The sequence below is a fragment of the Falco punctatus genome (assembly GCF_963210335.1).
Source record: "Falco punctatus genome assembly, chromosome: 7".
NCBI classification, from domain to species: domain Eukaryota; kingdom Metazoa; phylum Chordata; class Aves; order Falconiformes; family Falconidae; genus Falco; species Falco punctatus.
The window spans coordinates 69,149,663-69,219,257 of NC_137587.1; the positions used below are offsets into that span (position 1 = coordinate 69,149,663).

At 55.9% G+C, this 69,595-nt stretch overlaps 1 protein-coding gene across 6 annotated transcripts; it reads right to left on the minus strand.

The window, feature by feature from the left end:
- Positions 1 to 28,431: 28,431 nt before the first annotated feature.
- TLE3 (TLE family member 3, transcriptional corepressor) lies at positions 28,432 to 59,499 on the minus strand. Of its 6 annotated transcripts, none has more exons than XM_080394881.1 (21): positions 58,996 to 59,499; positions 58,454 to 58,577; positions 58,283 to 58,383; positions 57,520 to 57,583; positions 56,596 to 56,640; positions 48,147 to 48,209; positions 47,540 to 47,644; positions 40,729 to 40,930; positions 38,877 to 38,893; positions 36,517 to 36,636; positions 36,185 to 36,235; positions 35,849 to 36,004; positions 35,573 to 35,705; positions 35,137 to 35,318; positions 34,401 to 34,477; positions 33,939 to 34,188; positions 33,507 to 33,754; positions 33,042 to 33,189; positions 31,654 to 31,804; positions 31,111 to 31,187; positions 28,432 to 30,863 (listed from the first exon to the last, which is right to left on the minus strand). In XM_080394881.1, the coding sequence occupies exons 2-21, from the start codon at positions 58,475 to 58,477 to the stop codon at positions 30,756 to 30,758; spliced, it is 2,322 nt and encodes a 773-aa protein (XP_080251007.1). In that variant the 5' UTR covers positions 58,478 to 58,577; positions 58,996 to 59,499; the 3' UTR covers positions 28,432 to 30,755. The 6 variants fall into 6 exon arrangements, with proteins under 6 accessions (XP_080251007.1, XP_080251008.1, XP_080251004.1 ...); XM_080394882.1 differs by having other exon boundaries at positions 47,570 to 47,644; positions 58,996 to 59,498; XM_080394878.1 differs by having other exon boundaries at positions 40,729 to 40,933; positions 58,996 to 59,498.
- Between the last annotated feature and the right edge of the window lie 10,096 nt (positions 59,500 to 69,595).

The following is a 69,595-nucleotide window of genomic DNA, read 5'->3' on the forward strand; positions in this document are numbered from 1 at the left end:
TGGAGGAGGGTCAGTTGCCCGGCACTGGCGCCCCTGCAGCAAAGGAACAGCAGATTGGCCCTATTGCCGTACCCTGTAATCCTGAATAAACTCCCCTAAGCCCCTTGGCAGTGCTGCCTGCTGCAGGCAGGGGCACGGCGGTGGCAGTGGCAGTGGCAGTGGCAGTGGCAGTGGCAGTGGCAGTGGCAGTGGCAGTGGCAGTGGCGGGGGGAACAAGCGAGGGGCAGGCAGGCACCAGCACCAGATCCGGATGGAATCGATATCCCGCTCTAGCAGGACTGACATCTCCCAGGCTACAGCGTGGGAGACTGATCTTAAATTGGAAGAACCACGCGTTTAACCCTCCTCCCACCTCAGGCTGCAGAGGAAAAGCGAGGGAGAGCGGAGGTTCTGGGAGGTGTAAGGGGACAGACAATGAGTCAGGGTTTGGGGACAGGCACGAGCCTGTGTTGCATGTGCACCCCGAATGTGGGTGACACCCCGTTCAACCTGGGAGCTCGCCTGTACCCACTGAGCTTGCGGTAACGCACCGCTGCGGAGTGCTGCTCATTTATCTCCTTCATCTCGGGGGGTTGCAAGATGAGGTTGTATTTCTCTTTTTATAACCCAGGGAAGAAGTAGTTGGGTTTTTTTTAAGAGAGAGAGAGAGAGAAAAAAGAGGTGTTGGTTTTCTGAAGAGAGCTGCCTGTAATTGTGTCTGTGAAGGTAGATGCTCTGCAAGCCTACAGGGAAAAAGCCCCTCTAGGTCCATAAATAATTCAGCTGCTCTGACATAGACTGCAAGCACGTTGGTGGAGTTCCTCTGCTGTAGATAAATCTATTGATCCTTGTTTGGTGTGAATCCTGGAGACAGAGCTTCCTGTATGGACTCTGCCATCATCTTCCTGCAGCAGCAGAGGAGAATCTCGGAATCCGCCTCCTCCCAGTGATGGAGGTTGCACAGCGGCCATGAGCCACCATCCCGCTGGGGTCCAAGAAGCACCCAGTGCCACCCGCCATCCTCTGCTCCTTGTGTCGCTGAAGTCCTATATCACCTCTCCTCTTAACTATAGGATGAGTAATTAACTCTTCTGGCTAATCGCTGTGGAGTTTTGCACACTGAAAGAGAGCACTTCTGCTCCCTATTAAGAGAAAAATGTGGTATTATCCTCTCAGCTTGACAGGACAAGCAGTGTGCAGAGCTGCCTGCCATCCCAGTGGCCATGGCAGCATCTTCCTACCATGGCAGCATCTTCCCAGCACCACAGCATCCTCCTGCCGCAGCAGCATCCTCCCACCGTGGCAGCATCCTCCCAGCACCACAGCATCCTCCTGCCATGACAGCATCCTCCCACCACTGGAGCCATCTGTGCTGGGTAAATACTGCACTGTAGAGCCCTGAGAGGAGGAAGAGCTCTCCTGCACCCCTGGACAGCTTGTTTTCTTGCTACAGCCCAATCCGCAGAGCTACAGCATCCCTTAGCAGGGCACAGTGCAGCAGAGTGCATGCACAGAAATCGGTTGTAAGCCCCCAAAGGGCTTTAAATTCAGGCTTTAAATTCAAAAAGGGAGGAAGATGGTGAAAAGCATCTTTTTCTTGTTTCCTCAAGTGCAGTGGCTTCTGAGTTACACAATTCAGTGCAAGGGTCCATTTTCCCCGTTGTTTGCTGGGCACGGTGTCCTTCCCTAAGCGATAAAACTAAGAGGAGCCCTTGCACAGACACAGGCGAGTTATTATAAAGGTATTCCAAGTTACCTCTTCTGGCACAGTTCTCCTCCTCCTTGTTGAACGCACTGAGAAGACTCAACTGCTTCAAATGGATTAAGCATTTGGTTTTACTTGGATTAATTTTTTTTCCATGAATATAAACCATTTTGCATTTCAAAATCCTTCAGCAAACAGAGCAGTTTGTCTTTGTGTTTGCTAATTTAAAAACAAATATTTGCCTGCCAAGCAAATATAGTCTCTTAGGATGTGCTATTAATAGGATAATTAGGCAGCCGGTAATGAAAAGGATTGCTGGTAATTATGGCAAGATTTGTTTTGGCATTTGAAGGCAGAAAGGGAGGCTGAAGTGCTAAAATCTACCTTAGAGTTAATTAGTGCTATTAGAATACACCTGAAAAAAACAGGCCAACTAATGAACACTTCAGTTTATTTTTAAAGAGGCCACGCAAAGTTTTTTTTCTGCCAGATATTTAGAAAGAAAACAAAATCCTCTTTCTTTCAGGTTTCCACCAAGTGTTTCGCGTGGGATGAAGTGTCCCTCCACGGCGGGATGGAATCGCTGGGAACCCCCCGGAGCAGCCCAGCTCAGTCCCCAGCAGCTCGGGGGACCCCTCCTGGCCCCAGAAGGGCTTTGGGGTGCAGGTTTTGGCCCCGGGGTGTTGCTGCCGCGGGGCACGGGGCAGTTGGGCTGAGGTTGGTGTGGAAGGGGCAGTTTATTTCCCAGCTGCAGGGCAGAAACCTTTCTGTTATGTAAAGCCTCCCCTCGCTCACAGTTGAACTTTATGTGCATTTGCTGGTATACAGAAAAATGCGGCGGCTGGCCCTGGAATGATTAATTAGAAAATTACATTTATATAACCCTCTAATCTGTATTTGTGTGTTGCCAAGGGCAGAGACAGAGGTAGGGGAATTACATCCAGATTAGCTCCGAGCCAAAGGAAGCCCAGATCTGAGATTATTTTGAGGGCAAAAACTGTAAAATTGTATCAGTTTGGGGGAAGAGAGCTGGGTTTTTTCCTTAATTCTCCCCTCCCACGATTAAAAAAAGAGAGAAAATGAATGGAGCGAAGTGGTGCTTTTCAGGGGTTACTGGGTAACAGCCCCAGAGCCTGCTCTGTAAAGCAAGAGGTGAGTTTATAGAAAAAGCTTATTTCCAGCTGAACATGGCCTTCAGTTTCCCAAACAAAATTGCTTTTATTCTTCTCAACATGTGTTCAAAAAGATTAAAGAGCTGTAAGCTTGCACAGCTTAATAAGAGTATGCATTAGAAGAGTGGCCTGGAACGGCAGCGCAGAACAAGTCCACCCCAGTTTGGGGAGGATTTGAAATCCTGTTTATTGAATTATAAAGAACCTTAAAGGATAAAGGATATTGAAGTAGGGATTTTAATACTTTGTGGTATTTGGGGGAGTTATTCGATCACAACAAATCATTTAAAAAGTATTTTGTTGGGGTGGGGGTGGTATGCCAGCGGAGTGCGAGGGAGCAGGACTGATGATGAAGAGTTAATTGAAAAATAGGACGTGGCTGTGATTGCTGGATCGATTTGGAATCTGATCTCTATAAAGGATACATTTTCTCTGTAATTATATGGACAAATTAAAGACGAAGCCTAAAGGCTTTGGTAGATGCTCTATTAACTGCAAAAGTCAAGTGCAGCAGAGCCCTGCGTGGGTTTCCTGCTAGGAGGAAATTTTGGGTTAAGTCAGTTCTGGAAGGCAGATGTAGCTGAACGCGTATTTTTAGTGTGTCAATCAGGATGGTATTTAAGTTCCTAATAAGATCTGGGGATAGGCAAATCGCCTGAAAGCAAAAAAAGTGACTCAAAGCCCTAAAATTGCACTCTGGCTCTGGGGAGGCTGGAGGTTGACCCAGTGCTGCTGGGGCTTCGCCTCGCTTCCTCGCGTCCCCTCCATCCTCCGTGGTGATGTGCACTGGCAGGAGCGGGATTAAATACAGAGTTCAGGGTTTGCTGGATGGGTGGATTTGCAGTTTCTAAGCAGCCCTGTTGTCTGTGATAACTTATGCTGTTCTGCTCCGTAAGAGGATTGGGCAGATTAAATGAAATCATGAGACATGCTATGCAAATTACATCCCAAATCTGATTTTCTGTTGGGGATTAGGGTTAAAATATTGGGAACTGTAAACTTTTTCCTCCTCTGGTCTAGAGGGTGCACTTTCCAAATGAGTCCGCAAGTGTCAGCTTGAGAGTCCCAGCTGGTTCCTTGGTGTTTTCAAGCCCGGTGTTTAACAATAATAAAAATAAACCACCCCTCTGGCACTTTGTACGGAGCCTGGCAGCTCTCGCGCTGTCTCCCGTGTCCCGCCGATGGGGTAATCCCCCTGCAGCACCCCGGGAGCAGCCCTCAGCCTGCACCGGGCTGTCTCTGCATACCTGCCGCCACCCCGCACCGGGTGTGCGGTGGCTCTCGGTGGCTCCGGCCACCGGATCAGCGCCCAGGCTGGCACCAGGTTAGTGTTTCTGCTAACCACCTCCGCGCAGCCGGCTGGGGCACCGGCGGAGAGGAAAAAACCTTTCGAATATCCCCAGCACTGTGCCCAGTGATCTGCCGGAGCTGCACATCGGGTTACTTTACGTCTTTCTCATCTCTTTGGCCCCATGGCCAGGCAACGAGTGAGGGATCGGTGTGGGGAAGGCACGAGCAGCCCCCGCGGCTCCCCTGTTCACGATGCCCCTGGAACGGGTCTGGTTTGCAGGTGCTGCCGGTTCCTTACGTGACAGCTGGGCAGGGACCAGCCCTGGCGGCACAGCGGGCTGGGACCAAGCCGGGCTTCCCGCATCGTGTTTGCTCATGGGACACGTTCCTGCCACGCACCCAAAAACTGGTGGAACAGAGCAAATAGAAAGGAAAGCAGCTTTGGTATGACCTTGAAACATCACAGGGACCTGCAGAGGAGTGAAGGCAGGGGGGTGGTTAGCATTGATAATGTGCAGCTGTGGCCTTGCTTGGAGGGTGGTGGGTTGATTGACATGGATGATGGGCAGCTGTAGCTCATCCCGCAAAGTGGTTAAATAGCCCTGAGGAAAGGGGCAGGGGAAGTTGGATGTAGCAGAGACAAGGAGCTGAGTGGTCTGGCCTCTGGAGGAAGGAGAAACAGCACGGTCAGTAGAAGCTGACCAACGGTAAAGCCTTGTTGTAGCTGCTAGTTTGCTTGTGCTGCCGCAATTGGTGCCCCGTGTGAGACAAACTGATTTGGACTCAAACTGCAACAGGGACCTGTTGGGTCAGGCGTGATGCTGGTAGGTATGGGAGGAAGAGGCAGAGTGGGAGATAGAGCGGGCACCAAATCTTTGAGTAAATTAATAAATAACAATAAATCTGAATCTTTCCTTGACAGAGTAATTTGCAATGGGAAAATTGTTTTTGGCCAGTTATGACTCTCCATAGGGTTTGGTAACCAGACCTGCCAGCACTTGGGTATATACTAGGGGGTGAGTATATAGAGCTTCCCTATAGCATGGTGCTGTATGGTGTGATGGTGCTGGTGTGTGTGCATGGGTCCGTGCAGCAGCCCAGGGACATCCAAGCCCCCACAGGTGCTGCTATCCCAGCTGAAAGTGAAGATTGCCACTCTCCATGGGCAGGGTGAGTGCTGTGCCCTCAGATTTCAGCCCTGGAGTATAAGAAAGGGGCCGTGGGGACAGACCCCACCCCCCGGGTTCCCCAAACACTCTCTCCTGCTGTTTGCCCTTCCTGCACCTCTGCTCAGGCTGAGCCTGGCTATAACTCAAACATCTGACTGACCACTAAGCCCTTTAGACATCCTCATGTTCATTAGGCTTCATGATTTTTTTTTTTGTTTTCTTTTTAAAACCCCTGCACTGCAGCTTAGGAACAGCCTGCCCCACTGGCCCCTGCCCCTGCGGGGAATGGCTCCATTTCTGCAGTGGCCATCGGGGCTGTAAGCCAAAGCCTTTCCCATTAAAGCTCAAAACGACTTGGGGAGACCTGTGCAGGTTTGGGGCTCGCATGGTTTTCCATGGGGTTTGTCAGGATGTTATTGGAGCTTCTAGGAGTCAAGTTCCTCTCGGGTGGACATTGCAATGCAGCCAGATGGTTGATTGTGCTTCATTTTGGAGGTTTTCTGGGCTCATGCTCGGCTTCTTGTGTCTCGTGGGTGCTTCTTCATCTACAGTGGTTTCTGAGAGCAAACCTGGGCTTTGCCATGGGGAAAGCCTGGAATCGGTGTTGTGGGAGGAGAGGTGCAGGAGGGAGGACCCTTCCCCTTGGGCTGCAGGGTCCCAGGGGAGCAGCTCAGCCCCAGGGACCACACAGCCATGCTCTGGGAAGGGATGGGGATGGTTGCAGCCAGCAGCAGGTCCCCACCCCCATGCCATGTGGCACCAAACTCCTGCCACCCTGCCCCCTTGCCAGCCTGGGGAGAAGATGCTGCCTGCCCACCCCGGGCACCAAAAAGCTGCTTTTCAGGGCATGTGCTGGGAAGGGACTGCTACTGTGTCGCTCCTCCTGCATCCCAGACTTTGGAGCCCTTTCAGGAGCCTGGAGGGCTCACACCACCCCAAAGAGTGTCCCCCCCGGTCCCTCAGACCCCCTTACAGCCTGCATCCCTCGGGGAGCAGTGCAGAGGCTTTGCAGAACTGCACGCCCAGGCATCTTCGAGGTAGTCTCATTGTAAGGGTGTGTTTGAAGGGAAAGGGGGCCTGGCAGGGCAAAAACAACAGCCACAAAAATAAAACACTCTTCTCACCATGTGCACTTTGGTGGGCACGAGGGGCTTCACCAGTCTGTCGGCGTTTGATGTCCTGAGGTCTGGGGTGAAAAGCTGCTTCACGTAGCATGGGAGACGCCGGACTGTGCTTTTTGGCTCCTACACACTGTGTGTTTCTTTTTAAACATTTCCAGCCTGGTTCAATTTGTTTTCTATTACCATCAGCTTTGGTGCCTGTGCAGTTTTGTTGATCAAAGCAGAACACATTGGCTGACATCGAAGCGCTTCCAAAAAACGGGGGATGGGGGGGGGAAGACGGCCTCTCCATGAACTTGCTGGAAAAACAACGTACCTTGGGGCTGCCTGGCTGCTAATGGGGTGTTTTGGAAGGCGCTGGCCCTTGGTGGGACCTGGTGCCATCATTTCATCACAAGCAATTAAAATTGAGGCCAAAGCGGGTGCACGCCTGGAGACTTTCCCCTCAGCACAGTGCAGCTGCGTGCCCTGCACCCGTGTGCAATGGCCTTCGGTGGAGAGAGGAGGATTCCCATGGAAGAAGTGTGGTGGTCTCCCACTGGGAAAGGGCTGTAATCCTGGGGGGACCTTGCTGCCCGTGGGCAGGCTCCCCACTCTGCCGCTGCCGAGTTTCTCAGCTGCGCTGTCTGGCCGGGATTAGGCAACATTAGCAGCCGCAGTTGAAGGTTTCCAAAGGCAGATGTAGGAGCTGGCATCACCTTGACGTTTTTATTTGGGTTTTTGATCCATTCCTGGAATGTAAATTAAAGCAGAAAAAACATATGGGGCCAAATCCTGCCGCTAGATACGTGGGCACCCATCCTGCTGGCTCCCACATCAAGGGGGCTGCACCCGATGCTCTGCCAGCTCCGGCAGCAGCTGCTCATGGTAGGGAGAGATGCTAAAGGGTTTGGGATCCTGGGAAGTGGATCCCAAAGAGCCTGGACTCAGAGGCAGGGCTCCCCCCTCCCCCTGAAACCAGGATACCCCTGTATCCCAGATTGGATGTGGGGGGATTCTAGTTTCAAGGGAAGAGGGGAGCCCTGGCCAAGGGGGATGCAGCATGGAGGGGATGCAGGACCTAGGGATACAGGAGGGAGAGGATGTGGTACCCAGGGATGTGGGATGCAAGGCATGTGGTACCCAGGGATACCATCAGCTCCCTGCTCACTTCCGGTTTCTCTGGATGAAGATGCCATTGGTCTGTCACCGGGAGGAGAGCCAGGATACATAAAACCTCTTCTCGACTGGCTGCTCTTGCTTCCTGAGCTGCTTTGGGCTCCAGGTCCTCCTCTCCCTCCAGAAAGTTTTGCTAGGTTTGTGCATGGAGAAACCAGCTTTTGCAATGGGTTTCCCCAGGCTGATTCGCTGCACAGCTCGGGGAAAGAGGCAGCATCTCCGCAGCATTGGGATTCATTTATTCAGTGTCTCTTCCAGTTAGCGTGACTTAAGCATCCCTAATACTTCATGTAGGAGATGGTACTGTCAGGGAGAGCAGTGCTGTGAGCTGTACACCTTCAGCATCCTCCAGAGTGTGTTTAAGAAGCTGACACTAAATAAATAATACTGGATGAAGATGCAGAAGTGCTGTTTTCAGGTAGTAAAGTGTGGTGTTCAGCAGTTGCCTGGCATTTCTCCCAAAGTTTCCATACTGTCTGCGGTCTAATCAACCCAAATGCACTTCTTGAGCAGAAAAGCTTTTTTCCCAAAACTGTGTAGGTGCAAGCAGAAGCCCTGTGTTGCTCGGTTTCATCTCTGCTGCCCTGGACCGGGGTGTTTGCAGCCCAGCCGATGGGGAGCAGCACCACGGTGTGGGCTGCGGGCCGGGGGTGGCTCGGTACCCTGGAACTGCAGCAGCCACGGAATGGGCAGCAGGAGCTGCTGCAGTGCTGGCAGACTGTGGGTGGCCCCAGGACAGGGGTGAGGTGCTGCCCGAAAGCACTGACCAGGGTGATGGCTTTTTGGGGTGCCAGGACTGTGGCGTCACCCACTGGGGACAAACCAGCACCCCGGTGCCACACTGCTGATTCGGGTGGAGCTGTTCCTTTGCTTCCACAGAAGCTTGCCTCCCCTCAGTATTTTTTACCTTTTTCCTTTTCAAAAACCAGTGCTGTGATACCGGGTTTGTGTGCGGGTCAGGCTGGTTTGAAGCCGGCCAGTGCTTTCAGATTTGGGTGTCTTGAGGTGATGTCCTCAAACCGCCACGCTCCTTCCCATGGCCAACAACTGCTCGCCCAGCCTGGGTTCTCTCCAGTTTCCAAAGGCACTTTGTTCTGGGTGCTGGAGCAGTGCTGAGCGTGGGGGGTCCTGCCGGGGGCTGGGGTCCTGCTCTGCCGGCATCCTTGGGCTCCCATCAATGTGAGCTTTCCCTGAAACCCTGACCTATGCTGGCCACCTACCTAACGGGCTCCAGCTTGGGCTCCGTGTTTTGTTGCACTCTATTTTTTAATGGAAGAGACCTTTTGGTCACATTATTCAAGTACAGGATTAAAATGTAACTGTCTGAATTCAAAGGTTGCTGTAAGCTGCGGTCCCCCATGCACCTCTGATCTGCCCTAGCACTCCAGCAAAGTCTCTCTCCAAACCTACTTTAAATTATTCCAGAAAATGGCTTATTGCTTCTTTTGTGTCTTGCAAATTTACGGGGGGAGGAACTTTTTATTTTCCTGGATTAATCATCGCAAGGGGAGCATAAAGGGTAAGTCGTAATAATGGGGGTTTGAATTAAACTTCTAAACTTCAAGCCCCTAAGCCTAATAAGATTAGAGTGTGCATACCTCCGGACCACATTAAAAGGTCGCGTTTGCTGCCTGCGCCCTTCGGCAGCGTCCCACACCAGCCTCCCTTTGCACCGTATTAAATGGGACCTTAATGAAAACTTCCAAGGGATGTTTATATTAATTCCAGAGGCAAAGCTAGCAACACAAAGGATGCACAGAACTGATGCTCTGGTTTGGGGTGAAGCTCAGCATGACCAGGGGCTGTGTTTGCGGTCCAGCTTTGGGTTTTTCCAGGGTGGCTTTGCCACCAGACTGGGCAGCTAGAGGTGGAGGAAGGGCTGCTGTGCCCAAATATCTTCCTTTTGAGTCTACATTGGTTCTGTGTTGTTAAATATTGAGGTTTGCCACTTCTATCAGAGAAAGACTTTGTCTTGTCAAGTCATTTGGTGACATCCATCATGGGGGCTCCCCATCCAGGGGGTCTCATGCCCATCTGAGGCTGGCATGTGCCTTTTGGAAAGCCCTGGAGAAGAGACTCGGCATTTTGTTTCCCTCTCAGAGGTAGGAGATAAAATCCTGTTAGCATCCTGCTACTGGGAGAGGTGCAGGTCCTGCTGGTCTGTTTAATCTCCAGGATTTTCCCCTCCAACCCACAGAAAAATGTATTTCTCTTAACCTATATTCAGAGGCAGTAAAGGAGTTTACGCACTGTGGATTTTCTTCCTGTCAAACAGACTAAGGAGATTACTACGCTGCAAATCTGATATAAAAGATTTCTTTTAAAGTCACTGATAGAGCTCAATAAATAATGAGCTCAGTGTCTGAGACTGCTTCCCAGAGATATTAGGCTATAAAAAAATTTAAATGGCTGTTACTTAAAGTAAAAAAAAAAAGAAAAAAAAAAAAAAAGAAACAAAACCCAAACGGTAGTGTATTGCATAAAAACAATACCAGTGGGAGAAAATGTGAAGTTCTGTCTACAGGAAAAAGAAACATTTCAAATTGCTATCTATTCACACCTGAATGCATAATGAGTTTGAGCTGCAAGTTTACATACATTTGCAGGAAGAAGAGTGTGTTTGAAAGAGCAAGTCAAGAATTTGCGTCTCATTTCCAGGAGACGGCAAGAAGGCTGCAGAAATGTTTTTATGCATAGCCTGCCCCTCGCCAGCGGGTCCGATGGAGGCAGAACCGAGCCCTGTGGGGTATGAGAGTCCCGCAAAGGCAGCAGATAGAAGGGGTGTTTCAAGCGGCGCACAGCAAGAGCGGGATTCTTTCCTCAAGAAACTGAGGAATGGTTTCTCCCTATGCTTCAGGCTCAGGCTGGGGCATCAGGGAGCGAAGGCTGGAGGAACCTCCAGTGCATCCGCCCAGCTGTGGCTGAGCAGCGAGGAAGGGGCAGATGCCCAAAGCAGGACCCCCAAAGCCTGGGGTGTCCCCCTGCATTCTTTGGGGCCCCTTGCTGCGGGGGAGCAGCACGCTTGGCTGCCTCACACCCCAGAGGGAGCAAAGCCAGCCGCCCCGGTTGACAGGAGGTCCCAAACCTCCTCCATGGCACCAAGGATACCTCCGAGCAGCCTCCTCTGGTGCCAGGGCAGGTGGGTACGAGCCACCTTCTCCTCCCTTTGCTGTGCAGTGCGGCTCAGCCCGGAGCGCAGCCTCCATAGGGGAAAGTGGTTTATTTATGGCTGGGAACTGCCCTTGGAACACCTTTGTATCCTGACACGCAGCCCCCGAACAGGACCCCCTGTGCAGCAACTGCACTGATGTGACTGGGGAGGATTTTGAGCTGAAACCCTTTCCATTCCATGCTTCCCAGAGCTGTGCCAGGCATCCCTCCGTTCCACGCATGTGGAGCTGTGCATTCCTCCTTTCCGTGCACACCGGCGCTGTGCCAGGCATCCCTCCATCCCATGCCCAATGGTGACATGCCAGGCGCACCTCGCCATCACCCCACGGGATCCTGAGCCACAGCACCCAGCTTGGTGGAAGCCACATCCCACAAACCTGCCAGCACCCCACGCCATGATGCTGGCCGGTGGGTCGGGGCTGTTTTGGGGTTGGGGGCCAGGAGCCAGCCAGGCTTTGGGGCGAGAGCAGGGATCAAAGCCTCCCTCCCATTCGCCCAGTAAAGCACATGGCTGGCTGAGCCTTTGTGTCGGCAACCGACTGCCAAATGGCAGGGCCACGGGGGTCGGGGCGGCAGGGCGGCTGCGGAAGGTCCCCATATGCCAGGGAGCGGGGAGTGGGCTGCCCGAGCCCCTCCGGCCAGCTTGCAGGCCATGCTTGGCAGCTGCGGGCTGTAACTCCTTATCGCCCCTGTCAATAGGATTTGCTTTGTGTCGCTGGGAAGTCGATTAGTCCACCAGCATCCAGCCTTAACAGGGAACTAACTGGAAGTGTAATTAAATGTTCAGAAGAAATGAAACAACACAGAAGGATAAGCATCTGCAGGGGTAAAGCCTGGCGATCACCTCGCCCCGGTATTTTATTAAATGCCGCTTGGTGCTCAGCCAGATTTAACCACAGCAGCAACATGGGCTTGTCTGCGGGACTGTGACCCGCGCCGGCGCTGGGCTTTGCTTTTGGGGCTGTTTCTCTGGGGTTCGTGCCAGCCCTGGGGCACTGGCTGCGGATGCAGGGAGGGCTCCTGCCCCTTGAGTGCCACAGCCCTGCCAGGGAAACATCGCTCCGAGGGTCTGGTCTGCAGCTCTGCTGCAGTTGGAGTCATATCCGATAGCCCAAAAAGGGTGGCTTTTTTTTTTTTTTTTTTTTTTTTTTTTATATAAAAAATAGTTTTGCATCTTTGTGTCAGCAGCAATGACGCTGATGGTTGCCACTAACAGAAAGTTACAAAACTTTCGCTATAAAACAGCACTAAAAGCAAAAACTTATTTTTCTCTCTATTTTGTGGCAGTTAGTTATCAGTTAAGGTTATCCCCTCCTCCTGTTTGAGGGCAAACAAATCAGCACGTTTCAGGGAGCAGCTTGTACCTGACAGTGTTGTGGGGTGCTGGGAGCCCCCGACCTGGGGTTCTGCAGCTTGGGCACACCTGCCTGGCTGGACACCGGGGGGGGGGGGGGGGGGGGGGGAGGAGGAGGAGGTGGGGTGGCAAGGGGAGGGGGGGTGCAGCAGGCAAGGGGAACATCACCCAGCAGAGCAGGACCCACATCTTCCGTGGGGAGGGTGGAAGAGGTAAAGGGGCCGCAGGGGCACGCTGCAGGATCAGGGCCACCCAGTTTGGGGTTGGCAAACCCACACTGGTTGCCCAGATAATCAATAGCCTCCTTCCTCCTAATGTACAGGAAATGTGGCTTCTTTTTTTTCCCTCTCCCTCTCTCTCTCTCTTCCCCCTCCATTTTTGCTTTTTCTTTTAAAGGATGCATGCATTGCATATCCATTTTAACCCAGCCTGCCCTGGGGGATTTATAGCCTCTCCAGTTTTATTGTTGATACAGATCTTTATCTGCCCTGGGCTTATAACTGACATTTAAATTACACTGCAAACAATGAATCAATATTTATGGATTACTGGTCCAATACATTCGCCAAACGAGTTGTTATGGGATTCTGTCTCCCGGCAAACAGGACAATGAGGTCAAGGTCAAGGCTTTGTCTAATGAGAAATAGGCACAGACAGGAGCTGCCAGCCCAATATTGACTGCCTAATAGGAATGCATTTATGTTAGTCATTTAGCCGAATGTATTGAGCTCTTTGTTAATTTTCTCATTCTTGTCATTTTCTCTCTGATAATTGTTCATAATTTAAAGCCCCCAGCCCGGAGTGTTTCTCCCTGCCCGTAGCAACCTGGAGGCGTGGGGAGAAGGGCTGGATGCCAGCGCGGGAGCAACGCCCGCGCACACTCACGTGCACGCACACTCGCACGCACGTGCACGCTCCTCTCGTGCACACCGAGTGCAGGCTGGCATTCCTTGCATTTTTTTTGTTCTTCCAGCCCTGTTTTTCAGTGGGAGCGGGGAGGGTGGGCAGGAGCGACCGGGGTGGTTATCAGCATCGGCAGCTGTCGGGAAATTCAACCTGGACTCCAAGAAACCAGAAGAGCCGGACTCGTTGCTGCGCTGCTACAAACCCTTTCTGGGTTTCAGCCTCAGATGGGAGCTTGCCTGCTTTTCCTCATCTGAAACCAGGAGTCAAGCTGGAAAAAAAGAACATGGCTTTTTTTTTTTTCTCTCACTTTTTTTTTTTTTTTTTTTTACTTTTGGGGATTTTTTTTGGCACTGTTCTTATGTAATTCCGTTGCATACTGTGCTTAGTTACCCGCTGTCTTATAGCAGCAATAGTACTGTGGCTGCTTGCTGACTGTTTGCACTTCTGTGCCACTTCGGGTTTTATAAATACTGGTTTATTATGCTTCACGTGCCCCTCAGAAAACAGGGGAGTACTCTGTTTTATTGATGAGAAGACTAAAATTTCTTAAAATTCAGCTTCTGGTTCCCAAAAGCAGCGAGGCGCTGCCAGCTGGGGGCAAACCCAAGGTCAGCTGCCTGCCTGATTTTCCCACACAGCTTCTCCAGGCACGAGTGGGTGAGCATCCAAGGGCACATGGCAGGGAAAAACCCGGCGAGCTGCCTGTGCAGACCGTGATGCTCGTCCCTTGTCCATCGCCACCGTGATGCCCACCGTGATGCTCACCCCTTCAGCCACCACTGTGCATGCGGTCAGGGCTGCGTCGGGGCTGGGGGGCCAAAGCTGCTGCAGGAGAGGAGCCCCCCGGGGAACTCAAGCATCACAGGGGCATGGGGCAGCGCTCCCCAGCTCTTTGTACCCCCCCAGGCCAGCCCCAGCCCCCCAGGGAGCTGCACTCTGAGTAGGAGGGGGCAACCAGCGGGGCAGAAGGGAAAGGGGGGGCTTGGGGTTGGGTGGTGGGTTAGTGGGGGTTTTTTGCAACTTTTTTTTTGGAAGCTGTGTTTATCCCCCTTGTTAAACGCCAGATGAAAACTTTCAGGCCTAAATTAGTTTTGTCCTCTTCCCTTCGTTTATTTACATTATAATAATCCCATGCCTGCGAATTGTGTCAATTATTCTTTCCTCTGGGCGAGCCAAGAATTCTTTGTTCCTTGCTAGTTTACAAAAGTGAAATATAGGTGAGGTTTAGGACCTTTTAATCCTCCTATGTAATTACTGTTCCCTGCAGACACTGCAGCATTTTACAATCGCTGCGTGTAGCTGCTGGGCTCAGATTAGACACACAAAGTCCCTTCACTTCATCAAAGGTTTCCTTATCTGCCCAAGACAGCGAAACAACAAACGATCCACAAATCTCGCAGGACCTGGTGTTTATTTGACCACCGCCGAAATAAATAAATTTGCTGTAGCCAAACACGCCGGGGCTGGCGGTTTCCCTGAGAACTGGGGCTCGGCAGGCGCCTGGGTGGGAATTTTCAAGAGCGTGAAGGGCCGGGGACTACAGTGGGCTTTTGAAGTGCTTTTTCCACATTTTATGAGCCCAAATGAGGATGAAACTAAAATGACACGAAGAAATAATCCCCCATTCAGGCCTGAAAGGATTATTCTAATTACTTTGATTATTAAAGATCAGACAGATATTTTTTTTTTTTCCCCCCTTCTTTTTTTCCAGCCTACGAGCAGAAGTAAACCAACCCCGAAATACAAATCCTCGCTGGGAATTGAGGAACGTCTTAAGTAAACAGCGGGAACAAACGGGCTGTGTGATGGATACCCAGGGTCCAGCAGCCGGGCCGGGGGGGCCCCTTTGTGCCGGGCTCAATAGGGGCTAAACGCCCCCCGAGACCCCGCTCCGGCTCCCGAGCGAGGGGCCGCGTCTCGCCCCTTTCAGATGCAAATGCGAGTGGGTTTCGCCTTTATCTCGGCAGTAAGATGGTGGTGTCAAGCTGGGCCTGGATGAATAAAACGGAGAATTTATGCTTTATTGAGATCTGGGGTGGGTTGGTGGGTTTTTTTTCCCCCCTGGAGCCTGGCTCCCGCCCTATGCCGGGGAGGGGTGTGCAGATGGTGTCCCCCGTCCCCCCTCCCCCCGACCCCATATTTATCACCCTGCAAAGGCTCACTGGGCGCGATTCGTTTAAGGACTCTGTTTGTTTCTGCTGATGAGGACTGTTAATTTGCACAGCGGTCTCATTAGGCCTAAACCACCAATTAATTTCTTTTGTTCTCATTAAACGGCTGATTCCTAAACATTTCTGCAGCCACAATGGATGGCTCAAAGCCGCAGCCCCAGCATCCTTCGCAGCGGGTACCGCGCTGCAGCACCCGCACCGTGGATGCACTTGATGCTCTCGGGCCCGATCCCAGCCTGCAAACCCTGGCATTAAATGCATCCATCCTGTCAGCAGCCGCATCGCCGAGCTGGAAAATGAGCATGCATGAGTCCCGGGGCACAGGGGATGCGCTTGCCGAGTGGGCAAGCCAAAGCACAGAGCTTTTCCCATCGTTTCAACATGTCAAAAATGAGGGGGTTGGTTTTTTGGTTTTTTTTTTTTTTGCTCTGTGCTTCATTATGGTTTCCTCTGATTACGGGTGAACCTCTTGGTTCAGGCCAAGAGGAGCTTGTGGCTTGTGTTTTCCAGCTTGGCCACACAATTTGCAGCCGCATTGAAGAGTCCTTGACTGTCTCTTAGCGAATTAATGCCAGAAAGTGTCAGCTTTTGTCTGGTAGTGACGCTAGGGCAAGTACTTAGCCTCGCTTGACATTCCTGCAGTTTAGGCTTGCTGCAGAGAATTAAATACCCAAGGTGAGACTACAAAACAGTTTGTCTTCTACCAAAATATGAAGAAATAAATATCCCACACGGTCGAGATAACCTTTTTGCAACAGCCTTGCACCAGAACCTGCTGCAATTGGAGCACTTTCTGGAGCATTGGGCTCACTCGCTCCCTCTCAGAGTATTGCTGGGATCTGTTTTCCTGTGCCGTGGCTGTGCATTCAGGCACAATTGCTCCTTTAAAGCCACTGCCAGGGGTGGGAGCACAGGGGGGCTGCGTGTTCCCCTCCAGCAGCAGCAGCGGAGTTGGTGCTGGAGCACATGGCATGGTGCAGCGCTCAGCGGTGCGCCCACGTGGACCCTTCTACTTCTTTCACTGGGTAGCGGTGACTGTGGGCTTCCCTGTGTCAAGATTTCCTTTCCTCTGCTGGGCACACTTTGTTTTTTCCCAGCAGTTCAAAGCTGCAGGGAGGTAAAATAAGAGAGGAGCAAACGCAACCCTTCCCTGTCAGTTCCTGAGCCCGACACATCACCCCTTGCCTCGCCTCGGGTACAAGGGTACAAACACTGATTTTTGCCCATTGGTCTGGAGTCACGGCTGCTTTTTTAGGTGCTTTTCTGTTAGTTGCTCAGTAGTAGTGGACAAGCTCCCACCAGCAGCCCCTGCTGACATCAGGGCCAGGTGGGGTATTGCCCTTTGGAGACCCTGATGCGGGTAAAACCTGCTGCGGCAGCAGCACCAGAGGCTGCAAGGTCCCTCTTGAAGCATTCTTGGCATCTGGGGAGCGCTGGTGTCCCTCACACTAACGGGGCACTGGGGCAGCCCAGGGGTGGTCCAGGGGACACTCTACATCCTGCTGTAACATCTCCAGCCTGCAGCCCTCTGGGGTGCAGCCGGTGCCTGTCTCCATTTCTAGCTCTCCTCACAGCTGCTGGGGTTGCAGAGGGGCAGAAAGGGCAGCACAGGCTGTGCCACCCATCCAGCTGCTCTGGAAAGGAAAAGGAGCCGGAAGCTGTCCCTGATCCCTGCAAAACCTCCAACCTGCCTGCCTGGTCGGCGCGGTGACCCATGGTGGCATCGGTGGAGAGCTGTGGGTGCCTGCTGCACCCTGGGGAGACCAATGCCCAACACTGCGAAGTAGCCGGATTGGCACATACTCCTTCAGGCTGATGGAAACAGGCATGTGTTTGTTTTTAAAAATGAATTTGGGGAAGGGCAGGTGGGGAAGGAACGTAGAAAGGGAAGACAAGCAGAGTCCCGGTGATGCGGATGCCTGTAGTGGGTGGGCTTGGTGTGAGCCGGACCCCGCAGGCGCCATGCCGAGATGCCACACTCTCCAGGTGCTGGGGCAGCCTCAGAAGGGACTGTCACCCAAATGTGTGCCCAGCCCAAACCAATTAACCTTTTTAATATAACCCTATACTCATGTGGCTATCCGTTACAGCTAATTAAGAAGAGCTGTGGCTAGGTATAATTACTGCCAGGTCATAAACAGGCGGTCTCCCCAGGAGGGGATGGGGATGGGGAGTGGCACGCAGGGACACGGAAGGAGTTACAGCCCCAGCTTCCCACCACGGAACATTGTGTGAGGGTTCAAAAGCAGTTGATGCTGTCAAACAACAATTGCTTATTGTGTTTGCTGGGTTTGCCTGGATTTACGGTGTCGTCGTGGCCCGCCGGCTGCTGGGGAGCGCAGCGGCCGCCCGGCAGTGCAGGAGGGGTTTGCAGTGCCCTGGGAGGGAGCAGAAACCCTGTCCTTGTCTCACTGGGGCCGGGGGACCCTGGCAGGGTGATGCCACCTCCAAGCTGGGATAATGCTCAGCATCCATCGGAGCGAAGCACCCGCCAGGTCCCCGGCATGTCCTCTGCTCCTGCTGTTATGGACGTCAATAAAATTCTGTTGTGGAAACAGCCTCTTCCCCGGCGGGTCTGCCCGGTGCCCCCATGGCTGCTGGTGGGTTTCTCCAGGCAGACAGCGAGCTGAGAGCCTGCGCTGGGGATGACTTACACACGTACAGAGCAATTTCCATTTGTCTCTATTACCTGGAAGAAAGGCACAATGATCCTTGAAAAGGGCCCCTTGTTGGGCCGCACCACCACTCCTTCCCACGTTTCCTGTGCCTAATGAAGACAAATGAACATTATCTTAACCTGTTCCAGCAATTCCCGGTTCCAACCAGCACTGGGAGGACAGGCAGTAACCCTTTGCTTGCTGCACTGCCTGCACCAGTGCATCAGAAGGAAGCTGGGCGTCCCCGCGAGGGTGCCCAGAGGGGTCCTGGCTCGCTGCTGTTTGCACCGCAACCAGGGCTTTGCTTTATGGCTCTTGAGCTGTTTTCTCTCATTCCCGTTGCTGGCTTTGTTGTAAGGCCAGAGCTTCAGCTCAGTTTGAGTTCCTGCTGCAAATGGTGCTTTGCAGCGTAGAAGAGCAGCTCGGTCCTTGTCAGGAGGGCAGCAGTCAAAGACCATTCCACGTAACATCAGGAGAGATGGGAAAAGTACTGAACCCAAACCCACAAACTGTTTACAACCCATGGATTAAAGGCCAGCAGAGACAAAGCCGGGAAGATGTTTCGGAGCAGGGCATCCCGACAATATATTCCTGATCTGCAGGAGGAGGATGCAGAAAGGGCAGAGGTGTTCGATAGCTGTTGGTCGGGTGGTTGGGAGGAAGCCAAGGGTTGGGATCGGTGGTTGGTGATGAAAGACTTCCCGGCCCCACAGTACCTCACATGAACGTTAAGCAGTTGCTAAACCCGGGCGTGTGGAAATCAGCAGGTCCGGTTCAGCTGCAGCCAAGGAGCTTTGAAAACAGTTGGCCAAGGGGAACGGTTGGGCCATTAATGTTGATTTTCAATAAGTCTTTGAAGACCGGGGTGGTTCCGGAGGGCTGGGAGAAAGCTAATGTTGTGCCGGTATTTTAAAAGGGCAAACAAGATGACCCAGGTAATTACAGGCCTGTCAGTCTGACATCGATCCCAGGAAAAATAATGGAACAGCTGATATGGGACTCAATTAATAGAGAGTCAGAGGAGGACAGTGCAATTAATGCCAATCAGAGTGGATTTATGGGAAACAGCCCTTGTCAAGCTCTTGTGATATGTCCTTGATGAGATTACAACTTTGGTGAATAACCATAAACGTTAAAGCGATGGGTTTCAGGTCATCCCCAGGTGCTGGCATGCTGGGAACCCCAATAACGTGAAGGCACAGAGGGTGGCCAGGGGTCCCGGGGGTGCTGGCCTTGGGGACCGCTGGTCATGCCCACCAGTGACCTGGGGGAAGAACAGATGTTGTTGCTGGGGGGTTACACAGAGTCTGAAGGGATGGGGGCTTGCTGAGTGAGGGGCGAGCGGACCGTGTATATTTTAACCCAGCCAAAAGCAAAGCCCCTCGTGTAGGAATGGGGACTGACGGGTGGAGGAGGGACCGGTGTGGGTCACACCGCCCTAGAGCAGGTTGAAGTGCTTCAAAAGCACGCCTCGGGGCACCTAAAACTTGTTGCCTGACCTAGGAGGAAACACAGCACTTGCAGGTTATTTAAGCCTGCTTTCAACCTTTACAAGCTCAGCCAATTTTGAATTTAAAAAACTGAAAAAACCCACTGTTTATAAATGCAAAGGCTAAATTCCATTTTGGAAATGTCAGAAACAAAACGTTCTGGCATCTTCAAAAGGAAAATCTCTATTCAGGCTTTTATTGTCAGGGAAAAGCTCTCGGCAGGTTTTGTACTGAGTCCCTGGGGCTGCTGGTGGCGTGGATGCGGCCAGGCTGCTCCCACACGCACCGTGCAGGTGGGCATCTTGGAAAGGTGGATTCGGGGGATCTTTGGGGCTGGGGCTGGGCAGGGGCTGGCTCGCTCCTGGCTGAGTTGCAGGAAGGGCAGAGCAGCTCTGCTGGTCCCCAGCACACGTCTCCCGGCCTGTGTACCCCCGCAAACTGACCTGTTAATGGGGGCATGGTGGCAGATGGGCTCCTATACAACTGCAGATACTCCTCCTGCTGACCAGCCTGATTAGTAATCAAGATGCTGCTGTGCCCAGCTCCCGACAGGCACTTCTGGGGAACCTTTTATTTAAAATATTAGGCAGGTTATAAAAATGTCACTGATGATTTGCTCATGTTTTCTAAACTGTCGTTAAAAATTTATAGTCGGGACGAAATGCAAAAGGGGGAGGGGAAAAAAATAAAAACCCTGCATGTTTTAAGCTGAGCCTCTCCATAAATTAAAGAGATTTGCTTTTGAGGGTGGTCTGCAGAGCTGTGTGCCAAAATTGTGTGTGTTCAAAGAGTGAGGATCATGAGGTTAAGTGTTAGGAAAGGGGAGGGGAAAAGCAACTTATTTAAGAAAGCGGTGCATAAAGCAGGCAGAGGTCCTTGCATCTGCCAGGGTGTCTGTGCAGTTTCTGGGCCAGGGAGCGGCACAGGGGGTGGGACGCCAGCTAATCCCCGCTGCCCTCCCATTAGCATGCAAAGCTGTGGTCTTGCTTTGAGGAATTTTCGAGCTGCTTTGGGGGATTACTGGGACGTCAGCCGGCGGGGCTGCAGGATCAGGCTGCAGAGGGACAACGTGGCGCAGACCTGCAGAGCAGCACCTTCCCACCCTGTCCTCGTCCTCCACACCGGGATGGGCCTTCGGGCACGCAGCAGGTGGGGATGAAGACCTTCATAGCCAAACCCGTCCCTATTTCTGCTGCCAGAAGCGAGCCAGCTGCGAGGGAGCATGGTTCCCATTCACAGCCGGGGTCAGACCGCTGCTCCCTCTCCCAGGACGTGCTCTCATGGCTTTGCACAAGCTGGGCGAGCTCAGCTCTTGCGCCGCCTTGGACCAGCCCTCGGTGGCTCCGTGCCCTGGCGAGCAGCCGGGTGGTTTGGTGGCTCGGGGGAGCTGTGTGGCAGCTGGGGCGCTGGCCCTGCTGTTCAGATAGCTCCTGTTCCGGGGAAGGTATCTACCAGAATACAGATAAATGTCGTGAAAGCTGGGCAGGGGGGTGTAAGCGCTGTGTCTGGGTGCAGAATGGTTTTGAAGGAGCATCGGTGTTTTCGGGAGGAGCGGTGACCTCCAGCACAGCCAAACCAAAGCTCACCAGCGGCACAGCCTCTGCCACATTAGGGGTGTCTCCCCTTCGTTCTTGCAATGTTACTAGGAAAAATACCTCCAAAGGAGCCCCAAACCACCCACGAGCCGCAGGGGGGGAGTGGGGGCTCACCCGCTGTGCTGAGGTTATCTTGGGGGGCCAGCTGAGCTGGGTGGGAGCTCCCTGGCTGGGACAACAGCATGGGGGAGCCTGTGAGGGAGCACGCAGTGGGGACTGCCCCAGATGTTGTTTCCACAGATGTTTTGAGCTTTCAGATACTGCGCAGAGCAGAGCAGCAGTGGGTGGGATTGAGTCAGCCCCAAGGAGGACTTTGATAGCTACAAACCCACAGCACTGCTGGCCCCGCAGCGGTGTTACCCCTGGGCAGGGTGCCCCCTGTGCGTGCGCAGCCTGGGGCATCAACGCTGCCACCCCCAGCCTGCTGTCACCCTCCCCAGCCCTCTGGGGCAGCTGTGGGATGGCCACCCACCATGGCACAAGCCGCCCTGGGAGCCGGAGCTGCTGTCCGGGCTGTGATGCTGCAGTGTGACCTTGCTGGCTTTGTTCTTCATCTTCCTTTGAAGCTGTTTTTTCAGAAATTTCCTGACTTTTATAATTTTGCCTCCTACAGAAGAGCAAGCTGGAGGCAGCCTGTGGCTTTGCAGTTTGTCCAGCAGTGATCAGGAGGGCACCACCAATGCCAGTGTGCTGTGCCGTGCCATGCCGTGCCATACTGTGCCTGCTGGCCTTGCAAGGACCAGGCAGGGTCTCCCATACCTGCTGTTGGTGCATCTGATGGACCATCATCCCACTTGCACGCTCCCCTCTCCTGCTGACCTTGTGAAGAAGGTGGGCTCATCCCTGTTTTCAAGTTTTGCACCTTTGCATTCATTTCTAATATCCAAACTATCAGAGAAGTGTTATGTGTATGAATTGAGCGGTGGTACACGATGCTGGTCCATCACCTCCCCCTCCACCCCACTTGGCAGGAGGGCTGAGGCCTTAAAGCTGGTGTTTCACAAAAATGAGTGGTTAAGGAATGGAGGGAGACCCACCGTGCATGCTGCCCGTGGGACCACTGACCCTGCCGGGAGGGCAGTGCCCCCAGGAGCAGCTCTGGCCGGTCCCCCCGTGCCCATGCCTGCCCCTCTTGGTACCTGAGAGCGAGCGACCCTCCACCAAGCACAGCTGGGACACCGAGGATGTGTCCCTGCCATGCTGGGCTCAGAGTAACGAGCACTCATAAATACCGCATCTCTCAGCATGTTGTGGGCTCGCTGGCTCCCCCAGATAGGCTGTACCAGGGGATAATATATTTATCTGCAAGTAAGGTATAAGGCCACAAGTCCAAAGCTACAAATCCTCACAAGTGAGTATTAATGGATTATGCCTCCGCAATCCATTGCATGTTCTAGTTATACAACAAAAATTGGGATAATAAACCAGCTCTTAGTGTCAAAATGTAATTAAACTGCTTCAATACGCCTTGAGAACAGCACAGCTGCTTTGTGCTGCCATAAAGCATTTTAAAACTGCTGGGCCATTTGCTGGGGTGCCTAAATGAGATTCAGCCGTGGCTCCCGCACCACGGCGTCCGCGGGGAGGTGAACCTCTCCTCCGATAAATCAGCCCTGATGTGCCTGCGCGCGTGAACGCGGGTGCCAGCATCCCGCTGATGGATGCTCTCCCCTGCGCCCGTGCCGGCGCGCTGCTGTAGGGAGCAGGGGCCGAGCCCGCTGCCACGTCCTGCCAGCAGCAAAGCGTTGGCTGCTGCCCTGGGGGAGGTGGGGTGGGTGCTGGAGGGGGACCCCCGCACCCCAAAATGTGCGCGGGAGGGACTGCTGCCACTTATCCCTCTGCTGCCAGTGCCCGTCGGAAGGTAAATGCCGAGTGAACAAGACCTGTCAATAGACTCTTGTTCGGTACTTCTGGGGGATAAATGAACCGTTAATTAACCTCCCAGCAGAAGCTATCAAACCTGCACGAATGAAATACCAATTATCAGTCAGTCATGGCGTTTATTCTCAACAGCCTCGTTAGCATCCCAAGTGTGTCCCGGGGCCTGTGGTGCAGCTCCCGGGGGTAGCACGAGGTGCTGCCCATGCTGCCACATGCCTCTGGCTCCCACGGTGTCCCTGTCCCCGAGCCTATCACGGTCACACACCGGAGCAGCCCTGCTGAGCAGTCCCACCTCGGAAGGGGGGTTATTCCAGCAAGCTGGAAGTGGTGCTTGTGTCACAGAGTGATGCCAGACATTGCATGTGATGCAAGGTTCTGCCCGGGGGGGGGCTGCAGGTGAAAGGGTAGGGCGCACCCAGCTGCTAAATATCCCACTGGAAACCTCTCCCTGGCAGGCACATGCTCATCTGGTGGGTCGCCAGGGCTGCCCCACACCAGCCACCGATTCTGCAGGGTCCCATCCTGCTGCCAAACCTGCTCTGGGGAGTTCTGCATTTATTTTAAATCTCAGACTCTGTAACACACGACCTCCCTCGCCAGTGCTCAAGCCACCACGTGTGGGATGCCCAGTGCTCCTGCATCCTGCTGAGACTGGGGCATCCCTGATGGCTGCCTAGGAAAAAGGGCTTTTCCCCATGGCACAGCCCATCCAGGGCTCAGGAATGATGGGATAATTATACCGGGCTGGGGGCTGGTCCTGGGGGCTGCAGAGGAGCATGTGCGTGAGCACGCACGTGCACCCGTGAACGCAGTTACCTTTATCTTCTCACCCATCTTCTCCCCAGGGATGCTGGGGGGTTTTGACTTTTATGTGTAACAATAAAAACTTTCATTGTAGCAAAACATTGGCTGGTCAAAATTAGACTAGTTAATTCCAGAGGATTGTTTCATCTCAGCTCAACAGTAATAATGAATCTTTTTTTACAAGATGAATTGGTGAACAGCCAACTTCCTCCGGGGCAATTCCTGTGTAGTGTTGATCCCGCTGGAATTTACCTTGGAAAAAAAAAAAAAAAAAGAAAAGAAAAAAAAAAAAAAGAAAAGAAAAAAGAAAAGGTTTAAAACTATCAAATGCTACTATTCATAACAACATGTTATTTAGCTCAACCATTTACTGACAGCGTACAGATGGAGCCAAGTCTTTTAAAAAAACGCTCACACAACACTTTTCTCCTAAGCCAGGCACAGCCTAAAAGAAATATTAGGTGCACACAAGCACGTTATTATCCTCACAGAAGCATGATAGGCGCTCGCCGAATGCAGAGCTGCCTTTAAAAATTAATATGATCTTGGCCTCTACCTCAAAAATAAAAAGTGTTCGTTCCCACTTGAATGCCGTGTTTGCAGTGGGCTTGGTGCTCCCGTGTCTCCCTGCAGAGCTGCGCCCCTTGGTCATGGCTTGAGATCCCCAGATTTGCAGGATTGGGCCCCGGGGGGTGCAGGGGGGGCTCGTTCAAGTAGCCGAGCATTTGGAAGGTATTTATCAGAAAAGATAAATCTCGTTAAAGCACTGCTGCACCCCCACCCCACCCCCTTGCAGCAAGGGGGGGAAGGTGGTGCAGCAGTGCTTTAATGAGGTCTTTGAGACTTTTTATGCATTAATAAGCCTTTTAGTGCATTTTAGGGCCAGCAAAGCATGCAGCAGCCACCTCCCTCAGCGTGTTTGTTTGCAGCGGAGGTGGTGGCACGTTGGCTGGCACCGCGTCCCCTTTCATTTCCCCCTGGGTTGCTTTGCAGAGGATGGGCACAGTACGTGTCAGCGCTTGCGGCAAAGGGCCGTGACCAAGGCTGGCAGCTCGCCTCCGCCGGCTCTGCGCCACGATGCCGACAGGCCAGCGGGGCTGGAGGTGTTTGGGGAGGCTGCAAACGGAGCAGCTGGGCGATCAGAAGAGCAGAGCTCATCCCTTGGGAGCTGGGACCAACTCACTGGCACCTGTGGACACTCGGTGGGGCTGGGAGGGAACAGAGCACCTCCCCCCAGCCCTCTGCATCCCACCTAGGGGAAACTGCACCCAGAGCAGCTGTGGGTGCCCCATCCCTGGCAGTGCCCAAGGCCAGGCTGGACGGGGCTGGGAGCAACCTGGGCTGGGGGAAGGTGTCCCTGCCCATGGCAGGGGGGTGGGACTGGATGGGCTTGAAGGTCTCTTCCATCCCAAACGATGTGATGATTCCATGATTCTGTGAATATCCCTTTCCAAGAGTGGCAGAGACCCTTGGTGCTCTGGCACGTCTCTAGGTGGAAGCTGGCTCTTCAAGTGCTGCGCAAGCACCAGCACAGAGTCCGGCTGGCTGCAGCAGGGTTGAGCTCTATCAGGGGCTTTGCAAATGTCCTGAGTCAGCGTTGAGATGTCACCGTCAGAAACAGCCCCAGGGCTGGGCTTGGGCTGTCCCCAGCCTGGGGCAGTGACACTTTCTGGTGTCGCTGTCCCCAGCCCGGCGCCAGGAGCAGCCTCTCCCCTGGCAGCAAAGGCGAGGGCGGCTTGTGAGCACCTTGCAGAGGCCAAATGGCAGGCACAGGCATGGGCAGAGCAGGGCCAGGCGCCTTTCCCAGGGCTCCAGGTGCCTGTGTCACCTGCAGAAGGGACAGGCTGGCAGCCACAAGCCACCCGGTGTGGCAAGCCCCCTCCAGGAGAGGCTCTGGGCGATCCCTCCTGCCATGGGCGGTGTGTGTCAATCCATGCTAATGATTTTTTCAGCTCTGCAGGGTTGGTTTTTTGGTTTGGTTTGGGTGTTGGGGGTTTTTTGGCTTTTTTTTCTGTTGTGGTGTTTTGTTTTTTTGTGTTGGGTTTGTGGGTTGGGTTTTTGGTTTTTTTTTTTCAGGAGGGATTAAGCCAAATTAGTTTTTATCTGTTTCTGCAGTTTTCCACTGGGATTCAGTGAAGCACCAGTGCCTGAGAACAGAAAAACGATAAACATCTAAACGCAGACACTCTGAGTACTGTTTTATCTCTGCCATTTGAAGTGATGACACCCTTCAACCAGATAAACAAAGCAACGAGGAGGGGCATGTTGTTAGATGGAGTGTGTAACGAACAGAATACTCCCTGCCACATTACAGACAATGGTAATGCACAATCATTCATTATAACTCAATTACAGTAATTAAAACTGGTGGGATGCAGAGGCAGAACAGACGAAGGGAGTAGTGCCAACAGAATTTACACTCCGTGTCATCAGCTAGCGATAACAACAGCTGATGGTGTCCCAGAGCCTCCTCCCGCCATCTGTTCCGAGCCGGCGAGGAGGGATGGCATTAGGTGCCGCAGCAACCGAGCGGATGGCGGATGGGAAGGGGGTGGGAAGGGGGTCTCGGCCCTCCCGGCACAACCCTGCCCAGCCGCTGCCCTGGGTGCCGTGCTGCGGGGAGGTGCTGCCCCTTGCACCCCAAAGGGCGAGCCGCCCCACCGAACTGGGCGCAGAGCCGGGGAAAACGGAGGGGGAAGGATGCACCCCGTTATCCCCGCTCGCCGTGCTGCAAACGGCACGGCCGCCGGACTGGGGAGCCCAACCCGCGGTGGAGTGCTTCGCTGCTGTGGTGGGCATGGCATGGCATGGCACGGCATGGCACGGCGCGGCGCGGCATGGCATTGAACACGTGGCACGGCACAGCTCTTCTGCACCTGCAGCATTGCCTGGTGCTGCCATTCAGGAACGAGAGACACAGTGTGAGAAAAGCTGCTTGGCCAGGCTGGGGGCAGGCATTCCTGGGGGTCACCATCCTCCTTCCCAGCCCGCTCGCGGCGGGGGACACATGTGCACCCCATCAGCTGCGCAGGAGCCCCGAGGCAGCTCTGCCAAAGCCAAAATGCAGGGGGTGCATCAGGGCGGCTGGCACGGCTGCAGCCTGAGCAGCCACCCTGCACCTCAGTCAGCCGGGTTAGTTACTTCACAGCACACTCGCCACCTCTGCCTCAACGCCAGGGCCTACACACTGTAATTTGGTAATTATTGGTTACTCAAAGCACAATTTGGACCAACTGCCACCTTGGAGAGCTGGGCTGTGAAGGGGGAGCGGCGCCCAGCCCCAGGCGGCTGCTGGAGGGGTGACCTGCACCCAGCTACTGCACCCTCCTGCTGCACCCTCCGTCCTCACCGGCAAGGGTCTGCTGCGGGAAACCACCAGGAGCAACACCAGGGTGCACCTGAAAGGGTAACAGCTACAGGGTGCACCCAAAAGGGTAACGACTCAGTATTGATGCTCAGCATCAATATTTGGTGATCAAATATCTTGCACACCTCCATGGGAGCCCCTCTTTGCAGGATGCAATGCTCATGGAAGGAAATCGCTGAGGAGAAGTGGGTAATGCCACCCAAAAGATGCCGTTTGCCAGGTCCACCAGGCCACAGCCCACCTGCAGCGCAGTGCAGCTGTGGGGTCCTGCCCCACGGCAGGTCCCACCCGATCTGCCGGCTGATGTGCAAGGTCTCACACCCTGGTGTGTCACAGCAGCATCGGCCGAGGCTGAACTAAAAGCATGTTAAAAAAAAAAAAAAAAGCCCTTATGAATATATAATTAAAAAAAAATTAGTCTGTGGAGCTCGAAATACTTTAATTATAAAGTACGGGCGTTCGGCGCCTGGCTGATAGTGTAAATGGGAATCGGAGAGACTGCGCACGGCTTTAACACCTCCTCCGTCAGCACTTTCGGAAAGGTTGTAGTCAAACCAAATTAATTGCAAAGGGCAACAGTTTGCTGGGAACTGTTGAAAGCAGAAGCCGCAGCAGATCAGGTGCCCGAAGGGGCAGCACTGGGGGGATGCCGGGCTCTGCCGAACCCTTCCACTCCCCGGTGCCAGGCTCTCCGAAATCTTACAACAAAGGATTTCTTGCAATTTTTATCTTTTAATGGTCCCCTGTGTAAGCCCCTCATTCCATCCAGCTTAAAATCAGATTTAAATGCACTCATAACCATTTACCGCTGTACATTATCGGGAAACCAAGCAGTTAGAGTGCTGCTCCTGCTTTTTATTTCTCCCTCGCAGCAGGCTCTGTCATGTTCAATACATCACAGGGAAGCCCCCGTAGGACGGTACATATGTCCTAGTTCAAGGAAAGTGCTTTGTCTCTGTCAGGGGCACCCGGGCTGAGAGTGCAGGAACGCGGGTGCTCATGCCCCATGGTTTTGGGGCCCCCCGACCCAGTCCCTGAGGCACAGCGAGCATCCCACCTGCAGCCACGGGCACCCCGAGCGCTGCCCCCCTGCCTCAGCATCCCCCCGGAGTGCAGGGCTCCTGCTCCCAGCCCTGCCTCTGCCTCCCTAAGTCCTCCCTGCAGGCTTGCAGCAGCAGAAATAAGGCAGCTGGGTGATGCTTTCGGGAATTAAAAAGAAGCCATGGGGTCCAGGGTGCCCAGGGACTCGCTGCAGCAGCACCCAGCACCATGGGGACGGGGAGAAGCCAAGGGCTGGGGGCTGCAATCGGTGGCTCCCATCAGTCCTGAGCTCGGTTCTTGCTTCAGCCGACCTCCACCGTCACCCCATCCGTAAGGGGGTCCCTAGCCCAGGGGTGTCCTGTAGCCCCCGGCCCCACCGCACAGCAACAACAGCCCCTCGCTTGCTTTGCTTGCTTTTATTAACAACTCAGTGCAGGTTTTCAGAGAGCAAATGGTTTATAGACACTTTGCTTTCATTTGAGCTTCATTACATTTACTTTTTTATTCTTTTTTGCTTTTTTTTTTCTTTTTTCTCCCTTTTTTACAAAAACCAGTTGTAGTTATTAACAGCTGTACATATTCTGCTACATACTTTGGTGTAAAGTTGAGAAGTCTGACTCAGTAACCCTCCGCCAGCTCCAGTACATGCAGTTCCTTTATTTTTTATTTTTTTTGGAGGAAAATGAAGCACCAACTTGCAAACCAGTGACCATGCGGGACACGAGCTGGGGGTGACCTTACTGCTGGAGGAGTTTGCCACAGGGGCAATCCAAAGCTCCCCAGCCCTTTCAAATGCACCTCCCCATCAATGCAGAGGGGGGATGCTCCACAAACACCAGGGGGTCAGACACTGGGCCCAAGTCTGGGGGTGCAGGGGGACACCTGGAGCTACCCCCGCATCAGCCCCGGGGACCAAAACACACAGAGGGCATTGCCAAACCCCTCAGCAGGCGCCAGCGTGGGGCTGTTGGCACCGGGGGCCTTGTCAGAGTGACTTTTCTGAGCCAAACCGCCCGCCCTTAGAACACTTTTCCTAAATGCAGGTTTAAAGAGCTTGCTTTTTCCTTCGCTGGGTAATTAGCGCACAAGATCAATCCCATCTCCTCCCTGGCCGAGGCAGCATGCAGCGAGCACCAACGAGCCGCACACAGCAGACACTGTTTTCCTAGGACATCCCCCTTCTTTTTCTTTTGAACACAAAAGGGCAAAACATCTCCAAATCCTCTTATTTTGATGGGGGGAAGAAAAGAAAAAAAAAAAAAAAACCCAAATCATTTCCCATGAGACCTCCTTCCAACCCCAACTCGCCTCTCCCGGCCCCAGAGCGGCTGCTCGGAGGGATGCGATGCCAAGCGCACACCCCAGGTACCAACCACCTCCACTCCATCCTCCTCTCCCCCATCTGTACTATCCACGTCTGTAAACCAGGCAGTTCTCACCTGAAGCCTAAGCAATTATTATTTTTGACCAGATTAAAATCAAAAAATAATCCATAAAAATGTAGTATAAAAATTCTCTTCCATATGCTACAATACAGGGTGAGCGCTTCTGCTACACAAATACTTTTATTTCCTGTTACGTCTTTTTTTTTTTTTTTAACCCTTTAGTACAAAATGCTGAAATGCAGGCCTGTGGGGGGAGGGGGGTTGCTTCATCGGAACCTATATAACCAGAAGACACAAGACCATATAGCCCACAGGACCCTACCAAAGCCAGCCCCTTCCCCCCCCCACACACAAACCCTACTTGTTAGTAAACTTTGCTTTTAAAAAAACTGTATTTTAAAGGTTATCAATTCTAATTCTTTACTTTCATTTGAATACAAAACACATAAGTTGCTATTATCTTTCGTGGCTCCCTGAGCTGAATTTACTATGCTTTCTTTGAAATCACTCCTCATTGCTTCTGTCCGAAGACCAAGAAGGGCTTGCGCAGACGATCCCGCAGCGTGGGCTTCCCCTTTTCTTCAAACATACGAGCACAAAAAAATCCATATATAAAAAAAGGTGATTGTGTTGCTGATGTCCCATCAGTAGCTGAGGATCCGACCGAGTCCCCCGCGGTCCCAGCAGCGTCCCACCATCACTAACACACCGAACAACGCACGGGTACGACAGTAGGAACAACTTTCACCAGTGGACATCTTTGCTCAGCCTGGTTACGCGCTGCATGGCAAAGTCACGTCCCAACGGACGCTTCGAGGGGGTAAGGAAAAAAAAAAATAAAATTGCCACCACCAAAACCATCAGTGGAATACAATTACAGCAGACGAAAAATACACAACTAGTGTACCGGGAGGGGTCCCCCACCCTTCCAATGCTATTTACTAGTCCATTATTTACATTTTTCACAAGTCTTATGCAGGATGCACAAAAAAAAAAGTCACAATAAAAAATAAGTCCTTTATAGTGCCACCAAAGCGCAGACGGAAAGAACCAGAAAACAAACAAACAAAAAAATCAAAATAAAACCCAAAACCCTAAAACCAAACAAAAATTTGTTTAGGGCTTCAATGTGTGCCATATTTGCAGACCTCCAAATAAATCCGTGTGTATTGTACGCCGGGCCCTCAAGGCAGAGCCCTGCCAGAGCAGCCGGTTCGTGGCCGAGCCCCCGGGGCCGCCCCGGGGCAGCCCCCCCAAGCCCCCGGCCGCTGCCCGCCGGCCGCCCGAGTCCTGCCACGGCCGGGGCTGGGAGCTGCCAGCCCTGCTATAAAATCCGCAGTTAGTAGATGACCTCGTAGACTGTGGCCTTCTTGTCACCAGAGCCCGTGACGATGTACTTGTCATCTGCTGAAATGTCACAACTTAAGACAGACGAGGATTCCTTGGACTGGGGGTGGGGAAAAAAAGGGGGGGGGGAGAAACCCCCCCGAAAAACCATCAGTTTGGTTTCCCCGATGAGGCTGCCGCGGCTGTGTTCCACCAAGCAGCATCCATGCTGGTGCTCTCACTACATCCCGCAGGCTGGGTACCCATCTGGCCACCCCAAAAGGATTTTCCCCTCTCCAGGATGATGCTGAGAAGGGGGTCTGGGTGTAGCCCACCCCCCGTGCCCAGCCCCAGAAGCAGCCTCCTACCTGGAAGATGCTCGCTCCGTAGGGCGTCCTCCAGGCGTTGAGCAGGTTGTCTTTTCCAGTACTCACAAACCATTTACCTGTGCCCAGGAAAAGCAGCGTCAGCAGCCGAAAGCTGCCGCTGCCGACTCCCTGTGGCCAGCAGCACCAAAGCCACTGGCCAGACCCTGAAGCCAACATCTCCCTGCCCCTGCCCCCCCAAGAGACTTCTGGCTGTTTAACCTCAGAAAGTGGAGATTTTGGACAAAACAAACAGCCTGGAGGTTTTTCCAGAGATGCTCACCCCAGCCCCCCTCCACCGGGATGCACTCCAGCACGAGCAGGTGCTGGTTCACCACCTCCCGTCACGCGATGTGGCAAGCGGCAGCCACAACTGAGGTCATTTTACCAGGACAATCCCCAAATGCGCCATCCGTGGGATGGATCCTGGTCCAGCCTCAGCGCCACACCACTGTGCCACACGTTGTCCCTTCCTGCCATGGTTCTTCATCATGTGCACGCCCAGCTGCCACCGAAGGAGCCGAGCGCAGCACCGGAGCTGCTTACCGCAGTAGGCAAACTTGAGGGAGAGGACACAGCTCTCGTGGAGGTGCAGCTGGTACTTGTCGGGCTTCGTGTGGTGCAGCACTTCCACGTTGCTGCTCTCCATGCCCACCGCCAGCCACTCGCCCGTCGGGCAGTACCCCAGGGAGAAGATCTGCAGGGGGGCAGAGGGGTGCTCAGAGGGGCAGCCTGCACCCACCAGCTCTGCCTGCAGCCCCCTCTGCAGCCCCAGCAACCCCCCATCAGGGATACCCACTGCCCGGGCGCAAGCTGAGCTGGGGGCCGACCCCTCAGAGAGTTCAATATCGTGACTGCTTTGCCCGCAGCGCTGGCAGCAAGGCCAGCAATTCAGAAGAGAAACAGCCCGACAGGCAGGGAAGGACACGGCCAGGCCCTCTTAAATCACCCCCCAGCCACCGATCCGTGGGCAGAGCGCAGCCAGCGAGGGTGTCCCTCTCTGCAGCACAGCCCCGGCTCCTGCCCCAGCTGAAGCGCAGCCTCTTCCATGGACAGCACTTGTGTCTTTGGACAGAAAGTACCTTCCTGGCATCCTCCAGAAGAGGAAAACTTGGTGTGGAACAAGGTAGGACTAAATAAGCTCTAAGCCACAGCTACTCATGCTGGAAACCCTGGTGGCACGGCTTCTGGATGCCCAGCTCCATGACGGCGAGTATTAATGCTGTGCCATGGGGCTGGTGGCTGGCACACAGCGGAGACCTTGACCACCCGGCTGCCGTTCTTGACCCTGACCACACAACTCCAGTTTCACCAGCTGTATGGCACTGGTGGAGGTTGCTGGCCAGCTCCAAAGAGGTGCAGCAGGGTTTGGAGAGGCACATCCATAAATTAGGAGCAGCTGTGCAAGACCTGCACGTGCTGGGACAGCTTGAGCCCCATGGATGCTCCTACACTTGCCAAGAGGACACAAAGTCCCAGCTTTGCCCCTCTGGACAAGGGCTCTGGGAGGGTCTGCAGGAGGTGGCCAGAGCCTGAGACCTGCAGCCATCTCACCTGCAAGGCACCTAGAGCCAGCCTGTGACATCCACAGGTGGCCCTGGGCAAGCACTGCTTTCCTAATGGCAGCCCAGCCTTGCAGCAGATGAAAAAGCGATGAAAGAGGAGCTGAAACAAGAGTCAGGGAGCCCCAGAGCTCTCGCCACCCTGAAGACTCTTGGGTTTCACCTAAAGCAGTGCAGACAACCATGCACAGAGCTAACAGGGGCCTGTGCAGGCCATTTTCCCAGCAGGAAAAGCCCCCTCCCACAGCCACACAGGAGCTGGATGCCGAGCAGACTGCCCCGGTTAAAGCCCTCCATGGGGTCTCCACAAGGAGCTGCATGATGAGGCAAGGTTGCTCCCCCCTCCCAGAGCCGCGGGCACCCCCTGCTTACCTGGGAGGTGAAGTCATGCTGCTGGAGCTGCCTCCCTTCCCGCAGGTCCCAGGAGCGCACTGTGTTGTCCAGACCCCCCGTCCACAACTTCGTACCATCATGCGAGATATCTATGCAGCTGGCACCATCCGTGTGGCCTTGAAATTGCCTTTAAGCAGCAAAAAGATAACACAAATCTTCAAGGGGAACACTAGCAAAAAGCACACAGGTTGTTTCAAGGTGCTCAGGCTACATTTACGAGGCTTCTCCACACCAACCATGCCTGGACACCTACCCAGGGAGCATCCTTTGCCATCCTGGCCAAGCCTCCTAGGCTCACTTACCAAGCATCACAAGATAGCATTCTTGTCGCCATCCCTGAGGTCCTCATGCCAAAACGTGGCCCGAAAGACCCCAATTATGGAGAAGAGCAAGCTGCAGTGCTCCCAGCCCTCGTGCCGCGGCCAGGTGCTGAGGCTGGCTCACCTGACAAGCGTCTGGTTGTGCAGGTCCCAGACGGCGATGTTGCCGTCGCTGCAGCAGGAGAAGCAGACTTTGGCATCGGGGCTGATGGCTAGGGCGTAGCAGGCGGGGGCAGAGGAGGTCAGCTCGGCCTTGATGCGGGGTGTCGGGGAAGCCAGGTCCCAGATGGTGAGCGTGCTCGCCTCCCCTCCCACGATCAGCGTGCGGCCATCGGGAAGGAGCTTGCAGGAGCGAATGTAGTTATCTCTGTTCTGGAGGGGGACAGAGGTGGCGTTGGGGGACAGCAGAGAACAATTTGTCATGGTAAAGGTAGGGGAAAGCAGGGGGAACATGCGCTTGGGGACCAGCGGCAATCCACTGCGGCTTGCTCGCTTGTGTGTGCATCAGGGATGCTCCAGCCCCCGTGCGCGGCCGCGCCGCCCCCAGCCCCCTTACCAGGCAGTCCAGCTGGGAGATGGGGCTCTTGCTGCCTGGCTGGCTGATATCCCAGATCTTCACGCACCCTTTGCCGCCTGTGTAGACGTGCCTGGTGGGGTTGCTGATGGTGACGGCACACACCACCTCCCCGTGGCTCAGCGTGTTGATCTGCCGGGCGTGCCGTGGGATGCCGGGACCCGCCAGGGCATCGTGGGGAAAGGGGACCGGCTGCATCTGCCCGTCGGCGCTCACGTGGAAGGAGTAGGCACTGTCAGGGGAGGGCAGACAGGGGGGTCAGCCCCACGGACAGAGGCTTGCTGCAAACCCAGCATAAGGGGCAGGCAGGTGGCATTGCAACCCAGCTGCTGGGTCATGCCTTGCCCCAGCAAGCCGGGGGCTGGGCCGGCCCCAGCCCCACACCCACCTCCCTCCCGGGCACCCATGCCCACCCAGCAGGCAAACAGACAAAGAGGGGCTTACGGCTTCCCTCCCGGGATGGACGCCAGGCTCGAGGGCAGGCCGGGGGCTCTCATGGGTGGGTGTGGGTCAAAGCCAACCTGCCGAGACACACACAGACACGGGTGAGGCCGGACACGAGCGGAGCACGCGAGCGAACAGCTTCCCATCCATGAGCCCAGGCAGGCGGGGGGACACTCGGCGGCTCCCTCATCCCCCTTACTGCTCAGTAACGAATTGTTATTTTTTCCCCTAGCAGAAAGGGGGAAAGACTGGGGAATCAGCCAAAGGTTTGGGGTCTGCAAGGCACAGTGTGCGACACTCACCCTCCCCATGCTGTTCCCAAATGCCCAGCGACGGGAGCAGGCAAGCCATGCCCACCACCCCAGCTGCAGAAACCCCCATCTCTACAATTAAGGGCAGTGTTTTACTTCTTGTTTTGACTGTGTTTTGCCTTAAAGCATGCCATCGAGTGTTTAGCAAGAGTAATGGGAATGGGGCTGCATAGTGGGTACTTTGCATGCACCCAGGGGGAAGGATAAACCCCCGTGTAGTGGTACATGCACATCACCCCATGGGGAGACATCTCTACACCCAGCACCCTTCAACAGCAGATGAATCAGCTAGTGAGGAGCCCCAGTTTCGCAGCTGACACAGGGGAGACACCCCTACACACACCCCAAGACCCTCCCCACACCCACCCACCCCACCGGGAGCGAGAAAAGGAGCTAAAAGTGCTACGTACAGCTCCAAAGCTCACCATTGGTGACCGGCCGTAGGCAGCAGCAGCGGCGGCAGCAGCGCTCATCTGTGGGGGGATGTTGTGGAGCCCCGCGTAGGCACCAGGGCTGGTGAGCGAGCCATTCATCTCATGGTGCCCCATCATGGCGAAGGGAGCCGCGTAGGAGCCCGCAATGGAGATGGGTGTCCGCAGGGCCGAGGCTGAGGGAGGGTTGGGGACACGGTCAGGTGACGGAGCCCACCAGCATCCAGCCCCACTCCCCCCAGAGGCAAAGATGCAAAGGCTGGACCTCCCTCCGCACCCCATCTCTGGCACTGGGACCCCCTGAGCTGCCCTGGATTTGGTCCCCGATAAACCTGAACCCCCTCAAAGCTGCCGTGCTCCCAGTAGAGGACACGGGCTGAAGCTGTGCTGGGGACAGCAGCAGAGGTGGCACCAGGGGACTGGTACCCACCCAGGGGGTCCATGCCGGTCGGTTTGCCAGGCATTGGCCGCAGCCCTGGGGTGCTGCTCGTCCCCGGGGTTGGAGCGTCGTTCCTTGGCGTCGGAGTGTTCGACTTGAGCCCGGGCGTTGACGATTTGTCATTCTGCAAGGAGAAAGGATGAAAAACAGGAGGATGAGGTTCAACCACTGGTATCCACAGCCCCTGCTCACCAAGACCCCAGACCCAGCAAGCACCCACAGCTGGCAGGGTCAGACCCCCCCGCCCCAGCCGAGCGAAGGACATACGTGGCCCAGGTCTTTAGTCTTGGAGGAGGGAGTGCTGCTGGAGGAGGCGACTGAGGCCGGGCTGTTTGGTGCGTCCCCCTTCTTCAGCCCGCGGGCTTTGTCTATGCCGTTCTCTGGGGGGGAGTGGGCTGGGCTAACCCGGGGGGTGGCAGGGTCCTGCGAGACAGGAGAAAGCATTGGTACCCCCCCAGCAGCGGGGAGAGCTCCCTCCGGCTCCTCTTCCAGGCAGGAACTGGGCTGGTGACAGGGGGCCCCTAAGGCATTGCCCCCCACCCTCCAAACCCCCACCACACCACGGGAGAGGAGCAAATCTGCCAGAACACCCCCACGGCTCACCTCATTGGAGACATCGACCACCAGGTCATCGCTCTTGTCACCATCGCTGTCCTGAAACACAGCGCTGAGTTACATCCCGCAGCGAGCTGCCATACCCTGGGGTGGGGGGCAGCCCCCCAGGGAGCCCAACTTTCCCCCCCCCTCCGCCCCAGCAGCACGACACAAGTCACCATGCCACATTTGGAAAATATTACCCAAACCTCACTTTCTCCCACCCAAAGTCCTGCCCACACACATGCCGCATGCCCCATGCCTGGCATGACCGCATCCCCCGGGGGCTCTAGGGGTCCCCCAGCCACTGGACCCGGCTGCAGACCATCCCTGCCACTTACATATCGGCTCATGCTGTCCTTCTCCTCTGCTTTCCGCTTCTTGGAGTCAATGCTGTAATCCGTGGAGCTCCGATGCTTCTCGCTGGCTCTCAGGCTCTCAGAGGGCGAAACGGAGTTATTCTGCAAAAACAAAAGACACTTCTAGTATTGGAAGCAGAAGGCGACAAGACTTCACGAGCAGCAGCTTAGAGGGTGCTGCAAACAGCCAGCCAGCCCTGCCCCAGACTGCAAAACCCCGCCGGGGGGCTGAGCCTCTGCAGCCCACCATGCCAGGGGACAGGGGCAGCCAGGGCTGGGGGCTGGCCGCCACCAAACTGAGCATCGCCCTGAGCCCCGGGGATGCTGTCGGGGCAGCCCCACATGGCTGCTCCGCTCCAGCAAGGCTGCTCACGGGCACCTGAGCCTATTTACTGCAAAAGCAGAGCAGGAAAAAGGGAGCTGGTTGTTGTTTCAAAAGGCAAACCCTGGGAGGAGGCTGTGGGCAATTGCAGCAGCTCCCAGCAGCCGCTGGGATCCACCAGCAGGTACTGGTGAATGCAGAGAGGGGATAAGCTGTGCTCCCCTACACCAGCCCCATCTCCACATCGTCCTCTGCCCCTGACGGGGGGGGAGCACCAGAGCTTTGCACAACCCTGGGCACGGGAAGGGCTTTGCACAAGGGCTGGCACCCACGAGAGCCCATGGGTGCTTCCCCCAGAATCCGCAGTGTTGAGGGGCCTCATCCCCGGCATTTATTAGGGGAGCAAAGGAACCGCTTCATCCCAGCCCCAGACAAGCCAGACAAGCAGCCGAGCCAAAAGGCATCCAAAAAATGTTTGGAAAAACCCACGTCACCAGGCGCCCCGCTGCACAGCTCCGCTCGGGGGGGGCTGTCTGCGCTCGCTTCAAGTAACAAAGCCCAGGAGATGCCGGCATTCCCAGGAAAGCCCCTCGCACGCTGGGATTGCGCCGGGAGCAAAAATGGCAGCGCAAAACCACCTTGAGAGCGCCAGAGAAAGCCCAGCCCTGCATCGCCCTGCAGCACAGCCCCAGCCCTGCGCAGATGCCCTTCAATTAGTTTCTCAGAGCAGCAGGAGAAATTACCATCATTTCATGTCTTGTAGCAGAGCCTGCCACCCCTGCTAAGCAGAAATGTTCCTAAGCTCCTCTGCCTGCCTTTCTTTCCCGGCTGAAAGGGAGAACTAAAGCAGTTCATGTTTCTCCTCGGTACCCAATAAGCAGCTTTGGATAACACCGGGGTCTTTCTTCTCAGGCAGTCATGCTGAAAAACCTCGCAGCTACCAGAGAATCATGTCAAGCATTTAGAGGCATCGATCCATTCAGCCCGCCGCTGGCCCGCTGCCAAGAAACTAAATATTTTTTATTGCACAGGCAAGGCTAGGAAAATATGAATGACTAACTGATTATCGTGCGCATTAAACCTCCACGGGGAATACCCTGTATTTTATTTTATAGATCGGGAACCTTCCCATCTCTGACGGCCCCCTCCCCGCTGAAGGAGCAGGTTAATGATGCCCAATTCCCCTCTCCCCCCTTAAATGGCACTTTTCTTCCCATCCGCCCCCAGCTCTCAAAAGGCCCATTTGTGGGCTCGGGGATGGCAGGAAATCGCTGCAAAGCCACGGCTCAGCCAGGCTTTGTCCTGCCAGCTTTTCCCCGAGACGGCGGCATTGTGCACCCCGGGGTGGGGGGCGCGGGCTCAGCCCCCCTCCACGGGGAGGGCAGCCCCCCACCAGGCTCTGCCCACCGAAAAAAATATATTCCCTGCGCTCTCCATCCATGCTCAGGCACTGCACCCAGCCAAAACAAGAACCAAACTGCCGCTATTAACGCCGAGGTGTCAGGGACACAAATAAAAAGCAGCCGTGCTGGAGGTGATGGTTGCCCTCCACCACGGTTATTTAGCTGGTTAGTTAACTGCTTGACCTTCCAAGTCCTACTTAACACAGCGTAATAGCCAAACCCATCCCAACAGATTAGATGACCCAAGATAATAGAAGAGTGATCAGGAATAAAATAGCTTTCCTAATCGCCGAAGGATTTTTAGCCAGGCAGACTTGACTGCGCTCATTCACAGGGCTTAGTCAATTGAAACCGAATCTCGAAGCTCCGCAGCAATCAAAAAGATTTAAACCAAATCTCATAACTGGCCCAGAGGCGGCAGCTCCGCTCCCCCTGGCACAGCCAACAGCCCAGCAGCTCCTCCACTCAGGGTGGGGGGTTATTTTTAATTTTATTTATTAAATAGGACCTGTGCAAAAGGTTCACACCCTCAAGCCTGTATTTTAAAACAACAGATAAAACACAAACACGCACCCCCCAGAAACTGTCGGGGGGAAAAAGGAGGTAACGGGACTTACTGCACTTGAGTCTCGCTCTTGTAGAGGAAGGCGATGTCAGAGGTGAGGTCACAGCCAAAATGAAGACAGAAAAATAAAGCAAGTTAGAGTAAGTCTTAAAACAGAAAAATAAACCTAGAAGCTCCTCACCGGACACTCTCCTGCCTTAACTCAAAACCTTCCTGTGCTCTCCTGGGCTTCGCTTTCAAATCCCCCTGCGTCCCCCCACTGCCTCCTGCCTCCTTCTTTTTACCAATGTGATTTATTTGGCAAAGCACATGGGGCCGAGGGAAACACCCTGAAAGGCAAACGGAACGGCGTCAGCCGATGGCACGTGTACCCCAAGTCACAAACCCAGGAGAAGGTCCCCACCACCCATCTCCACAGCCACGCGGGCGGGTTGTGGTTCAGCCATTCGTTTGCCCTGGCATCTCCCGGCAGTTTGAATCCATGCATAAAAATGAATGTAACTGGATAACTGCCACCGATAGTGATGGGTTTTTTCCCTCGCTGGCTTTCATGGGGAGGAAAACCACCCCAGATCCACCAGCAGAAGAGCCCAGCAGCTTCGTGAGGCTGTTGGATAAGTGCCCTGCAGATGGGCATGCTAAGGGGTAAGATCTCAGATCTTGGTGTATTAACAGGCAGAGGGATTTGCAAGGAAAATCTTCAACGCTGCTGGCCTGCAACCCATCTCATGAATCATTTTATCTTCTGAAAGATTGTCTTACCGCTAACAGTAAGAAAACCCAGCAGGTTTACAGTGAATATTGCTGGTTTCCGGACCATCAAAAGTGTCTGACAGTGATGGAGAGGAGGAAGGCTGCTCTGCCATGAAGGCACGGCTGAATGGGGACACAGGATCTGCAGCAAGACTCCACCACAGCCCATGGGGACTCAGACCTGTGTGTAAACTCGGGGGGCACACAAGCAGCTCAACCCACCAGATCGTTCGCCTGTGCCATTTCCTGAGGCAATTTGCATTCCCTGCCCTAAACCAGTAAAGAGGGATTCGGTCTGGAGGCAGGTCCCTCTCAGAGACCCTGCCAGCCCCGCGCTGCTCTCAAGAAGCATCCTGACCTCAGCAAACAAGCAAAGCAGGGAAAGCTTTGGCATCGCCTGGAAGCTGCCGCTGGGAATATCCCACAACAAGCGGCAGCACCTTCCTTGGCCACCAAGGCTGATTTGAGGAGCTTAAGCATCATATAGGGAAAACTGCACCCCTAAAAGCACAAGCCCCTTCCCTGAAGCCCGCTCCCCTGAGGGATGGGGCGGTGGGAGCAGAACCACACCTGGACCAGGGCATTTTTAGCACCAGAGAACGCAGTGATGAGCAGCCCCCAGGGACCTGCTCTGGGGCCCCAAATACAAGATGGACATGGACCTGTTGGAGCCAGTCCAGAGGAGGCCACAGAGATGATCAGAGGGCTGGGGTACCTCTGCTGTGAGGACAGGCTGAGAGAGTTGGGGTTGTTCAGCCCAGAGAAGGCTCCAGAGAGACCTTACAGCACCTTCCAGTACCTAATGGGGGCTCATAAGCATGATAGGGACAGACTTTTTAGTAGGATCTGTAGCAACTGGACAAGGGGTGATGGTTTCAATCTCGAAAAGGATTGATTTAAATTAGATATTAGGAAGAAGTTCTTCGCTGTGAGGACAGCGAGGCATTGGCACAGGCTGCCCAGAGAGGCTGTGGGTGCCCCATCCCTGGCAGTGCCCAAGGCCAGGCTGGACGGGGCTGGGGGCAGCCTGGGCTGGGGGAAGGTGTCCCTGCCCGTGGCAGGGGGGTGGGACTGGATGGGCTTTAAGGTCCCTTCCAACCCAAACCATTCCGTGATTCCACGACCACACTGACCCGGCCCCTTGCTCTCACCTCTGTGGTCCAGGTCGTGATGGTTTTTCTCGTCCTTGACGGCGAGGTGTGCCTGGCTGCCCAGGGCACCAAGAGCCAGCAGCCCTGAGCTGCTGCCGGTGACCGGTGGGATGCCCGGTGGCTGGAGGCCCGAAGGATGTGGCGGCAGCTGGACCGGGGGCCCATGGGCGGCATGGGAGAGGTGCTGGGCCTGGAGCTGCTGCTGCTGCAATGAAATCACCAGTGAGCCGGGGAGGGGGCAGCAGGACCAGGGGGGATTTGGAGGCATCGAGTAGTGGCATGGCAGCGGGAGCAGTGCCAGGAAGGGGCATGCCCAGCGTCGTGCCGGGAGGGCAGCGAGGTGATGCCCTGGGGAGCTGCCCGCTTGGCTGCCTGGAAGGAGAAGCCCCGTTAGCAGGAGGGACGGAAGGTGCCTCGTGTATGGCCCCGGGGATGATCCCCAACGCAGCCAGGTGGCAAGAGTGCATGATGGCACACACCCCTGGCCAGACCATGGGAGTCATCTTTAATTCAAGGTAATTCACATCATCACTGCAGACTTGGCTAGTTTTGCTTTTCAATAGATATAAGCAAAAAAAAAAAATTAAAAAAAATTAAGGAACACCACCCAGGATGAAGAAAGCAGCTCTGGCTGGAGTGCCAGCTGCTAAACCAGATCAGAAAGAGAGAACTCAAGCATCCAGGATCCTCCCAGGACACCTCAGAGAAGAGAAGTTTTGCTTATTTGCTCAAGGCTTAAGGCAATCGATAGCACAAAGAAAACAAGAAAAACTCCTGCACAGTATCTCGGCCCCATCCTGCCACCCTACTGCTCCCAACCCCTCTGACACCAGCGGGACATCCCTTGCACTGGGCATGGGGCTGGCCAAACCGCAAGTGCACCCCCTCCCCCAGCCACAGCACATCACCACCCACAGTCCCCAGCACGTCTGCAGGAGCCTGGCTGCTGCTCCCCACCTCCCCCGGGGGCTTTGGGGAGCCACGAACCCCGGCCATCCCGGCATGCATGCACCCAGCCTTGGGAGCTGCTGGAAAAAACTGATCTGCAGCTTTGAGGAGAGGAAGGGAACAGCAAACGCATCCCCTTTCATTTCTATTTCGAATACAAACTTGAAAAAATAAGCCAAAATGCAAGCTACTATCTGTCTGTTCTCCGGGGTGTCACTTCCAAGAGCCCCAAGGCCACCGCTCCCGCAGCTCCCCCACCCCAATGACCCCAGCGGTCCAGCCAGGAAGGTCCCAGAGCTGCTGCTTGTGTTCCCAACCCTGCCTGCACCCACAGCCACTTCAAGCAGCACCTTATTAGCTGCTGGTGAAAGCGGCATTTGGGCGACTTCAGTGGGAATCATAGGCTTGGGGGGATGGGACAGCCGAGCTACGGCAGAGCCCCCCCCAACCAGGTCAGATCAGATTTTCTCCCTCCCCAGCACCACTAAGCGCGGCAGAAGCTGTCACCGGACCAGGCAGCTTTCTAGCAACCCAGGCTGCGCACGGAGGAGGATCCCACCACGCGGCAGGTGAACACCCACCAACCCACAGCACCGTGGGGGGCACAGATGGAAAGCAGGCGGGGGTCCTCCTGCAAGGGTCAGGGGGGCTCAGCTCCCAGCAACAGCCAGGGAGCAAGGGGCTGCTGCTCAGCCCAAAGCGCAGCAGGAGCACACCAAAACCCCCTCCCAGGCACAGCGGACCTGACATTTCCAACACTTCCGACAAGGAAATTTCCAGCACATCTTCCCCAGTGCCCCTGAACAGCGAGCGGTGGGGGGTTACCAGTCACTGCAACCAGTCCAAAAAACACACTGGGAAAGGGCCAAGAGTGGGCTTAACATGAGGGGTCCCAGAGGTTCGCACCCACAGCTCAGCCCTGTCAGAAGATGCACTTAAAAAGTTTTCCTGCTGCCCTCAAGGCAGGCTGGACCCTGCAGCACCCCAACACCACGGTGCAGCAGCCGGCTGTGCTGCAAGGCTGTGCATACAGACCCCAGCCCCAGCCATGCTGAGGGCAGGCTGCACCCCCTGCGAGCATCCCGGTGGCCCCTGCAGCGGAAGCCAGGATGCAGCTTTTCGGAAAAAAAAAACCCACACTGAGGCCATGTCTTCAGGGGAAACACACATTCCACCCACCTCCCGACTAAAGGACCTATTTTAGGGGGCAGCAGGAAGGGGTGACTTGCTGTCACACGCTGATGGGCACAGCGGGACCCAGCTGCCTCTTGCCGCCCAGGGCAGAGCTGGGTGCAGGGAGAGCGGGTGGGCGACCCACACCTGCCAGGCTCCGGTTTCTGAGCCTGGTGCGAGGGGAGAGGGAAATCCCCAGCCGGACGGAGCCGGGCATGGATCTGAACGGCAGTAGCTGCAGTCTGAGGCAGAGGAGATGCATTATCTTAAAACGCAGCTTCTTCCGGGCAGCGCAGAGGTCTCAGCTGTGGCAGAAGCCAAATTGAGAAGGCAATTAGGCCTCTGCAGTGCTGTTATAGGAAAAGCATAAATCATTTTGTCCTCAGAAGCAGGAGCTTTCTGGCTTCTGCTGGGCTGCTCCATCCACAGGGCAGAAGAGGGGAAGCATCCTCCAGACCTCCATTTGAGGAGGTGTCCTCAAACCAGCAGGTGCGAGGCAGCAGGGTAAGGAGACCTGGCAGGCAGGGCAAGGGGAGCACCAGGAGGGGGTCCCCAGCCCCAGGGGCTCTGCCAGATGGTGCCAGCGCCGTGCCGGTGCATCCTCGACACTGCAGGGCATGGCCCCTGCCTCCTCACCACGCACACGTGCGGAGACCAACCCCTCCAGTCCCTCCGACACCAAAGCAAAACGGACCGAGCCTCAGCTCTTGCTGAAATCAGTGAGGCTCTTTACATTCCCAATCTCGCCGTGTTTTACACCCATTTAGGCGAGAGGCAAGGCTGGTCATTTTATCAGAGCATCATCCCAGGGAACAGCCCCCGATGGTTTCCAGCACGGTATGCTCCTCTCCTACAAGCTCTCCAGCAGCGCCCATTCCCGTGGGGCTGGAATACACCAAGATCCAATGCTTTATCCTCAGCAATTTCCAACTTCCACGGTGAGCAGAAATACCTGCACTGCATAACGCTCCTCCCGGGAGCTTTCCAGCCCAGGGTGACCACCTCCTGCAGGAGCCCCAGAAGGACATGGTGTCTTGGGCACCCTTGGGTCCAGGCAGCAACACTCCAGCCCAGTGACGTTGATGAGGGTCACAGCCACGGCACAGCCCCAGCAGACAAAGCAGCTCCACCACGAGCAAGCGCAGCAGCACCCAGGTGGGACAGAACACGGAAGGAAGAATCACCACACTCCAGCGGAGCAGAAAACTGCTGGATTCCTCCCCCATTTTGTTTTTTTTTTCTTTACCATGCTGCCAGCAAATACATCCATCCAACAGCTCCATGAGCCACAGGGGACCAACCCTGTGGGGTCTGAGCCACGCTGCAGCAGCCCTGCTCCGGTGCAGGGGGTAGAAACAAATGTCAAGACACAACATCCCACTGTGGCCCAAGGTAATGTTTAAAGGTGTTTTTCTCCCCTTTGGCACGCAGGAACCAGCAAGCAGAATCCATTTGGAAAGCCTCCTTGCCAGGCAGCTCTGGTTTGAAGCCTCATCCCTCCATCCAGCATCAGCGCTGGGCTGCCCACATCTCCACAGGGTCATGAAGATCACATCTCAGGGTTGCAGACCTCCATCCCGGCACTGCTGGAAGGAGCCATGCCCCAACCAGGTCACTCCCATGGCAAGATGACGATAAGCCAACAAGTCCAGCGCACATCCTCGCTGCGGGCAAGGGTACCCGCATGGGTGCTGAAGGATCCCCAGGCTCCGCTCGCAGCTCCCCGCGGCCGCCTTTGCCATCCTTCCCAGCTGTGTCGCTCCCCCGGGGTTTGTGTGTGTTGGCCCAGGGAGTGGTGGATCCATGTCCCTCCTGCGTGGCACTCGGGAATCACGTCCTGGAGACTCCACAGAGCGGGATAAAATCCGCCTGGGACTCCGCAGTGTAGAGGGATGCAGCGTAGTTCAGTGATGCTGCTCCCTCAGCATTCGCTGAAAAGCCCGTCTTCCCTCCTCTGCCCCTTATTCCCTTCAATGAAAAATGGTGTTTTTTTTAAAAATTAACATCACTGGGGGGCTTGCTGCAAACAGCCCAGGGAAGGGCAGGCTGCAGCTCTTCAGCCACCTTCACCACCTGAAAAACACCCCTGCGCCTGCAGCCAGCTGCCCGGGGTGGGTGCCCCATGCCTCCACCGATGGCAGGGACAAGGCAGGCTGCTCACATCCAAGCAGGATCAGGGTCCTGCTCAAAGTCACGCACGCGCTGCGGTACGTGCAAGGACTTGGGGCAGCCTTCTGAGGCCAGCAGCCCTCCCAACACCTCCCCAGCGTGCCCAAGCTGCACAGCAAGCTCAGACCTGCTCAGGATGCTGCGCTGGGGCTTCTCAGCTGCTGGCAGTACCCCAAACTGGACTGACTTCCCTGCAGAGCCCAGGACACCAGCCTGCAGCAAGGGGCTGTGGACAAGGGCGCTGCAAACCCAGCCCCAGGTGACGGCGGGGGATGTCAGTATCGCTCAGGCCCCAGGTCCAGGCCAGGCGAGAGGAGCTGGTGGGAGATGCGCAGACACAGAGATGTTTTCCTTCTGGGGTCCCTCAGCATGTGCCAGACAAATATGGTTAAGATATGAAGAGGTTACAATTTATGAGAAAGGCTGGCAAGGAATATCTCATATGTAGAGTGTTTTTAATTGGATTATGTACATCATGCTTCATGCCTTTGTTAACCGATTTAATGGTTCACCACTTAAGTTCACCACTTGCGTTAAATTTAGTAAAGTAGTCTAATCATTTCCAGAGCTATAACCAAATCAAGGGCTCAATTTCACAGAAGCCTGAAGCAGAGGAACTGTGAGACAATGGCCTAGATGCATAAAATTAACAGTTCTTGACCTCAAAAGGGGAAAAAAAAAAAAAAAAAAAAAAAAAAAATAAAGGTTTTAATGATTTGGTGCTTTTTTTGTGTGTGTTGATTTTTGTTTGCAGCACCTGCACCAAGACGCTGGTGCAGTTTATAAATAGTAGTCTTCCCTTCCTGCAAGGCATGGCAGGGGACAGTAGAGCCACCCATCCCCCTGCGCTGGTGATGCATCCTGTGGGATGCGGGGGGCTGTGCATGCCCCAGCACACCGCCCTCTCCCACTCGAAAAGAGCAAACAAACACAAGCGGTCTGCCCCACATGAGCAACGCTACAATAGCAAACCACCGCATGCATAAAGGGAAGAAATTGTTTGCTGGAAAAAACGCAGCCCCCTCTTGGTTTCACATCTCGGCGGGGCACCCAAGCAGGTGCAGCAGCCACCAAGCAGTACAGACCCACAACCCAAAACAGCTCCGCATCTGCCTGGAACACGCAGCACATCCCAGGGATAAGCTCTGCCCTCCCCTTCCAGCCATCCCAGCACACGGCAGCGCTTGCCCCTCTCCCAGCAGCAGCTGTCCTGGGTCTCCCCCTTGACAAGACGCAGCGGGAGGGGATGCTCCCAGCTGCCTGTCGATCCCAGCACCCCCCCAGATCAGCCCTGTGCTCCCCCAGCTGCCTGTAACTCCTGCCTCCTCAAAGTTTGTCAGGCAAAGCGATTAAATGCCTGGCTGCTTAATGATGGGATGACACTCGCTCTGATCCAAGGAAGCAATTACCTTGAAAATGGGGGTCACAGGCCCCGCTCATTCACCTTAATTGAATTCCAATATCTGCCTCTAGCTGCCTGGGCTCCTGGCTGCGACTTAAAGCAGCTCATCAAAGCCAAGCATCTCCCTCGCTTGCTGTCTCTGCCATGGATGCAACCTCCCAGCCCGCCGGGAAGGTGCGAGGTGCAGGCAGCAGCAGGCAGGAGGCCAAGCAGCTGCACAGTGCTGCCTGCCACCCCAGCGAGACACACTCCTGTGCCTGGACCGCTTCCCAATGCCACCGCCACAACAAGCCCCACTGTGAGGGATCCGGCTGCAGCCAGGCTTTCCTCAGCCCCCCAAGGGCTGCTGCTGCAGCCCGGAGCACGATTCTGTACTTGGTGCTACCCCCGCAAAACCAGAAAAACATATACAAGAGCAAGTCCAATGCAGAGAATCATGAAGTCCCTTGTAGCTTAAGAAAGAAGTGCAAATAGTTGTGCAAAAAAAAAAAATTAAAAAATTAAAAATCAGTATTTTCTGGAAAACAAACACCTAAACCCAAAGAAGCTCTGGAGCCACCTCCCCAGGATGCTGGCTGGGGACACTGATGTCCCAGCTCCAATAGAGAACAGGTTTGCTGCAGGACTGAGACCATCACACCAATTAAAAAGACATTAAAAATTGTTAGTTTTAAGGAAAAAAAAAACACACCACCCAAGATCTGCGAGAGAGAGCCCGGTAAGACAGGAGCGGGTAAGTCAATGCATGGAACAACAACTCTTGTCAAATTTACAGCACATTTCACATCAACAGCCCATGCAGAGACATGCCTGGGCTCAGGGGGCTCCGGGAGGGCGCTGGGCACCCAGCCCCGCTCTGCACCCCAAACCCTCCCCCATCTCATGGAGAACAGCAAATTTGACTGGCAGAGGCTCCTGGTGCTGCATTAGTGCCCGGTGAGGGGGACCGGGCTGCCCGAGCCATGGCTGTCACCCCCCGTCTCGCTCAATGCCAGATTGGGGGAGTATTGGTAGTTTGGGGGGGGCCGCAGGGTAGCGAGCCACCCTTCTTTATCCCCGCCTGAGCACAGGATTGCCTCTGATTATGGTAAATGATAGGAATAAAAGGGGTATACACACGGTGAGAGGCAGATTGGGAAGTCCACGTACCCCGATGATAGCATTCAACTCCGTCATTGTCACTTGCTTGGCACGCTCAACAGCCTGTGCGACTTGCTGTTGGTGCTGCGGGGACAGAGGCGCACGGCCAGGTCAGAGCCTGGCAGGGGGCACCCAACCAAGGTGCAACCCCCTGGAGATGGTCACACACACATACCCCTCCCCCCCGTTTTCTTTATTTTTTTTTTGTCTGTATTTTGCTCACAAGAGCAGCAGCCCAGGGACACTGCCCCACGGACCACAGGGCAGGAGGGGGGGGAGCCAGAGCAGCCCCTCGCAGCCCTTTTTGCTCCTCAGGCTCAGCACAGACCCCCACAGCCAAGCAAAGCCCCTCACAGGGTCTGGCACTCCCCTACCCCGAGGGTTCTGCAACACGCACATAGGATCTGAGCCCCCTTTCTCATGGGGCGCCCCAGAACGGCCCCGCACCTCCAAAACACAGGTTTGCTGGGAACAGGTCCGTGCCCCCTCGTGGGATCCCCCCTCCCCAAAGGGCACAGCACTCCTTCCTGGGGAAGCCCCCTGGGAGAAGCAGCACCCCACATCTGGGGTGTGAAAACATCCTTACCTCTTGTGACAGAAAAGGCATGATCTGGGCTAAAATTGTATTCAGTCTTTTAGCAATTTCTGTCTGAAAAAAAAAAAAAAAAAAAGGAAGAAGAAAAAGCAACAGTCAGTACCAAGCAACCTCCCGTGGCCTGCACGAGGCTTCCCGGCAGCAGCACTGTGCATCCACCCCCACCCCCACCCTGTGCATCCCCTGCCAGCCACACAAGAGGAAGCGGTGACTCCCAGAAGAGGCAACAAAAGCACCTTCGTGCTTGCTCTGTGGGACAGGGTCCCGTTCCCCACGCTCTGGGGATGCTTTGGTCCCAATCATGGGACCGAGCATCACCAACCAGCCCCAGCAGCTCCGCATCAGCCCGGACTCCCCTGGCTGCAAGAAAACACAGCCAGGCGTTAGCCCGGCTCCCCATCCTTCGAGCAGCTGCTGCTCTCCGGAGCGGCTGGGTCACACAAAATCAGTTTGGCACACCCAGCCGGGATCACGCGCAGGGGCAGCCCCTTGCCATCACCTTCCGCTCCCAGCACTCAGTTGCGGGCATTGGGTTTCTTCAGAAGAAACCTCGGCAAACACACCGCCCTATGCAGCGAGTGTTTAGTCAACAGCGCGGGCTGGTGGGTGCTGCTCCGATCCCGGCACCGCCGAGGTCTTCCCCCACCCCAAACTGAAGCCGCCCAGGTTCCTTTCGTCATCCTCACATCATGCTCGGCAAGCTGAGCCCATAACCCTTCACACCCATCCACTCGACCACATTATTTGGGAGTTTAACAACAAACCTACGCTGTCAAACTGTGGTTTCTACAACACCTCCATTAACTGGGAATAACATTTTCCTGGAGCCATAACCCCAGCCCATGTCTGGGGCAAGCCGGCAGCCCGGTGCCAGGAGGTGCCATCCTGCCGCGCACCCCACGGATGCTCCCATTCGGCACGCGGAGCTGCCTGGCTCCCAAGAGTTAACGCCGGCTGCTGCGCCAGCCGAGGCAGCTGTTAAAACAGCTTTTGGTCCAACTCAAACATGGCCTGAGCAGCCGCGAGGATTCAGCACCGCAACAATGGCCGGAGCCGAGCCCTGGCGCAGAATCAAACGCCCCAGAAATTCCTTCCGACAGCCCTGAGCAGCTCGTTATCAATAACAAAAGTGATTAACTGGGTCTTGCTCCAGCCTCCCCATTGGCAAGGTGCCTCCCTCCCGAGACAGCCAGCAGCTGCCCACGTGCTCCCCAAATCGCCACCGCCACCCCCAGCACCCCGAGGCTTCACGCTCCCCCACCTCCACTGCTCAGCCCCCAGGATGTGCCCTGCAGCAGCTCTGATTTTTGATTGCAACCCCAGGGGGGTGCTGACCCACAGAGGGGTTCTCAGCTCCACCTGCTCTCAAATACTGCAAGAAAAACCCAAATCCCATAGTCTGGGAAAAAAAACAACAAAACACCACAACAAAAAATCCCACAACAGACACTCAACCCTTGCTTTGAGGAGCTGGGCAATGGCTGGGGCGCACTGGTGTTACTGCAGGACTAACCCAACAAGCACAACCAACGTGCCCCAGAATGAGCATAAGCAAGGAGATGGCAGGAGAACTCCCATCTCCCCCAGTCTAGACTCACCCCTGCAGAGGGAACCACCGCACGGAGACCCCACGGCCACCAGAGCTCAGGGACCTGCTGCAAGGGGTCCCCCCGGACCCCCCGCCTGCTGCTCCCGCAGCACCTTTGCACGGGCATTGCCGGTTTTGGCTTCAAAGCGACGGGGATATTTCTGGACGTCTTTTCTGACAGCGCCCCTGTGATTAGGTTACACCTGATGCTTTTATTAGCCCTTCCAGAGGTCAGGGGAATGTGCTGGCGTGCCGTGTCGAGCCAGAGGCATCTGGAAGTGACTACGGTTTGGACTCAGGTACCTTGGCTGCAGCTAAGCAAGTGCTGCAGCCGCCAGGATTTCCACAGACCCGAACGCGAGGATGCAGGGCTCGTCAGGCGGCTGGTGACGGCACGACACTCCCTGCCCAGAGGAAAAGGGCTCCGGCCAGTACAAGTTTTTAAACACCAAACATGCGGTGCATCGCCTGCCGACCACTCCCAGCCCCAAAACAGGGCTGTGAGATGGAACTGCAAAAAAATCAAGCCCAGGCACAGTGCCGCATCCGAAGGAGCGTGGTGCAGGAGCGCGGGTGGCGCCGAGTGTACCGCAGCCGCCCCAGCAAAGCGGTGCCACTTCAAAGTGGCAGCAGTGCCACCGACAACCACCCCAGCGCTCACATCACGCATTGCTCAGCAATAGGTAAACCTCTTTAAAGGCCTTTTTGGCACCGACGCATTGATTAGATTATATATAGACTGCAGCTCCATTAAATATTTATTCCTTCAGATGAAGCCTATTGGATTCTGGACGCAACAAGCACTCTGCGTATTGCTCCTCCAGCATGATTGCTTCTCCTGTGAGCTCTTTCTTGCCAGCCCCCAACAAATTCTAGAACAAAGTCAATCCTTATTTGAGGTGAGAACAGCGGTGCCAGCATGAGCAGTCCCTCCGGCTGCGTGTCGCAAAGGTCTTTTAGGTGTAAAAGGAAAAATGCAGCATCCAAACAGACCACCTCCACAGAGGGAGGGAGGGAAGGGGCTGAGTTTTCCCCAGGCACTATCGAGCACTAACACGGTCCAGACAAACAAAGACGCATGACGACCCATCGCCTCCACGTTTAGATCCAATTCTGCCCAAACTTCCAACAAAGATTTGAAGAAAACCTTTGCGTCCTGCAAAGAGACAGCCTTCCCACGTGGGATTCAGCAAGCAAGAAGATATTAGATGTCCAAAATATTGTGTTTACAACCATGAGGTTTCCTGTTAACATGAGATTCAATAATCTTTAAATATTTGTTCACTTTAACTTTTCCCATTCCCCCACATATTAAACTCTAGCTGTCCCCATTAAAAGTTTAATCAGGAGCGAAAGGGGATCCTCTGGCGCACCGCGAACAGGGGAGGGTTTCATGCCCAACACCTTCCCCATAACAGAGCTCATTCATCACCTTGGCCCAGAGAGGCAGAGCCCCCGAGCCCCCCCTCAGCCACTCTTGCCAAGAAAAACCTCCATTCCCCCCCCTGCTGCAGGTTGCCATGGCAATCCCAGCCTCCACATCCCCTCCCGACACCCTGCATCTTCGCTGGACCACGGTGTGCAGCACCAAGATGGGGGCTGCGAATGAGCGGCAGATAAAAGACCAGGGGCTGCATAGGGCACCCCAGGAGAGGCACCCAGCTGCACAGCCCAGCACCGGCACCCACGGGAGCACCTCCCAGGAAGCTCACCCCAGGGAAGCAGGATGCTGAGGGCGGCTCTGTGCTGCTCGTTAAAAAGGGCAAGGAGTCAGGAGAACCTGAAATCCTGACTAATCCCCCCCGCAGCCCCGCAGCCCTGCCAAGAATCTGACCTGATGCTAGTCAAGAAACACTTTTGGGGCAATGTTTTGCAAGCAGGGAGGGGGGAAATCAGAGAAAACATTTGCACCGGTTATAAATCAAGAGACAGACTGCTTGGCCACAGGCTGCAGGTCCTGCCACCCGCTCTTAAAATGGCCAGAGCTGCTAGCAGCACCCAAAGCACTTAAGGACATGGAGAACCTCGGCTGGAGCCAAGTCAAGAGCTGGGCAGGAGCTCCGGCTGCAGCAGCAGTGGCATGGTGTTAAATAGCTACAGGGCTGGCTCTCCCCAGCAGCTCCGGCTCCCAGTCCTCTCGTCTTTACACCTGGACATGGCAGAGGGAAGTTTTAAAAATAACTCTGCCGGCCGTCAGTTGTGGGATACGCAGAGCGGAGTGGAAAGGAGCAGCCTTAAAAAACATGCCCGAAGTGCCCGAGCGCAGGCAGAGCCCCAGCCTTGAGTCAGGGTAAGGGGGTGGGGGGGGGAGCCCAAACCCCGGCGTGACACCCTGCAGACATTGCTCTGGGCGACAGAGATGCTCACTGTGCCAAAATACATTAGCCTTGGCCTTCACCGAGCAACCGAAGGGGAGGCGCAGGGCTGCCCCAGCCCCACCGGTACACCGGGGGTCACACCCCAGCGTGAATCCCAGGGCACAGGACCAGACCCAAACCCCTCCTGGCTCCCAGCCTGCGGGAGGAGCGCTCAGCCCTGCTCTGGGGATGGAGGTGCTCGCAGAAGCCCAGCCTGCGGCCACCGCTCTGCGGGGAGCAGCCCCGGGCTCCCCAGAGGCCCTGCACAGCACACTCGCACCCCGCCGGGGCAGAGCCCCCGTGAACCTGCGTGGGTTGGAAGCGAATCACACCAGCGCAGCAGGCCAGGCCACCCCAGATGCAGCCTCAGAACAGATTTTTGGGCTGCTGCAGACCAAGCTCCAACCCACTCTTGCTTATCGATTTAAACAGTGGGACGAAGGCCAGTGACAAGGGGCTGAACACACCGCATCGCCCGTCCAGCCCTTCCTCCTCCTGAAAAACACACCAAACCCTGTCCACTGCCTCAACCCCCGAACCGGGCTGGTGGCACCGCTGAAGGCAAACGGTCCACAGGACGCAGCATCAGCATGATCCTGGGGTTCAGGTGAGACTCCCACCAAGAAGCCCCCACCGAGCCCCCCAGCTTTCTCCATGGCTCCAAAACCACAGGTCTCTCCAGACACCCCCCACAAGGACGTTTCCGAGACGGGTCCGGAGCACCACTGCCCTCCCCCAGCTACCCCAGTCTCCCCCTGCAAACCTCAGCCCTGGAAGAGGGTAGCAGCGGCGGTTGGAGAAAGGCAAGGAGTAAATCACACCACCGGTGAAGCACCAGAAGCATTTGTTGAAACCAGGATATTGTCTCTTTAAGCACATGAAAATAAGGCCCTTGAGCAGTGTGGTTCTCACTCCGGCGCACAATTATGGGTACTTTCAGCTGTCTACCACTATTTCAAGTGCTCTCTCCAACCAGGCTGTCAATGGCATGTTGAAAGCTATTTGTGGCTGCTATCGTTATTAGCAAAGTGGAGAGCTTCACTGATGAGAATTAAATTCAGGGAGGGGGTGTGGAGGGGCGGGCCACAACCCCTCATTACGGAATTACCACGGGCACTGGGGCTGTGGGGTGGGGGGGGCAGAGCTCACTCAGGACCCCCAAAAGTCACCGGGGGCTGCCGGTGCCTCCCGTAAAGCCAAGGGGAGGGAGAGGTTAAGCTGGCTGAGAGCTATTCCTCCCTACCTTAGGAGACCTGAGAGTATCACACTAACAAATTACTTGGCTTCTGAAGTATTTAGCAAATTATTACCTGGCACTCCTTGCTAACAAGCATGACAGAAAGTATATTGTGTTCTTGGAATATTCTAGAGAAAGAAAAAAAGAAAGCATGCCTCTCTTTCCCTGGAAGTGGCAGGAGGGTTTAGGTTTGTTCCAAGCATTAAGCGTTTAAGCACAAAAACAAGAAGTGCTTATGTGGAGAGATCTCAGCCATTAAAAAAAAAAGAAAATCAGCACAAAGGTTCTGCCCTCCGAGGTGTCCCGTTTCCCCACACAAAATTAAGTTTTTCTTTTGGAATCGTTATTCACTCTGACTGCATTTGGCAATTATCTACAGAGATCTGAACAAAAACAATGCAAAACCAACAGGGGAACGAGAGTTTCTTTTGTAAAAATCAATTAACCTTACAAAAAAAAAAAAAAAAAAAAAAAGAGCTTTGCCCAGGTTTAAAAAGAAAACTCCTGGCTGGCCTCAAGTTTAAGAAAGCTGAGCCCTGGGAAGAGAGTGCTTCATTCAGCAGGAAGACTGATGTAAGGAGCAATTCACCGCGTTATATGCAACAAAGTGGGTAGTCACTTCCTAAATATTTCCTTGCATATGGAGTTGTTTATGAAACTGCATTTTTTCCTTAACAAGAAACAAAATGGGGGGGGGGGGGGGGGGAGGGGGGAGAAGAGAAAAACCCCACACACGGCCACATATACACACACTTAATATTCAGCGTAGAAGAGATAATCTGTTATATAAGCCCACAGACAGACAATCCCCTTTTGCTTAAAGATGAAGTATCCATCAATGTTTGTCTCAAGCAGATGTAATCACAAGCAGTCAAGTCTGGAGGGCAGGACACTGCATGAATAATTCAAGCACTTCAGTCTACTTGATTGTGTGCAGATAAACACAAGTCAACCGCTAAACAGGTCAGCTGATAAACTTGTTTGTTCAGGACTAGCCACCCTCAACCAGATGCAGGCAGGACCACGCTGCAATTAGCGGCGGGATGGGATGGCTTTCAGGGGGATGCTGCAGCCCAAAAGAGGGGCAAAGCCTCTCCAGGCACCCGCTCCGGCCGGCCGAGCTCTCCCATCCCTCCGCTCCCTCCCGCCCCATTTTCGCCTGGAAGCACGCTCGGAGCAGCTCGGGCTGCTTTGTTTTCCTCCAGCACCATGCACATTGCTGTCAATTAAATAACAAGACAGCTTCACCTCCCCAAACTTCCCCCATCAGCCCAGCACTAGGCACGCAGCATATGTCACCAGGAACAACTAAAGCAGGCAGGGGATGCTCGGTGCAGGCTGGAAGCATCCGGCAAAGATTTATCTGCGGAGTTGCAAGGTAGCAAAGCTCCCAGCAAGGCACACCGACCACGCTCGGCCTCGCCACCCGGGAAATGCAAAATCCGGGTCAGGGAAGGCGGCAGCAGCGGCTCGACTCCGCTTGCACCAGCCCCAGAGAAAACAGCCCCCGGGCGTTCCAAGGCTCCTCAGTCACCCTCCAGAAGCCAAGGCAGCAGACACTTCGCCTGGCTCAGCACCACGAGGAAGACACGCTACGTGGTCACGCCGCAAGATGGAGCAGAGGGCGGAGCGCCCCAGCCACAAGCTGACGAAGCCAGAGCCCAGCGGGCTCTCGCCCCCAGCCCCCACACTCATCCCGCCGTGCAAAACCTCCCAGATCCATTTCCAGTTGCAGCCACGCACCGGTGCAAAACACCGCGCATCTCAGGGAAACGGCAATTGCTTCCAAAGCTCCAATCAAGAGAACAATCTCGGCATCCTGCTGTATTATCTCAGCATCTCCCAGCGTTTGCAGAGTGAAGCCATTCAACACCCAGCACCCAGGCAGCAAGAGGTTCTCCCTCTCCCCAGAGCGGCCCGCGCTTGCAGCACTCCACTCCCTCGAGCATTTCCGAAGAGGCCGCAGGGTCCACGTCCCTCTGGACGCACGCGAAACAGGGACTGGGTCCTCGCAGGAGGCCACCACAGGCCTAAGCAAAAATTCTGAATTCAGGGGCATTTCTGGCTGCGCCGAGGCAAACCGCACCAGCGGCTCCCCTGAGCCATCCAGCGGTCACACATGCCCTGCCTGCCCCCAGTCTGGGGGCTTGGGCTCCTGCGCAGCCCCCCCAGGGCTCCTCATGAGCAGCGCTGCCTTGCAAGGACGCTTGTGTGTCCAGGCAGAAGCAACGAAGAGAAACAAGTCAGGATTATCTGCATGGAAGAAGATATTTTTAAAAAACTGAAGACTAAGCAGTAATTATTTTCGTTACCCTGTGACTACGTACCAGAAAGCTAAAGGGAAGCGTGTGCGCGAAGGAGAGCAGCTTCACAGGCACGCTGCCTTGAATTTCATCAGTCAGCTAACGACACTTTCCTACTTCGGAGGGTGATGCTGCTGTTAAGCAAAACCACTTTGGAGTTGAACGGGGCTGATTTGCGAATGGCAAAGTTGATGTCAACTTCTATCTGCCTTAAGTTCTTAATTAGAACTACTTCTAAAACCAGTAAGCAGAGCAGCAGCACAAATAATCAGGTCTAATCTCAATAATAACTTTATTCCTTTAAGTTTTACCATCATGTGCCCAGCCTTTAGGCTCTTTAACTATAATCTTATCAAGGTAGCACACCACATTCTGCTACGGCCTTCTCTATTTTTTCCTCCAGGCAAGTTACATATTAGACTGCGGGGTGGGGGTGGGGGGGCAAGTACCAAACATTGCTTCATTTTCCAGATGCAAAGACAAATCCGTGACATTGAGCAACACACCGTATCAGTATCCCTGAAGATAATTCCCTTTAAGTCTCACACTACAGCACAGCGAGTATCAGGGGGTTACAACCTTGGAAACGGTCGTGTTGTACCAACCGCAAAACCAGAGGAAAACGCAGGAGATAACAGAATATTCCAAGTGCTGGGAATGTGCCATTCCAGGTACCTACCTCCCAGCGTGGAACACAAGGCTATTTTCACCCCATCTCATGAACACTATTTTCAAAACCCAAGTTTTTCCTGAATATAGGCAAAAACCTCACTGGCCTGCCATCACCCTGCAGTTCCCGATGTAACTGCTGGGCCATAGGATCTCACCTGGAGTCACATCCCCAGCTTCAGCACTTGCTCCCCATTTAGTGCAATCAGGGCCTATTTTATCTCAGGTTGAGAAAAGGGCAACAGGAGATCAATCAATCACAATTTCCCCCCTTTAAATTACTCACCTGTTTGTGCATTTCAATATTCAAACCATAGGACATTTCATAGTACTGGGGAATAAATAAAACAAAAAAAAAAGAGCCAAGAAGAATTTGAATTAATTTAACATAAGGTATTTGCATAAGGTCATTACCAGAAAGCATCCTGGTCAAAACTGTGCTTAAAGCATTGGTAGCCAAGGAAATTATACGTTATAATAAGCAGATGTTTATAGGGTTTAAGTGGCATGCATTTAACAAGAGGACACTCCTTTTTACTCCTGTTTTCTCCTCCTAAGCTATTTAGAAAAACAAAGAGGCGCAGAGCTGTGTGACAGGCGTCTGCAGAGCCCTGGCAGAACAGGTACTGCCCGTAGTCTGGCCAAAAACCCAGTTTCTCACCGAGCTGGGGGTGGGGTATGGATTTATCTACCCCCCCTCACCCTGACTCCAGCACTGCTGCTGGGAACCCAGGGAGCACCAACCCCTTCTCCCTGCCGAGAAAGGGGGTGGCTGGCTCCTGCCACCCCCACCAGCAAACCCCCCACAGCCCTGCCATGCAAACTGTCCTCAAAAGACGCAATAAAAGAGCCCGAGTGGGAATCGTGGGGGGCTGCACCCCATCACGCCGAGCACCCCGGGGCACCCCCCAGTATGCCCTGCCCAGGGGGCCGCAGGCACCAGCAGAAAAGGGGTTAACAGGAAACTTGTTATTGCTCTCCTGGGCTGCTTCGACCTGGCACAGCCGCCAGCAGGGCAGGCAGGGCAGGCAGCCGGCCCCCTCCCTGCGTGAGCCCGGGGCAGGGTGGCAGGTCCCTTGGGTGCCCACTCCAGCGGGGTGGAGAGGTCCTGGTCCCTGTCCCCCTCCCGCTGCCCCTCTCCCAGCACACGGCTGGGCTCCCAGCTAATGACATTTACAGCCTGATCCGAAATCTGATTAAAGTCTCTTACCATAACGTAATGGCGCTGCATTTCTGTCTTCTCGTTCGCCAGCTTGTCATACTCCACTTTCAGGCTGGGGGGGGGGGGGCAGAGCAAAGGGGTGAGACCCGGCAGGGCGGCAAGGCAGGGGCAGGGGCAGGCAGGGGAGGCGAGGCGAGGCAGGGGCAGGGGCAGGCAGGGGAGGCGAGGCGAGGCAGGGGCAGGGGCAGGCAGGGGAGGCGAGGCGAGGCAGGGGCAGGGGCAGGCAGGGGAGGGGAGGCGAGGCGAGGCAGGGGCAGGCAGGGGAGGCGAGGCGAGGCAGGGGCAGGGGCAGGCAGGGGAGGCGAGGCGAGGCAGGGGCAGGGGCAGGCAGGGGAGGCAAGGCAGGGGCAGGCAGGGGAGGCAAGGCAGGGGCAGGCAGGGGAGGCGAGGCAGGGGCAGGCAGGGGAGGCGAGGCAAGGCAGAGGCAGGGGCAGGCAGGGGAGGCGAGGCAAGGCAGGGGCAGGCAGGGGAGGCGAGGCGAGGCAGGGGCAGGGGCAGGCAGGGGAGGCAAGGCAGGGGCAGGCAGGGGAGGCGAGGCGAGGCGAGGCAGGGGCAGGGGCAGGCAGGGGAGGCGAGGCAAGGCAGAGGCAGGGGCAGGCAGGGGAGGCGAGGCAAGGCAGAGGCAGGGGCAGGCAGGGGAGGCGAGGCAAGGCAGGGGCAGGGGCAGGCAGGGGAGGCGAGGCAAGGCAGAGGCAGGCAGAGGAGGGGAGCGGCGCTGCCCGCAGCCGCGCCCCGGCCCCCCCGGGCTCACCTGTGGTACTGGGCTTGCAGGAACTGGAACTCGTCCTTGATCCGGTCGCAGGACTCGGCCACGGTGAATTTGAAGCCCGGCTGGCCCGGCTGGTGCGGAGCCTGCAGGGAGAGGCGCTCAGCACCGGAGCCGCGGAGCGGGGGGAGCGGGGCGAGGGGGAGCGGGACTCACCGGGTGCCGGCCCTGGGGGTACATGGCAGGGCTGGGGGGGGTCACTGGAGCCAGCCGCGCCGTGCCTCGCTACGGCGATCGCGACGTGCGCTGCTGCCCGGAGCGCTCCCGGAGAGGCCGAGAACTGGAACAAAGAGACGAGAGGAAAAGTCCGTGCGGGGGGCGGAGGAGGGGGGATGGGGGTGGGGGGGTGGGGGAGCGGGCCTGACTGCGGGCCCCCCACCCCCCGCGCAAAGCCACCGCACCGCCGGGGCCGCGCTGCGCGCCCGCGGAGCCCAGCCCGGCCGAGCTGCCCGCAGCCGCCGGGGCCAGGTGCGGCCCCCCCCGCCCCGCGGCGCTCCGTTCCCTCGCCCCCCCCGCTTGCCGGCGGCCGCTCTCGGAAAAAAAAAAAAATAAAAAATGAAAAAACCACACGCAGAGACACACACACACAAAATAATAAAAAAGCAACAACAAAACGCAACCAAAGGAGGCCCGGAGGAAGGAGGATCCCGCGGGATTCCTGCTGCGAGAAGAAGGGGGAAGCAAAGCCAGGAACTAACGCCGGAGCACGACGGCCATGGAGGAGAGGAGGAGGGGGGAGAAGGCCGTACACATCCGACTTCCCGGGCGCCGCGGGCATGCGAAGTGCGAGCGGTGCCTCCGCCGCGGTTCCCCCGCCCGGGGGCGGCCGTTCAGCTGCGTCCAGCCGGTATCGCCGTAACTCCACAAGCCATGCTGCTGCTGCTCCTGCTGCCCCGAGGTCCGGGGTGCTGGGGTGCCGCGGTGGGGGGTGCCGGTGCGCGGAGCGGAGCCCCGCACGGCGGAGCGCGGCAGCCCCGGAGCACGCGGTCCGCGCCGCCGCCGCCAGAGCGCTGGGGCGAAGCGGGGCGGGGGAACAAAACCCGGGCGGCCCCTCCGCCGCCGCCCAATAGCCGGCCGGAAAGCCCACGTGGGGGACAGAAATGCCCGCAGCTGACTGGGCGACTACAGCGGAGACGTCACAATGCCCAGACTTGTGTCTGAAACGATGAGAGACTGAGCGGCGGCGGCGGGCCACGCCCCCATCAGGCCACGCCCTTTCGGTAAACCACGCCTCCCAGCCAGACAGGCCACGCCCCGCCTCCCCACCGCCCCGGCCCGGTTCCGCTGCCCGTGGGGCCCCGCCACGGCCCGTGGGGTCCCGGTGGGGCCCAGGCGCTGCCCGTGGGGTCCCGGTGGCGCTCCCGGTGCGGCCCCGCCGCTGTATCACCGTAACGCCCGCCCCGCTGCGCGGCCGCCGCTTGGCCGTGCGGGGGTCGGGGGGGGCTGGGCCCTGCCCGGTGCTACCGGGACAGGGCGGGGGGGGAACCGGGTGTAACGGGGGGCGCGGGTAACGCCGCCTCGGGGGCGCACAGGCCGGCCGGGCTGACCCCGGGGCGCTGAGCCCGGGGGGGGCGAGCCCGGGGCGGGGGGTGAGGAGCCCCGGGGGGCTACGGAGGTCGGGGGTGTACGGAGGTCGGGGGGCGCCGAACCCCGGTGGGCAGGAGTGCGGCCCCCCGCGGCCCTCCGCATCCTCACGCGTGGGCCCGGCCGATGGCGACACAAAATGGCTCCTCACCCTCACGTCACACGGAGCCTCCCTACCCCACGTGGGGCCCCCTCAGCAAACCCCCCGCCCTTCAACCAATCAAACCCCACGGAGCGCTCGGCTCTTTCAACTCTATTGGCTGAAGGGAGACGGGCAGCCGCGGAGGGGGGGGCGCTGTCAATCAAAGCCACGCGGGGCCGGAGCGCTGACAAACGCGGCTGCCGCGGAGCCCCCCGCCCGCAGCCCCCCCGGCATGGCGGCTTAATTAGCTCGGGATGGCTTTTCCTCCAGCTCAAACAATCTGTCACTGCCGCGCGGCGCGGGCAGCCGCGCATAAAGAAGTAAGCAGAGGCTAAATATCAATTTGATTTTGTGTATCAAAGGAATATTTTAGGTTTTTCTCCCCAGTAATGAAACGCGTCCATTTAAATAATGAAAGGCGGGCGGGGGGCAACACAAAAAATGAAAAATCATAACACCCCCACACACACACCCCTCAAAAAAAAAAAAAGAAAAAAAAAAGAAAAAAGGAAATAAAAAAATACCCCCCCCAGGCGGTGGTCGCGCTGCGCGGGGAACGCGCCCCCCCCGTCCCCGGGCAGGGGGCTAGAGGAGCCCCCCCTGGGATGTGGGGGTGCCCCGGCCCCCCCTGCCTGGCCCCGCCGCTAATTGGCTGCGCTCCGGCTGTTGACGTGCAAAAAGTGTCAGGCGTCGGCGCTGCCCATTGGCCCAGGCGGCCGGCCCCGCCCTGTCCCCACGTGGGGTGCGGGCGGGGAGGTGGGAGCGCGCAAAACCCGGCGCGGAATTAAAGACGCGGAGCCAAAGCCACTGCGCTCCCTGCTCCCCACCCCGCGCCGAGGTTTTAATTTCCCCTCCCTTTTGCTCCTTTTTGATTTCCCCCCGCAGAGGCAGTAGCTCCCTGCGAAGCGGGGGTGCATGTCGGGGTGCACAGGGGGGTGCTGAGCCCCCCCAGGACCGCAGCCCCGGGCAGGCTGTGCTAGGCAAGCAGGTGCAGGGAGAGCCCCCATGCAAGCCATCATGGGCGAGCGTGGGCCCGCAGCCCGTGCAGCCACGCCGGGGGTCTCCTGAGACCGCCTGTGCCTGGAGGAACAGCAAAAATTAATGGCAACTGGTAACCCTGGAAATATTAGCGGTGAAACCGGTGCTTATTTTTCCTGTAAAGTGCTCTCCCTGGCAGTTCACGCTGCCGAGTACATCCAAGGCAACATCTATTTAGTGGAAAAACGTGACCGATGCTCCCGGTGTCACACACTCACATCGGTCCCAGGAGGATGGCAAAGCAAAGGCAGCAGCACCTGAAAATCCTCCCCTCCGCGTGACCCTTGAGGACAGAACACGCTGCCCTCCCTCGCCACGCTGCCCTTGCCCCCCAGCACAGCAGCAGGCTGCTGGAGCTGCCCACCATTCCTGCAAGCTGATGGAGGCTGGAGCAACCCGTGATAATTCTCCAAATCGTTGTGTGTTGGCCTCCACGCTTGCTCTTGGGTTTGCAGATATTTGTTAATTTTTCACAGCTAAGGAAGGTTAATTGATCTTCCCCCCCCCCCCCCCCCCCCCGTGCCCGGCAGGTTCGTGCTGACCCTGCAGCTGCAGCAGCGTGGGGCCAGGGTGGGTGCTGCTGGGTGCTGAGACCCTGCAAGCCCACACTGAGCACTCGTGTTCCCTGCGGATCCTCACCCTGCGCCCGACTGAGCTGGAAAAATGCAAATAAATGGGGTGATTCCAATGGCAGGGCCGAGCCAGAGCCTCCACCCAAGGGGCCCTCTGGAGCCTGATTCCGTGGACACAGGGACACGGGGACAGGAGTGAAAAGCAGTGATTTTGCACTGAGAATTCATTTTGTTGCTGAAAATAGAACACATTAGATGAGCCGCTTCCCTCCCCCAGCGGTACTTATGGACAAATTCTGATTTTTATTTAATGGTTTCCCCGAAAAGGTTGTAATTTTCTTCACATTCCCATCTAGCTGTAGCTCCAGCGCTGTTGTGGTGAACTCAAACGACCAAGAATGCCTCTCGTTAATTGATATTCCTCACACTAGGACTGCACTGAAATAGCAGATGTTTTATTTTAGCTTATTAAAACTCACCTGTTTGAAAAAAGAAAAAAAAAAAGAACTATTAGGGGTGAAATGAAACATTCTGGTTCATATTGATTTAAAATCTACTTAAATTGATATTTGCACATCCCAATTATAAACTGTGATCTTTTCCCATAAGTTATTTTTCTTTTTCTGAGGTTTTGGGGTTTTTTTCTCTTAATGATCCTAGGAAAAGCCTCACTGGGAGAAGCCCCCAGCTCCTCTCCCAGCCAGCCAGCCTGAGCTGCCACCAGCTGCCTTTGTCACCGCAGACGGGGGATGTCACATCCCTCCTCAGTGGGTGACACGGGGCAGGAGGGAGGCAAGAGGGGGGTCTTCTCCCCAGCATGTGGCTGCCTGAGCTGGGGCAGCCAGCCCCCCCAGATGAGGATGAGGATGAGGGCTGCAGGGATGGTCAGCGAAGGCCAGTGGCCCCGTGCAGCCCCTGCGTGCATCGTTCGGGTGCCTTGCAAAGGGCAGCTGCCCACAGGGACATGGCAGTGGAGCACCCCAGGGTGAGCAGAGCACAGAAGGTGTTGGGGGTCCTGAGGGTGATGCGCTGGTCCCTCTCTTAGGGTGTCAGTGTCCCATGGGTGCTTTTGGCCAAGCTGTGCCCCATCCACTGTGCCAGGATGCCCGGGCGCACTGTGGGCTTGCAGCCCTGGCACCTGCGAGCTCTCACAGCTGTGCGAAAGGGAACAGGAGATGTCCTCACCCACCCCGTCTGGGGAGAAACCTCAGGCTCCGCTTCTGGGCACGGGGTGTTGTGACACTGTCCCGTCCCCACCGCAATGCCACCCTTTGGGGAAACTGCCCGAGCTGCCCTTCCCCTTCCCAAACAGCCCGTGTGGGTCAAGAGCCACGGCACCCCATCCTCTCGTCATCGATGCTGTGGCATCGGCCACCCCGGCTGGCCCCAGCCCAGCGGTGGGTATACGCAGCCCCTCCATAGCCCTGCTCCCAAGGGCCGGGCCGTGCTGCAGCTGTAGGAAACAGGATGGAAAGAATCCTGCGGGATAAGGTTTGTTGCAGCTGGCAGGGTCCCACACAGCCATAGTCATCCTGCTCACCTCCAGCCTCCCTGCAAGGCATCGGGTCCGCAATGCCAGTGATAGGAAATGCGATTTTCTTCCTCCACCACACTTTGTCTCCTCTTCACATTCCCTGTGTCTTGTGACCCCTGGAAGAGGCTGGCTCCAGCTTCAGCACAGCTTCATCCGTCCACCTGGATTTGCTGGTGAGAGAAGGTGGCAGGGGGGAAAATGGAGAAACCTCTGTGCATGCACACACGTGCGCACACACACGCACGTGCAGGCACATGCACGCACACGTGCAGGCACACGCACACCCACCGGTCACTGGGTCACTTCTGCTCCCACCTTGTTCCCCAGCCACCGTGACCAGCTGAGCTCACCCCGCGTGCCAGCGGTGCTCCCTGTGCCCGGCAGCGTGACGGCAGCTGCCCCGAGAGGTGGCTTTATCGTTGACAAGCTGGTCCCGGCCCCAGTCAATAGTGTGTGTTTACATTTCAGGTGACACTATCTGCCCTCCGCACAGGGCAGGACCCTGCCTGCCAAATTTCCTTTAGCTTTCAAGTTTATCTAAACAAGGATTTCAGAGCTGGGAAGGCAGTGAAACGCATACTAATGACCGACCATGGAGAGCCGGGAGAGCTATCAGCAAGTTTATTTTGCTTTGTGGGGAAGCTCGGGTTTATCTGCTCTTGGCAGTAAGGTTTTATAGCCCCCCTGGCAAGAGAGGGTTCAATCCTGCAACCGCTTCTGGCCCCAGGATCCCTCGCAAGGGCTGGGGTCAGCAAAAGCCTCTCTCAGTTTTGGGTGTTCCCACTAGTGATGCTCTGAGCACCCGCAGCCAGTGCGAGTGAGTATCTACACAACAGACTCTGTGCTGGCCTCAAGCTTTTCCAGTTTTTCCTTTTTTCCTCTCCAGAGCAAAGATGGGGGCTCCAGGTAGGAAAAATGCACCCGCACAAAGCTGTGGGAGGGTGGAGAGGTGGGGGGCCCTCCCGTGGGAAGGGGCCTGAGCCCCTGATAGGGCTCAGAGCCTGGACCCCAGCCTGCGGATGCAGCGCTCCTCCTCGAATGCCTCTGAAGGTTTAAGCAGAACTTTTCTCTCTGCTCCACAGCAACTACAGGAAACTGAAAGCAGCGTGCCGGGGTCCTCTGGGCCAGCGGCAGGAGCGGTGGGCATCGCAGTTGCCCCCCACAGCCATACATGCGCATCCGCATCCAGCACCGCCAAGAAGCTGCCGGGCTGTTTCCGAGCCCCCACAGCCTGGCGCGCAGGCAGAGATAGGGAAGAGCGTCGGTTCCTGGTGTTGCCACAACAGGCCCCGATTACCCCGTAACTCCCATTGACATCACCCTCATCTGCAGGATTTGCTTGAGTAATCCCCGCGCCGGCCCAGCCCAGTGCCTCTGGGCTGCAGTGGCCCAGCCAGGGGCTGCCCGGGCAGGGGGGCCTGGGAGGCAGCAAACCCGCTGGGGACTGGCCGCAAACCCCTCCGAGCACCGAACCAGGGCCCCAGCCTCCAAAGCAAATGTTATCTCCCCCATCCTCCTGCGGCTGGGTTGGGAGGTGCAAGGAGGTGGGTGAGAGGGGTACAGATGGGGACAGACAGTGCCAGAGAGAGGAAGGGAGAGCCCCAGGACCTCCCGGTGGCACTGCAGCTTGGAAGAGCTGCCATCCCGCCTGCCAGAAAAGCCTTGGCCCATCCACTCATTTGCAAAGTTTTGGCCAAGAAGTTGTGTCCAACAGGAGGAGCTGGTGGAGGGATGGGACCCCGCACCTGCTAACGGGGCTTGGCTGCAGCTCAGCTCCAAACCCAGCAGCTCCGGCACTGCCGGCTCCGTCAAACAACTCACTGGTGTCCAAATCCAGATGGGGAAAACAGGGCATCGGAGAGCTCTTTGCAGGCAGGGAAGTGGTGTTCCCTGCCCCAGCCTGCCTCCCTGACCCCTGCCTGCATCCCTGCATCTCTGCATCCAGTCCCAGTGCTGCCCCAGTCTCCCAGCTCGCAGGGACCCCCTGGACCACAGGTGGGCTTCAGCAGAGCCCAAAGAAGTGCTGGCCTTGTGCATTCAACCAGCACTGGTCACGCTGGGGCCCCGGCACTGCATCTCCTCCCAGGATAGCAACACCATGCGCTTATGTGTATTTAACGCCAGGTGTGACCCAGAGGGAGGTGGCAGAGGAGAGCCTGGCCGCTCTCCGCGGGGAGAGCAGGTTCAGCTGGGCCTGCTGAGCCTCCCTGGGCACCAGAGCCAGGGCCAGCCCCACGCCAGACTCTCGCCCCCATGGCTGGAGCCAGGTTGCTCACGGATGCTCACGGATGCTCACGGATGCTCGCGGGTGCTCGTGGGTGCTCGCCACCCCCGGAGCCTGTGCCGCCGGCACTCTGCTCCCCATGCTCACCTGCCCTCCCTTCCCGGGGCGAGCAGCTCAGCCCAGGCTTTTGCTGTATACTGTCTAATTATAGATATTATATTGCAAATGGCTTTTGGGCCTGCTAATGGTATTACTGGTGTTATTCTTCTACTTGTTAATTATAACCAATTTGTTTGGGATGCCTTCCCAGTTTTCGTCTGTAATTGCTCTCCCCGTTCCCTGATGACTGTGACTCAGCAGAAACTCTGCAGTTTCGCTCAGGGATGATATTACTCTTTGTCTCTCCTGCCAAGCGTGGCTGCAGACGGCTGCCTGTGCAGCACGGCTACCGCTCCGGCCCCACCGGTGGCCACACTCCAGCCCGACCGAGCAGCTCGGGGACCGGGAGGGATGTGGGATGGCGGTAGCATGGGGCTGGCATCTGCGCCAGGTTGGAAGCGGGCGCAGTGGCAGCCTGGCTGTGCAGCTCCCTGTCCCCAGATGTGGCATCACCTGCCAGAGCTGTTGGGTTCAGGCCTGGGGATGCTCATAAGCAACTTGCTGAATCAGGGCTGCGGCCCATAAACCATTATAGGATTCCGCCTGTGAAAGCTCTGTACGACTAAAGGCTTAGCCAAGGAAAGAGGAAAATATTAAACGGATTGTTTTCTTTTTATTATTGCTAAATGCTAAAGAAGTTTGCTCTTCTCCTCTCCCCAGCATTAACTGCAGATAAGTTATTTGGAAAGCAAGTATTTCACCAGAACAGCCGTTCAAGTAGTCTAATACACACATTAGAGTCTATTTGCACTTAAAAGGAGTGGGAGGTATTAAATCAGCCTCTGGCCAGATAGTCATTGTATAAACAAGAGCTGTTAACTCCTACTTGATAGCAGTGATAGCAAGGGAAAGGAAAACAGCCCTGCAGTGTCCTGACCAACCTGACACAACACGTTTTAGGTCTGGGGGGGAAAAAAACCAACAAAAAAAACACCAAACCCCCGGGAGTTCATGACTGGGGGGCTGCAGGAGGGTGGCTGCCCACGCCGGGCTGGGCTCTGCAGGCAAGGATGCTCCTGCCCATCCAGCACCACCTTGCCCGCACGCCCTTGCACTGGCAGCAGCTGGCACAGCATCACACCGGCACCAACCTGACAAGCAGCGTGGTGGCACCTTTGCCTGACCCCGGACCTGCTAAGGCCACCAGCAGCGAGGGGTGGCGGGGTGATCTGCAGCCCCAGCGCTCACCGATGGTGGGTCTCCATCCTCCTGGGTCCTGAGCAGCCCAAGCCCCCCCTCCAGCGTGCACGGGGCCAGGGGGACGGAGGGCTGCACAGCGCCGCTCGCTCCCGAGCAAAGCTGGGTATTAATGAAATTTATGAGTCAGAGCGAGCAAAAGAAACTGTTTTCAGCTGACTTCACTCACCACTTCCTCTGCTCGCGTTCGCCTCCCCCAGCAGCCCACTTATCTTCCCCCTGGAGCGGTGCCCACCCTCCCTGCCCGATACGCCTCTATCGCTAACAGGCCCGAGCATTCAGCACCAGGATTGCTTCTGAGTTTGCTCACTCACTCACTCAAGCACTCTCAAGTTGTTCTCTGTGGCTAATCAAATGTCAAAACAAGCTACCCCTGTGATTTGAGAGCTTTTAAACAGGAAGACATTTACCACTGATACATGAGAGCCGTGCACATTTGTCTGGGGCTCAGCCTGGGATGGGTTTCAGCCATAGCTCGGGACTGGTTTCAGTCGCAGCCAGTATCTGCTGGGTAGGAGCTATTTTGTGGTCTCTCTCTGGAGGAATAACGACTGCAGGAGCCCCTGGCAGCAGTCCCACTGCTCGCCCAAAGCCAGCATCGCTGTCTCCCACGGGGACAGGGTTCTTTCCCTCTGGCCGGTGGGCAGGAGGTGGCTGCCAGCACGGGTGGGCAGCACCCCTCCGTCCCCGCGCGCCCCACTCCTTGGCTCGTTAAACCGTGGTTTATAGCCTGATTCTAAATCACGTGCCTCAGGACTGAAGCAGTGAGCTTTCAGTGGAGAAGCGGTAATTTCTGAGCCGTCCAGAAGCCTCCAGAAAAGGCCCTGGGGGCCTTTCAGTTTCTGCAGCAAGGTGCAGCACCCACAGAGCCCCCGACCCACCACAGGCCAGCGCGAGCCCACGGCTGCAGAAGAACAGGACCCTGCATGAAGGACAGGTTTGATTTCAGAGTCGCCTGGGCAGTCTCCCTGCAGCTCTGAAATGGAAACTGTCCTTCATGAAGGTACCTGCTCTGCTGCAGCCAAGGCTGGTCAAGACCCATGGTGGGACTCTGCCAAGGGCCCCACACAGCGTGGGTACCCCCCTCTCCAACCCTGGAGCATCACCCTGCTCAGGGGAAGGGCTCAGAGCCCCTGGCCCCAGCGGGGGGCTGTCAGCAGGGCCCCCCCATCCTCAGCATGCCCCTGCTCCGTGGGAGAGCCTGTCTCCCAGTACCACCCACACGGGATGAAAGGCGCAGCGTGGGGTTTGGGATGCCCCGACACGCTGGCGGGGCTCCAGCATTGTGCAGCCGGGCTGCCTTGTGCTCTCCAGCCCCGGGAAGGAGCCGGCTGGGAGCTGGAGGTTCAACAAAGGGCTTGTTTTACCCTGGCAAGGCAACAGCGCTGGGCTTTCAGTGAAGTGGCCAACAATTACGTGCTGCCTGTGAGGATGTCTGAGGCGTTTCACCGAAGCGAGAAGAAGATGGAAGATGGAGCAGATGAAGAGGTCGCTCATCATCCCCAATGAAACACAGCATTTGTCTGCAGAAGGTTTGCCCCAAAAGCTGCCTGGGCGCTGCAGGGCTGAGGGATGCTCCCTTCCCCGGGAGCCCACCGGCTCTGCTGTGGGCAGCTGGTGATTTCCCTCTGGTGGGATTAGCCCTCCCTTAGAGGCTGCCTGAGGAGACAGGGCAGCACACCGCACTGCCCAGGCCTCCGCTCCCCCAGCCAGCGAGGGCACCCAGTTCCAAGCGGCTCCGGCTGCCACAGCACTTGCACCCAGCCTTCAAATCCACCACTTATCCCAACTGAAGGCTGAGCAGAAGCTGCTCACAGGAGCTGCCAGGTTTGCACGACGCTCGCCCTGTGTTTTCCGCTTTCCTCCCAGCACATCTCCAGCATCTTTAAAAAAAAAAATTAAAAAAAAATACCCACAGCTTCCTGAAGGCTCCACAACAGAGAGAGATGCTTCTGTTGCTCAATCTGTTGCTGGTCTGGAAACGAAGCATCTCGCTCCTCAGCAACATTTAATCAAACACGAAGAGCGTACGCACGCACGTCAATCCGAGCAGTGAGCCCTAGTGCTGCCATCAGCCAGAAGCACAGCGATGCACGCAGGGTCGGCCACGCCGCTCGCTGCCACGTGGCCAGGGAGAACGAAGCCTCCCAGGGTCCATGAGGGAAGAGGTGGGTCCTGGGGATGGGGACATGGTGCTGGGGCTACAGCACCAGAGGACGGAGGGGACCAAGCCCTGTGCTCGCAGCCGAGCCCAGCTGAAGCATCAGCCTTGCCACCTCCCACCTCCAATAACTCCCAAGCTTTAGGTTTGCTGCTTTTCTAGGGGTCTCGCCTAAACCTCCGCCACCAAGCACCAGCTGGGGAGGCCGGGGCTGCAGCCGTGCCACCCTGTGGGGCCCATCCCTGTGCCGGCTGTGGAGTTAGGAGGGGGCGATGCCGCTGCCATCATAGGAAGGGCATTGGGAGCAGACAGACACAGACTTTGTCCCAACCCGAGACAAGGAGAATGCTGTGGGTTTGTTTTTAGACAAATGAATGGATTTTACTGTTTGACCAACACTCATGAGAATGCCAGTCAGTGCGAATTTGGCAGGAGGTCTGACACTTGTCAGCTTTGGTTTATAACAGGAGAAAAGCAGCCAGCTCTCCGGAGGAGAATGACGTGCGCGCGTTGCTGTGCGGATTTGTTCTCGGAAGAATGTGTGGCAACAGAAGATCAAGCAAATACTTGGGACCGCTACATCACGGAGGACTTTGTCAGCTAGCCGGAAAGTTTTAGAAGGGCTTCACACTCTTCAGAGACAGCCAGGCCACTGCCTGGAGCCGGGGCGAAAATACAACAGCGTGG

Bases quoted from the DNA above. Each gene is read 5' to 3' on its own strand.
- TLE3 (XM_080394877.1), bottom strand. From the start codon at position 58,477: ATGTACCCCCAGGGCCGGCACCCG. The intron at 40,934-47,539 runs GTGTGTATACCC...ATTTCATTGCAG, and splicing joins TTCCCAATCTGCCTCTCACC to CAGCAGCAGCTCCAGGCCCA. The intron at 31,805-33,041 runs GTAAGCAGGGGG...GCCCCCCTGCAG, and splicing joins AGCATGACTTCACCTCCCAG to ATCTTCTCCCTGGGGTACTG.